The sequence below is a fragment of the Chenopodium quinoa genome, unplaced genomic scaffold, assembly GCF_001683475.1.
Source record: "Chenopodium quinoa cultivar QQ74 unplaced genomic scaffold, ASM168347v1, whole genome shotgun sequence".
Taxonomy (NCBI): domain Eukaryota; kingdom Viridiplantae; phylum Streptophyta; class Magnoliopsida; order Caryophyllales; family Amaranthaceae; genus Chenopodium; species Chenopodium quinoa.
In genome coordinates this window covers 929,160-999,511 of record NW_018745684.1, presented here as the reverse complement: position 1 = coordinate 999,511, position 70,352 = coordinate 929,160, and the positions used below count along the sequence as shown (strand labels likewise).

General features: G+C 36.4%; 8 protein-coding genes, 1 long non-coding RNA gene and 1 pseudogene across 11 annotated transcripts in view; 6 read left to right on the top strand and 4 right to left on the bottom strand.

The window, feature by feature from the left end:
* The window catches only part of LOC110717489, a 7,101-nt gene extending 5,318 nt beyond the window's left edge, over positions 1-1,783 (top strand). The window contains exons 3-6 of the mRNA XM_021896201.1: positions 1-118; positions 258-989; positions 1,099-1,428; positions 1,511-1,783. The exon at positions 1-118 is cut by the window's left edge and continues 89 nt beyond it. Of these exons, the coding sequence (XP_021751893.1) occupies positions 1-118; positions 258-989; positions 1,099-1,428; positions 1,511-1,783 (1,453 nt within the window). The remainder of the gene's footprint in view (positions 119-257; positions 990-1,098; positions 1,429-1,510) is intronic.
* A 12-nt stretch (positions 1,784-1,795) lies between these two features.
* On the top strand, positions 1,796-3,318 carry LOC110717488 (annotated as a pseudogene).
* Positions 3,319-18,965: 15,647 nt separating this feature from the next.
* On the bottom strand, positions 18,966-21,154 carry LOC110717743. The gene is made up of 3 exons (XR_002510784.1): positions 20,136-21,154; positions 19,509-20,047; positions 18,966-19,337 (listed from the first exon to the last, which is right to left on the bottom strand). It is a non-coding gene; the product is annotated as an uncharacterized LOC110717743 (long non-coding RNA).
* A 6,068-nt stretch (positions 21,155-27,222) lies between these two features.
* Positions 27,223-33,364, bottom strand: LOC110717433 (dipeptidyl aminopeptidase BI-like). Its single transcript, XM_021896130.1, has 11 exons — positions 32,777-33,364; positions 32,166-32,344; positions 31,858-32,080; positions 31,621-31,762; positions 31,326-31,526; positions 30,759-30,890; positions 30,280-30,408; positions 29,387-29,802; positions 29,080-29,296; positions 28,198-28,388; positions 27,223-27,929 (listed from the first exon to the last, which is right to left on the bottom strand). Exons 1-11 carry the CDS (start codon positions 33,166-33,168, stop codon positions 27,752-27,754), a joined length of 2,400 nt encoding a protein of 799 aa, XP_021751822.1. The 5' UTR covers positions 33,169-33,364; the 3' UTR covers positions 27,223-27,751.
* Positions 33,365-33,581: 217 nt separating this feature from the next.
* LOC110717434 (cell division cycle-associated protein 7-like) lies at positions 33,582-39,204 on the bottom strand. The gene is made up of 5 exons (XM_021896131.1): positions 38,566-39,204; positions 37,998-38,225; positions 36,180-36,263; positions 34,938-35,067; positions 33,582-34,848 (listed from the first exon to the last, which is right to left on the bottom strand). The coding sequence occupies exons 1-5, from the start codon at positions 38,949-38,951 to the stop codon at positions 34,378-34,380; spliced, it is 1,299 nt and encodes a 432-aa protein (XP_021751823.1). The 5' UTR covers positions 38,952-39,204; the 3' UTR covers positions 33,582-34,377.
* Positions 39,205-41,041: 1,837 nt separating this feature from the next.
* LOC110717860 (GDSL esterase/lipase At2g23540-like) lies at positions 41,042-43,154 on the top strand. The gene is made up of 5 exons (XM_021896643.1): positions 41,042-41,490; positions 41,614-41,744; positions 41,983-42,231; positions 42,327-42,582; positions 42,731-43,154. The coding sequence occupies exons 1-5, from the start codon at positions 41,196-41,198 to the stop codon at positions 42,952-42,954; spliced, it is 1,155 nt and encodes a 384-aa protein (XP_021752335.1). The 5' UTR covers positions 41,042-41,195; the 3' UTR covers positions 42,955-43,154.
* Positions 43,155-51,512: 8,358 nt separating this feature from the next.
* On the top strand, positions 51,513-52,829 carry LOC110717870 (dof zinc finger protein DOF3.4-like). Its single transcript, XM_021896653.1, has one exon. The coding sequence runs from the start codon at positions 51,775-51,777 to the stop codon at positions 52,477-52,479; it is 705 nt and encodes a 234-aa protein (XP_021752345.1). The 5' UTR covers positions 51,513-51,774; the 3' UTR covers positions 52,480-52,829.
* A 1,320-nt stretch (positions 52,830-54,149) lies between these two features.
* Positions 54,150-60,716, top strand: LOC110717505 (nuclear pore complex protein NUP58-like). Its single transcript, XM_021896220.1, has 6 exons — positions 54,150-54,727; positions 54,933-55,047; positions 56,741-57,214; positions 57,778-58,288; positions 59,318-59,358; positions 60,238-60,716. The coding sequence occupies exons 1-6, from the start codon at positions 54,444-54,446 to the stop codon at positions 60,271-60,273; spliced, it is 1,461 nt and encodes a 486-aa protein (XP_021751912.1). The 5' UTR covers positions 54,150-54,443; the 3' UTR covers positions 60,274-60,716.
* A 569-nt stretch (positions 60,717-61,285) lies between these two features.
* On the top strand, positions 61,286-67,606 carry LOC110717419. 3 transcript variants are annotated; one of them, XM_021896113.1, is made up of 13 exons: positions 61,286-61,523; positions 61,624-61,686; positions 61,759-61,884; positions 62,259-62,345; positions 62,436-62,993; positions 63,250-63,729; positions 64,131-64,192; positions 64,300-64,405; positions 64,576-64,655; positions 64,941-65,258; positions 65,604-65,971; positions 66,928-67,083; positions 67,194-67,606. In XM_021896113.1, exons 1-11 carry the CDS (start codon positions 61,413-61,415, stop codon positions 65,641-65,643), a joined length of 2,031 nt encoding a protein of 676 aa, XP_021751805.1. In that variant the 5' UTR covers positions 61,286-61,412; the 3' UTR covers positions 65,644-65,971; positions 66,928-67,083; positions 67,194-67,606. The 3 variants fall into 3 exon arrangements, with proteins under 3 accessions (XP_021751805.1, XP_021751804.1, XP_021751803.1); XM_021896112.1 differs by having other exon boundaries at positions 67,190-67,606; XM_021896111.1 differs by having other exon boundaries at positions 66,928-67,606.
* A 1,043-nt stretch (positions 67,607-68,649) lies between these two features.
* The window catches only part of LOC110717486 (salicylic acid-binding protein 2-like), a 1,962-nt gene continuing 259 nt past the window's right edge, over positions 68,650-70,352 (bottom strand). The window contains exons 2-3 of the mRNA XM_021896200.1: positions 68,874-69,011; positions 68,650-68,772 (exon numbers count right to left, since the gene is read on the bottom strand). Coding sequence (XP_021751892.1) covers positions 68,650-68,772; positions 68,874-69,011 — 261 coding nt within the window. The remainder of the gene's footprint in view (positions 68,773-68,873; positions 69,012-70,352) is intronic.

Genomic DNA, 70,352 nt, shown 5'->3' with positions numbered 1-70,352 from the left:
CTGGAATATAGACACAGGTGCCACAAATCATATGGTCTCTAATTTGGCTCTATTTGATTCCATTGAACCTTTTAGAACACATGTTAGAGTGTCTTTACTTGATGGAACAGTCAAGAGTGTTGGTTATAGTGGAACAATTAATCTTACACCACATATATATACCTGAATATAAACACAATTTGCTTTCTGTGGGTAAATTGTTGGATCATAATGAACTTGTTGCTGTTTTTTTTTAACAAGATTCATATTACTTTCAGGACTCTACAACTAAGAAAATGCAAGCTGAAGGCACAAGAGTCTCAGGTTTATACATATTTTCTTCAATTCCTTGTTCTGTCAATGGAAATTTTGCTTCTGCTATTGATGTTGCAAATAATTTTTCCTCTTCTATTCATAATACTATCACTAGTTCTTGTACACCTAGTCTTAATTTGATTCATGCTAGGTTAGGACATGCTTTAATTGGTAAACTGAGACATGTTTCAGGTCATGCTTTTGGAAATATTAATAAGAATGCTGATTTTAGTTGTGAAGCTTGTGTGCTTAGGAAACATCATAAATTTCCTTTTGAGCTTTCTGATTCACATGCCTTAGCATCATTTGATCTTATTCATATTGATCTTTGGGGTAAATATAAGAGACCCTCTTTGACTAGTGCTACATATTTCCTTACTATTCTAGATGACCATACTGGAGTAACTTGGACATACTTGATTCATGCAAAAACTCAAGTATTTTCAGTCATTTCTAGTTTCTTTGAATACGTGAACACTCAATTTGGTAAGAAAATCAAGATGATCAGAAGTGATAATGGCACAGAAATTATTCAGGAATCTTGTGCTTCATTATTTGCTAGTATAGGTGCTTTACATCATAAGAGTTTTCCTGGGGTTCCAGAACAAAATAGGAGAGTTGAGAGAAAGCATAGACACCTTCTTGAAATAGCAAGTACACTTAGGCTGTATGCTGGTTTGTCTTTCAAATTCTGGGTGATTGCTTACTTTCTGCTACTTATTTGATCAATATGCTTCCTATAGTTCTATGTTAAATTGGAAGAATCCCTATGAAATGTTGAATCCCTATGAAATGTTGATGAAGGTTGCTCCTACTTATGATCATTTGAGGGTTTTGGGATGTTTGGCTTATCCTAATAAGAAAACATTAGACAAATTTGCTCCAAGGTCTAGCAGGTGTATGTTCATTGGGTATCCTTTTGGGCAAAAAGGTTACAAATTCTATGATTTGGAGACACATAAGATCATTTTGAGCAGGGATGCTTATTTTGTTGAGAATTCTTTTCCTTTTAAGGATAAAACATCTATGCCTGTCATTCCAAATTCTGTATCCCCTCAACTTGTCAATCCTGCACTGGATTGTTCAAATCCTCTTATTGTTCCTTCATCTTCTTCTTCTGACAATTCCTTTTTTGTTTCTTCTTTTGACTCTCATCATATTCATGATAACAATTCTATTTCTTCTCCTTCTTTCTTCTTCTGATTCCTCTACTCAGAATTCTTCTTCCAACTTTATACCTATTCAACCCTCTATTCCTGTTAGAACTTCTTCAAGAACTTGTAAGAATCCTGATAAATTCAAGGGTTTCATTCTTGCTAATCCTTCTCACATATCTGTACAGGAGCTAGATATAGATCAGTCTGCTTCTTTTAATGTTCATACTGAACCTACATTGGCACATTTGAGTGTAGACAATGTGCATAGTTTGTCCATGGTTTTGACTGCATTTGAACCTTCATCTTATAATCAATCCAAAGAGCATCCTTAGTAGGTCGAAGTTATGGATAAAGAGTTAAAGGCTCTTGAGGAGAATAATACTTGGGAGTTAACTGACTTACATCATAACAAGAAACCTATAGGTTGTAAATGGGTTTATAAAACCAAATTTAAACTTAATGGTGATATATAGAAAGATGTAAAGGAAGGGTTGTTGCTAGAGGACATAAACAGGTGTTTGGGAAAGATTATAAACATACTTTTAGCCCAGTGACTAAACTAACTACTGTTAGAGTTGTTCTTGCTCTTGCTGCAATTAGGAATTAAGATATTCAACAGTTGGATATCAACAATGCCTTTTTTCATGGCTATCTTGATGAGGAAGTCTATATGGCCCCTCCTCCTGGGTATACAAAAGCCAAGCCTGGTCAGGTTTGTAAGCTCAAGAGATCAATATATGAGTTGAAGCAAGCTTCAAGGTGTTGGAACAAAGAACTGAGAAGATTTCTGGTTAACTTGGGTTTTAATCATTTACAGCAAGATTAGTCCTTATTCATAATGAAGAAACCTGATTCCTTCACTGATGTTGCATATGTTGATGACCTGCTCATTACTGGTAGTGATTCAAAGATCATTTCCTCTCTCAAAGAAGATATGCATTTTGCATTCACAATTAAAGACTTGGGTAGTCTGAAATACTTCCTTGGGATTGAGGTTTCTATATCTTCTTCTAGGATTCTTTTGAATCAGAGAAAGTACATTTTGGATCTACTTAGAGATCAGAAAATGGAAAATTGCAAGGTGGCTGCTTTTCCATTACCTAAAGGGCTGAAGCTAAGAGCTTATGATGGTGATTTGTTGCCAGATCCCGAGATTTACAGAAGGGTGGTTGGCAAGCTATTGTATTTGAATTTGTCAAGGCCTGATATTTCATTTGTTTTGCAACAATTAAGTCAGTTCTTGTTTTCTCCAAGAGATCCACATTTTTCGGCTGCTATCCATGTTCTAAAGTATCTTAAGGGTACTATCAACCTTGGTTTATTCTATCCTGCCAATTTAGATTTCTCCTTGGCTGCTTACAGTGATGCAGACTGGGGTATGTGTGCTGATACAGGAAGGTCATTGACAAGATATTGTGTTTTTCTTGGAAGATTAAGAAACAGAAGGTTGTTTCAAAGAGCTCTATCTGAGGCAGAGTATAGGAGTATGAGCCATACAACTGATGAGATTGTTTGGCTAGAGCACTTGTTGACTGAATTGAATGTGCCTATTCCTACTCCTATTACCTTGTTTTGTGACAATATTTTTGCTATGCATATAGCAGAAAATCATGTTTTTCATGAAAAAACAAAACACCTCAGAAATAAACATCAGAAGCTTGATGTTCACTATGTTAGGGAGAAAGTGCAATCTGGTCTTGTAGCATTGAAGTATGTCAGATCTGCATTACAACTTGCTGATATAATGACTAAGCCATTGGGGTCAGATCAGCATTGTTTTTTATCCACCAAGATTGGTTTGGCTCAGTATTCTTCTACTCAAGAATGGACTTCTTCACAGCAACATGGTTCAGACAGTCATTCTTGAGGGGGGGTGTTGAGGTCATGCCTTTGGCATGACTCGAGTTAGTTTTGCCACCTCAGTTGGTTTGTTAGAAGTTTGCCAGCTCATCTTATTATTCTTACATTATTTTTCTCCCTGTATTAATAGCTCATATTTGTAATTTTATATACAGATTTCATGATAATAAATTTTCTGATTCCATTTTCTCTCTCTTTCTCCCTGAATTCTCTTCTTCCTCAAGAATATTTTTCTTCTTATCAACAATAATAACGCATATAAAAAAATTCCAAAACCTATCTCTTTTTATCAAAAGTTTTTATTTAATTAATAATATTCCTTTGTGTAGTTATAGCAAACAAGGACATTTTAATAAAAGGAGAGAATATTTTATAGACAAAAAGTCGGAATTGCGACTCTATCTTTAATTATTGGAACTAAATAAATGTTTTTGAAAAAGTTTACGTCAATCGGGCATGAAGTCAATTAAGTTGCTTAAGTGTTATTACAATAACTACTAATGGTTGTAGTCCTTATAGATAACAACAGAAGGAAAAGACCAACACAAACTGTTTTAATAAAGTAAAGTCACAAGTTGATTGTTAAATTAGCAATGTCAATAAGAAAAGGATCCAAAAACACACACAAACCAAAGGTCAACTACAATCTGAGCATATTATAAATAATTAGAAGCAAATGTTAAATTAGACCATACTACTAAAAATCTTCCTTTCGATGATGCCATTTTACGTGTTTTGTCTATGAAAAAAGTAAGTTATCTTATATTATAATTAAGTCAAAAAACGACCATGTAAAGGAGTAATCAATATTAGCTGGTTTGTCCTGGTTAATTAATTAATTATTAGTTACTGAATTTGATAGGTTAATAACAATATTAATCACAATCTTAGTATCTCACCCTTAGCAAAATCGCCAACTAACTATTAATTCAATTTTCTTACATGCAGCATTTCAATGTCCAAATCACGTGCATCAGTGCATGTAAGGACTAAGGATGGTCCTAAATCCTAATTGATTAGGGGATTTTGCTCCCACCAATCGGAATGCGCCACGTGGACCAATCAGGTCCTGCCAAGTGTCCCCCAGTTGGAACAATCAGGGCTTCCCACGTGGCACGCGCTTATTCGTCCACCTTGGACCTGTTATGTCAAGACATGTGGCATACTCCATGCCTAATGGAGAAACCGGCCACCCAGGCCCAACTTCCGAGGGAAGCCCAATCGGCCCTAGGTTTACCTAAACCTAGGATGGGCACGTTTCCCAAGGTTATAAATACCTCCCTTAATCCTCATTAAGGGGAATGACAAAAAAAAGAGAACAGAAACATTACGGAAAAAACACATTAGTTACACACAGTAATAACCGGCTGATCTCGCTAACAAAGCAGATTACCTACATTAAACACTCTCACCTAGAGAGACCAAATCACTTTAATTTCCGCATTAATTACTCCTTAATCAGGTACTAACTTGACCGTTGGAGGCGGAGCTCACAGGAGTCTCCGTTATTTTGCAGGTACAGGCGTCCGGTTCCAGTCTCGGAATTGTAACTCTCCCGCAGGACATCAGAAAACCCCGAAACATTTGGCGCCGTCTGTGGGGAGAGTACTTCTGAGATGGCATCCAAGTCTGTACCGACTCCTGAAGAGAGGCGTCCCCTAGACGACCCTCAAGTTCAGTCGGACTATGATACCGAAAGTGAATTTGAAGTTGAAGCTCATACAGCTTCAGACGGGACCCTAAGGGCCCGACGTACCCGTCATACCGAAAGGAGGGAACGAGAGCATCTTCAAACAGGAAGCGAGCCAGCAGGCGCACCGCCTGTTCGGCAACAGCCGACTGATGGGTCTACTCCCATCACAAGGAACGAACTCATGACCTTCATGAGGGACTTCAAGGGAGAGATTCAAGAGTTGATCAACAAGAAGCCGCCAGCTCCAGTCAAGGAGCAGTCGGCCAAGAAACCCTCCACTTCACTGAAGAGGAAGCCAGTTCAAGGGCGAGAGGCGACTCCTCATCCTAAATCTAGGAAGTGGGAGCCACCTGCCCTTGATTTCACAAAATTTCGTTATCCTACAGGAAATAGGAAACCTGTTCGTCATATTCAGGCGGACGGGTCGAAGCAAACATTCACAGATGCTCGGCTACTGCTAGAGCAGAAGAAGAGTGACCGATTGTCAGAGTCGGCCTCTACTTCAAACTTTCAAGACAGTTTGCGAAATGCCTCGATGAGGCATACTCAGTCGTACCATGAGAGTCAGTCAGGCGGCACCTCCCGTCAGTCCGGCTTTCATAGTGACCAGGCGGTACCAAACTTACCATTTGTGCCGCAACAACAGTATTTTTTGCAGCCACCTCCGTTTGGTGGACCTGCAGCAAAAAACGTCCAACCTATGGACTGGCAGCTACGGTTGCTTAGACTTGGTGAACAGCCGTCGGCCTTCTCCAAGGAAATTACTGAAGCCGCTCAGCCGGCCAAAGTGAAAAATGTACTAGTAGGCGCCTATGACGGCACTACTAACCCAGAAGACCATCTGATGGCATTCACCAACCTGATGTACCTTCAAGGGTTGGATGATCCCACCTGGTGCAAGTGTTTCCCAGCGACTCTCAAAGGAATCGCACAGCAATGGTTCGGCAACCTGCCGACTGGTTGTGTAAATAGCTTCAGGACGCTTGCTTACTTATTTGCCTCCAACTTCGCCATGAACATCCCTGCGAAGAAAACGACCCTTGATTTGGGAACAATTCAGCAGGGTGAGAAGGAGGGGCTTCGTTCTTACATCAGGCGGTTTAACCTGATGAGAATACAGATTCAAGGGTTACCGGATGAGATAGCTTATACTGACTTTTTCAGAGGTCTCAAAGACGGGTCTACCTTCAAATTTGATTTGGTTCGAAAAAGGGTGGCGACTCTTCAAGAGGCCTTGATTGAAGAAGAAGCCTATATACAGGCGACTGATCTTTGTACGATAAAACAGTCGGACGGGAAAAGGTTCGACAAAAGAGAAGGACGACAGAAACAGTCGTCAAACAAAGATGAGAAATGAAAAGAGGTCTGGGCGGCTGATTCCTCTAAACAGCCGGCCCAGAAAAAGAAAAAAGAATTCAAACCATACTTCCCAAAGTATGCGTTTAACAAGGATAACCAGTTTATCCTAAAAGAAATCAAGGGACGGATCTCAATTGAGAAGCCGGTCCCCATGAAGGGTTCTGCAAACAACCGGAACCAAGATAAATTCTGTGCTTATCATGATGATGTTGGTCATCACACCAATGACTGCATCAGTCTCATGCGGTACCTAGACCGCCTGGCTGAGCAAGGTGATCTTGACACTTATGTCAAGAAATCTACGGGGAACACTTCCTCAAAAAAGCAGTCGGCCAAAAAGAATCAGCAGGCCGACAGCTCTGATACAGATGATGCAGTCGTCTACACCATTGCAGGCGGCTTTTCAGGAGGCGGCCCCACTATTAGGGGCAACAAAGACAATATCAGGCGGTTAGATGTAAATTCCGTTCACCAAGAACGACCGTCCAAATATTCATTTCCTGAGATTGTCATCACTGAAGAAGATCTAGGAGGGGTAAGGGGGCCGCATGACGACCCTCTCGTTATTAAATGTAAAGTGGCCAACCAGAGAGTTGGCCGAATCCTCATAGATACAGGAAGCTCCTCAGATCTCATCAGTAGTAAATGTCTGTCGAAACTAAAATATCAGACTGATTGCATACATCCGGCCTCCCACCCTTTAGTAGGGTTTGGAGGAGGAGTCGTCCACCCACTGGGACGAGTAGATTTACCCATCCGCCTGGGCGAAAAAGGAGAAGGACGACACATGGTAGTCCGGTTCCTGGTAGTAGAGGAACTCTCGGCCTACAACATGATTCTGGGTCGACCTACCCTGAATAATTCCAAGGCTGTTATAATCCCATCTCTTATGTTGCTCAAGTTTGAGAGGGATAATGGAACAGTCGGCTCCCTAAGGGGAGATCAGAGGATGGCCCGAGAGTGCTATCTCTCGGATGTCAAGCCCACTGTTATGGCTACTGGGTCAAGCGGTGAAAAAGCAGACCTTGACAAGGAGAGTGCGCCTGTTCAAGAAGCAGGCGGCAAAAAGAGAAAGGCATCCCAGACAGGGGTCGCAAGAAAAGAAAGAAAATAGCAATCATTGGCAGAGGAGCGGCCGGATGAGTTCCGCCCTCAGCCGGCTGGTGAGCATGCGGACTTGATCTTAGACGACTCACGTCCTGACCGAACAGTCAAAGTTGGGACGACTGCTCTGAGAAACCTTGGTGACAACTTTCACAAACTATTGAAAGAATACAAGGACATCTTTGCATTCGAAGTCCATGAAATGCCAGGCATTAGTCCTGATCTGGCGGTACATAAACTGGCCGTGGATCCGAAAAAGAAGCCGGTACGGCAAAAGAAGCGGAACCATGGCGAAGAAAGAAGTCAGGCGGCAGCCGCCGAAGTAAAAAAATTACTTGATGCAGGGTTCATTCGGCAATGTTACTTCCCAGACTGGGTTGCAAATGTGGTGCTTGTTAAAAAGCCGAATGGCACCTGGCGAATGTGTGTAGACTACACAGACTTAAACAAGGCGTGCCCCAAAGACAGTTACCCTCTGCCTAAAATTGATAACCTGGTCGACTCAACAGCCGGCCATGCCTTGATGAGTTTTATGGACGCCTATTCTGGTTTCCATCAAATTCCTTTATGGAAGAAAGATCAGGAGAAGACGGCCTTCGTCACTGATCAGGGGTTATACTGTTACACGGTCATGCCGTTTGGTCTTAAGAATGCCCCGGCTACCTTCCAACGAATGATAAACACTGTGTTCTTTGATCAGATTGGGAGAAACGTTGAGGCATACATTGATGATATGATTGTCAAGACTAAACTTCAGAAAGATCATTTGTTGGACCTCCGAGAAACTTTCGCCACACTCAGGCGGCACCATGTCATGCTCAATCCCAAGAAATGTGTATTTGGAGTTGAGTCTGGGAAATTTCTCGGATTCCTTATCAATCAGAGAGGAATAGAGGCGAACCCTGAGAAGGTGCAGGCGGTCATTGACATGCAGTCGCCTCGTACCATCCGAGAGGTTCAGAAGTTAACAGGTTGTCTGGCGGCCTTGGGAAGATTTCTAAGCCGATCAGGCGACAAATGCCTATACTTTTTCCAGGAAATTAAGAAAAAGGAAAGGTTTGAATGGGGGCCGGATGCTGAGGCCGCCTTCCAGAAATTAAAAGTTCACTTGCATTCCTTGCCGAGGCTGGTCAGCCCTTTGCCCAAAGAGGTTCTCTACATGTACCTGGTCGTCTCTGATCATGCGTTAAGCGCTGTTCTCCTTGCTGAAAGGGACGGCTGTCAGCTCCCGGTCTACTTTGTCAGTCACGTACTGAAAAATGCCGAGTTGAGGTATCCCCTAGTGGAGAAATTTGGTCTTGCACTCTTCATGGCTGTTAAAAAATTGAAGTCCTACTTTTTGGCACATGCAGTCGTCGTGTATACAGACCAACCTATCAAGCGGCCACTTACCATCATGGAGTCGTCAGGCCGAATGATCAAATGGGCCATAGAAATACAGAGCCTCGAAGTTACATTCGAGCCTAGAAAAGCAGTGAAGGGGCAAGCCTTTGCTGATTTTATTGTAGAGATGACTCGTCCTCCTGACTCTCAAGTTCCAGACCAAGTATGGAAGGTATATGTGGACGGAAGCTCTACTTCAAATGGTTGTGGAGCAGGCGTCATATGTCAGTCGCCAGAGGGCGACAGGTACGAGTATGCTCTACGCTTCAGTTTTCAGGCTTCAAACAATGAGGCAGAATATGAAGCTTTACTAGCCGGGATCCGCATGTGCAAGGCGGCAGGGGCAAGAAAAATAGACGCCTGTTCCGATTCACAATTGATAGTGAGTCAGTACAATGGCGAATACGAAGCAACCCATCCGGCCATGATCAAGTATTTACAGGCGGTCCGACAAGCAGTCGGCTCCCTTGAGGATTTCCATCTGATCCAAGTGCCGAGATCAGAAAACAACCAGGCGGATGCACTGTCAAAATTAGCATCATCCGCCTCCTCTGATACTCCTCGAACTGTTTTTTGGGAAGTAATGGAGAAGAGAAGCATCGAGGAAAACCCTATTGGAATCCTAGACAGAAGCTCAACCTGGATGGATTCAATCAGGGCATATCTGACAAACGATACACTGCCGGATGATACTCAACATGCGGCAGCACTGAAAAAACGAGCCACCTGTTTTGAAATGATAAAGGGAGAACTTCACAAAAAGGGGTACCTTCAACCCTTCTTAAAGTGTGTTACTCCAGAAAAGGGACGAGAGATACTAGACGATCTTCACTCTGGTTACTGTGCTTCTCATATAGGTGGTAGGATGCTTGCTTAAAGGGCAAGGTGGCAGGGCTACTTTTGGCCTACTTTGGAAGCAGATGCAATGGAGATGGTGAAAAAATGTGACAAGTGCCAAAGGTTTGGCAAACTAATTCACCGTCCGGCTACTGACCTCACTACCATTCACAGCCCACTACCGTTTGCTAAGTGGGGCATGGACATTATGGGTCCATATACGCCTGCTACAGGCGGAAGGAGGTACATACTTGTTGCCGTCGACTACTTCACTAAATGGGTAGAGGCGGAGGCTGTAAAGGGAATCAAGACGAAAGATGTAATTTCATTCATTTGGAAAAATGTCATCACTCGGTTCGGGGTTCCCATGTCTATGGTTTTTGATAATGGTCCCCAATTTGAGACGCCTGTTCTCAAAAGCTGGTTGGGTGACCAAGGAATTGCAAACTACTTTGCATCTGTCGGCCGTCCACAAGCAAACGGCAAGGTAGAAGCCTTTAATAAAATCATCTCAGACGGTCTCAAGAAAAAGATTGAACGAGCAGGCGGCCTATGGGCGGATGAACTACCACATGTTCTCTGGGCCATTAGGACAACTGAAAAAGGGGCGACTGGAGAAACTCCATTCCTCCTAACTTACGGTGCGGAAGCTGTTCTTCCAATAGAACACTACGAGCCGAATCTTCGAGTAATGCTATATGACGAAGAGGCAAACTGGGAAGCTATGCGCCTGGCATTAGACTCACTTCCTGAAAAGAGGGGCAATGCTGTCTTGCGCCATGAGATCTATCGCCTGAGAATGACTAGATCATACAACAAAAAAGTACACAGGCGTCCACTCAAAGTAGGGGACTTTGTACTTAGAAAAATGGAAGCAGTTGGTAGGGCTAATGAGTCTGGCAAACTAACTCCCAACTGGGAAGGACCCTACCGAATCTATGAGGAAGTCAGGGACGGTACCTACCGTCTGGAAACACCAGACGGACAACCGTTGCCTCGAACTTGGAATGTAGATAATCTTAAGAAATATTTCTTTTGAATGATGTAAAGTAAAGAGCTACTTAATAAAAGTTTGCACTTACTATTCAATTTTGTACTACGAGGGGCATGCCGTCTGTACCTTTAAAGTCGGCTACTCTCCATTGAGTATTTCACTCACAATAGGGGCATGTCGTCTGGGCATATAGTCGGCTACTCTCCATAAGAAGATGGCCGACTGGTTCCAAACACATAGCCACCCCCCTAATACTTAGCTAAAAAGATTAGGGCCTGGCCGACCCTGTGCCTAACAGGCGGCTACCCTCGTTTTACTTAGCACCTACGTTCACCAAGAACTTACCGAGGCCACAGGCCGAATGATCAGACCACGCGCCAAGCCAACTGATCAAAACTACAAAACTAATACGACCTGTCCCAACATCATAGCAGGCGTCCGACGGCATCCCTCCGGATGAAATTCGTCGCAGAGAGCAGCTCCCTTTTGGGTGGAACATTGTTCTATAAACTAATTACACGGCACCTATACGACTGTCCCCAAGGGCAACCATGTAGCCGTTTTTGAGACAAGGATAACTCTATCACTAACCAAACCAGTGGTAGTAGTTGACATCTGAGTCAGATGACCGCCTGTATTACTTGGGATAAATGCAGGGGGTACCTATTGAGTTAATAGCCAGCAAAAGTGACGGCGACTGAGTAACTCCAACGTTAACTCATAGTCACTCCCTCAAATTTGGTATGGAACCTAAAAGGTTTGAGTAGACCACCTGTTTTTTGGCTAACAGGGGCACTCAAACCCCTATTCCTACTAGGTAACCTATTGAGTTAATAGCCAACAAACTAGGGAAATCAAGGAGATCAGCCGGCCTCCGCCGCCTGGTACCTCTACTACTCAATCTAGATTGTGACGAAGACTAAGTAACTCCTATGTTAACTTAATAGTCACTCAAACTTAGTATGGAGCCTAAAAGGTATGAGTCGTCCGCCTGTTTTTAACAAACAGGGGCTCTCAACCACTACTCTTGCTAGGTTAACAAATTATGAGTTAAAAGCCAACAAACATTGGCAATAAAGGGAAACAACCGGTACCCGCCACTTGTAAAGGAATACTCATGTTTACTTGGTCAGACCACTTTCCTACTTGGTTAAATTTACAAATGACAGGACCGCCTGCCTAAAAAGGATCCAGACAAAATAGTTCGAATACTGATTGGATAAATGGCCGACTGATCGTCTATCCTGGAAACAGACAACCAGTCGTCCAGGGGCATAGGCGGCGTACTAACTATCCGTACCTGTCTGCAACGTTCGGCCATGTAAAACAGTCGGTCTAGTGAACAATTGGATATTAGATATGGAATACTTAGACAAATTTGAAGCAAAACAAAAATTCATTAAAAATAAGTCGGTCATTAAAGACCAGCAAAATATTCAAAGCCCCGGCCCCCTGGCCGGGTAAATACAAAGCAAACGGCACGCAGGCCGTGGAAAGAATACATAAAGCTTAAGAAGGGGGCAGTTCAGTATTAGCAGCTGCCGCCTGGTCAGCACTCTTCTTGCTGGACTCGGCTTCAGCTGCATCCTTTTTTGATGCCTTACCCCCAAGCGGCATGAGCGCCACTACCGGCTCCTCCTCCTCCAGCGCTTCCCCCAACGCCTCTTCTTCAGCAGCCGCCAGGATCTCTTGATTATATGTATCCGAACACTGGCGGTACGTTCTTTCCCAAGAGGCAAAGTCGGCACTGGGGAAGAGGCGGCCCTAGGTCATGCGCTGGATTTGAGCGGAGTCTTCCATCATCTCCCGGACCAGCTCTTTCTTCTCTTGCTCGGCCTTTTCCGAGAGCTCTTGGGTAAGACTCTTCTCCTGGGTCACCAGGCGTTCCTTTACGCTGGCCAAGGATTTCTCCATGGCTTCGTAAGAGTACATTTTCAGGCGAAGAGGTTTCAGCTCGGCCTTGAGATTTGTGATGGTCGCCTCCAGCTCGTCAGTCTTCTTCTGGGCCGCCTCTAACTGAGCCCGAACAGCGGCGGTAGCCTACTCCTGATAATAAAGAATATCAATGGTCAGAACTTCATTTTGGGCAATTTGAAACATTGCCTTATCACAGTCAGAGGCAGCCATAGCTTTTGCAGCCTTTACCTCTTTGTTCTTCCGATCAAGCGGCTTGCGAAGGCCGTTAACTCGGAGCAGGGCCTAAGTACAAAGAAACAGGCGTCAGTTTCCAAACAAAGAATAAAACAGGCGTCCAGAAATTCAAATACTCAAAAATATGCTAAGTATACCTCAGCAAGGACCCCGCAATCCCGTCAAGGTCAAGGGTGCCGACACCCCTGACCGCCTCCCTTTCAGCTGGAGGAACTGCCCTGATCATAGACTTGGCCATCTCTACCAAGTCAGGCTCCTGGGGGCCGGCTGCATCAAGCATAAACAAACGGATTAGACTTAGTAAAAAAAGGGAGCAAGTCTAAAATTTACAAGGACAACTTCATACCTCTAGGCGGCCCATTTGGAGTTTTAGAAGAAGTGGCCGGCTGTTTCTCAGCCGCCACCTGTTTCCTGGCAGAACTAGGAGAGCTCCCAACAGTCGTCTTCCGGGCCTTGGGGTCCGGCTGTTGGGAAGATGAAGCTCTTGGAGCACCCGTCTAAAACAGAAGAAAAAAGTCAGTATATGCATAAACACTCCAAAAAGAGGGTGAAAGGTTCGGAGCTCACCAAGGGTGCCCCCTTTTTGGGGGAGTCGGTTGAAGCTTGTTGCATAATAGAGGCCCGCAACATGGCCGCCGCAGTCTTGGAGGCGGTGATTTTGCTCATGGCGTCAGCTGCAAAAACAAACAGCAAAGTTAATAAAAGATAAACAACAAATGTATGGAACAACAGAGTATTCGACAGGCCGACTACCTTTTGAGCACCGACTGCTGAGGCCGCAGGCAGCCAAAAAGTACTCGTCATAGAGCCACTTGAAGCTCGGGACGCAGTGCAGGGGTACTTGCTCTCGTACCCCTGATGTAGAGTCGACCCTCGACTCTACTTTAAAGAGTCCTTTATCAAGGATCTCTTTCTTAGCCTTGGGGGGAACAGGCGGCATGCTACGGCCGCCTGCAAGAAGGTGCGGATTCCTGTTCCACCTATTGAAGCGCTTGTTCTGCTCAATGTCTGAACTCTCAATGATGAGGAAGGTGCTCCGCCAGTCCTTCCACTTGTTTGCTTTACCTCTTGTCATGAGGTAGCCCCTGTGGCTTGTCAATTGATACCAGCCGGTACCGCCTGTCTTAGGGGTCCGGCTGAGATAGTTCATATGGGCGAAAGCCTCGAAGCTCGGCTCCACCCCGTGCAGTTCGCACCCGGCCACATAGCCGAGTACGTTGACCCAGGAGTTTGGGGCTAACTGCCATAACCCAACTCATACCCATCCAAAATCCGCTGAACAGCCGGATGTAATGGGAAGCGAAGCCCTGCCTTGATGGCCGCCTCGTAGCAGCCAAAGCAGGCGCTTTCATAACTGGAACCAGCCGGCCAGACGACTGTGTCTTCTGGATCCGGCACAAACACTAGAAAGTCGGGGCCCATGGTGTGGTTTTCAATAAAGCTCTCCACTTTCTCTTGCATGGTTGTGATTCGGCCCCGAGGTACCGTGCAGTAGTAGGGGGTATTTAGCTCTCGGTAAGAGGCGGATGGTTCCGCCCAATTGTCCCCCTTCTCAACTGCGTGAGAAAGTCTCGCCTCTTGCAGGCGGCTGTTTTTCTCTTCTGTACCCAAAGAAGCATGGCCAGAAGAGCTTGACTCGGAATCGTCCTCCGACGAGTCCGAAGAGGACGACTCCTCCCCTCTCCCGGAGGGGCCCGCCTCCTCTCTTTGAAAAGGAGCAAATTTGTTAACTGTTAAATGGGAAGGGGTCACTATGACTCCCCCCACATAATTGCCGGCATCCAGGCCGCCTTGTTTCACTTCCACATCTGGCGCCTGGTCAGATGTTTCACTAAGCGGCACCCTGTGGGAGGAGCCGTCTGAATTTGAGATCCTAGCTGTCTTTTTCGTTCTGGCCATCCTGCTCTGCATAGACACAGATACAGTCGGACTTTGTATAAAGGGCAAAGATGGGTCCGGAAAAGGGCAGGCGGCACTCCTAGTCCTAGATTCAGCCGTCCCCGGTGACCGGCTGATCACTAACCTAGGTCGTGTCGTGTGCTTCCGTGGTGCCATTTCAGAAAATAAAAAGAAAATTAAGAGTAAGAGAACTGAGTTACCTGAACGAGTGACGGTTGATGAAGTTCTGGAAATCCTGTGCAGTCGGCTTGTCAGAACAGGCGGTAGGCAGAAAAGGTCCAAAATGTCAGAGCAAGTTCAGGGGTCTGAATGTTCTCAAAAAAGTTCTCAAAGTGTGAAAATGACTCAAGACAACTCTCCCTTATATAGGCGAAGTGAGAAGGCGAAGGGTCACTTTCAGAATTCAAAATTTGGGCGGGAAAATCTCTCGTCCTTTCGCCGACTGACACCTGTAGCAGGTCGTCGCCTGTTACAGTGCGACACCTGTCACAGGTAACACGTGACAAATCACGTGTCACCTGTGAGGGGCAAATGATTAGGGGATTTTGCTCCCACCAATCGGAATGCGCCACGTGGACCAATCAGGTCCTGCCAAGTGTCCCCCAGTTGGAACAATCAGGGCTTCCCACGTGGCACGCGCTTATTCGTCCACCTTGGACCTGTTATGTCAAGACATGTGGCATACTCCATGCCTAATGGAGAAACCGGCCACCCAGGCCCAACTTCCGAGGGAAGCCCAATCGGCCCTAGGTTTACCTAAACCTAGGATGGGAACGTTTCCCAAGGTTATAAATACCTCCCTTAATCCTCATTAAGGGGAATGACAAAAAAAAAGAGAACAGAAACATTACGGAAAAAACACATTAGTTACACACAGTAATAACCGGCTGATCTCGCTAACAAAGCAGATTACCTACATTAAACACTCTCACCTAGAGAGACCAAATCACTTTAATTTCCGCATTAATTACTCCTTAATCAGGTACTAACTTGACCGTTGGAGGCGGAGCTCACAGGAGTCTCCGTTATTTTGCAGGTACAGGCGTCCGGTTCCAGTCTCGGAATTGTAACTCTCCCGCAGGACATCAGAAAACCCCGAAACACTAATCATATTTTGTTTTATTAATTGATTCCTAACTACAAGAAAGTCTTCTAATTGCAAGATTTTGAATTCTTGGCCTAGTAGATAGTCAAGGTGTCTGAATACTCTTTTAGATCAATGTACGATCTTAATAATACTATATATAATCACTTTAATTTATTTTTAGAATGTATATACGTAGTATGTGACATACCTAATATGCTGGAGGGTCTTTTTTTTAGATTGTCATAAGGATGTTTGGAACCATGTCAAGTCTATCTTTGATTCACTTAGCTTATTCTTTCATCATGCTAATCAATAATGCTAACAACTTGTAAGTTTAGCAGTATAGAATACGGAGTACTATTGTTCACAGTGACTCGGTAGGTTGTCCTCTCGTGAGAAGGATCTCCTAATACAATTTATCCATAAAGCAATAACACAGTGCCAGCAGTGGAGTACATTTTAAACTTGTAGAGTGCAACAGCCAACATTTTATGGGGAACAAGGAAAATGTCGCCATTGTAGAGGCCAAAAAGGAAGCACATAAACATTTAAAAAAAAGTTTTACGTTACGAGTAACATTTTGCTCTTTCCAAATTGCTACTCCGTAGCAAAAATTTCTAAAATATCCATAGAATTTTTACCGTGTTTGTCTGCTATACTATATTCTAGCTAAAACTTCTGCAATTCCTCACTAAAAAATATGCAGACTAATATTGTATAAGTATTTTAATCAAAAAATTAGGGTGTCCAATTTCTGCATAAATTAATTTGCACGATATACATAATTAATTAATTATTAGTTATACATTGAGTGAACATTTATTTGATTTTTTATTATGAGATCCGCTAAATTGATCGTGGTTGACCAGAAATAGTGCTGACAGGTGAATTTGTCTCGACCTAAGTAATATACAAAGGCAATTAAGCTTGATTTTCTAGCATTACTAACTACTAAGCTAGTGCTAATATTTTAAAATAATATATTTATATTTTGTCAATCATATATAATTACCTATTAAGTACAGTAAGGTGTTACTCTTGCATGGAAATTGGAAATTTGGAATCATGCACAAATAATCGATATTCACAAAACAAAGCTAAGTGCCAAGTTTATGTCGTTGACATGTTTTTGTTTAAGAACTTGTGATTGGCTTCGTGACTTGAGCGATATCTTAGTTTCATTATTTGTTGTAATGCATAAATTGTAACTAAATGTTTATTTTAAAATAATATGTTCAATGAAATATATAAAAGTAATTGTTGATACTCGCAATTGTGTATTGACAGTACAGTTTATGTTAGTTGTTTGACCAAAGGTTTTTTTTTTTTTTTTTTTTTTTTTTTTTTTTTTTTGGGTGTGTGTGTGTTTTTTTTTATAAAGATGTTTAATAAAATAAGATTAGATGTTTGACAAAATATGGTAATGCATCACTTCTAGAAATAAGTTAGAAATTTGAGGATGCTCTGTTCATTTTATTTTCACTTATTTTAGGTATAATAAGTTCAAATAAGATATGTTCAGGAAAAATAAGTTATGATAAGGGTTAGCCAAGTACAAATTACAACTAAAACAAATTTTAATAAAATCTAATAAATTCATATAAGTTTTGTTAATTTCAGATAAATGAAAATCAAGCAAATATAAATAAAATGATACTCATGCAGTCATTTGTAATTTAAATAAAGAAAAGCTAAAAGCATACCAATAATAAAACAAATAAATCTATCTAATATCATATCATATCACTAATAAATAAAGCCGGTCTCGCAGCCAAGCCACGAGACATCGGCATTTGGCATTCCAATTTTTCGCCAAGTGTCGAGCCACTTAGGCGACAAATAGTGATTAGATTGGATAAATTTGTTTATGATAAAAAAAGTATACATAAAATAATTTATAATTCTTTTGAATTTTTTTTATCTTTTTATTGACAATAGAATTTTATTTATAGCAACACACCACATATTATAATTAATATGAATATCCAATTAACAATAGGATTTCACTCCTATACGAATAACAACGTAATTTTAATTATAAATATGGTCATGTATCATTGAATTTTTTTTAGTCTACTATTGATTTACCATCAAAGCTTTTTAATATGGTATTCTTCAAATTCAGTTGTAATATTTATGTATGTTTGTGATTTTGTTAATGAAATCAAAGAAGTCAAAAACTACTAAAATTAGGACACGACAAAAACTGTATAATACAAGAGAATCTTGAAGTGAATTCAAATCAATGTTAGCAAGATCTTAAAACTTTACGGGTTTTACAAAGCCTCCATAGCGCATTTTACCAGCCATATATTATTACAAATGGTCCAATTAGGCCAATAATAAAAATATATAATCTGTTGATTTTACGTGTTAAAAAAAATTACTTTTGACTTTTTATTTATTTTATTTTATTACCGATGCACTCTTCTTTTCACAAAACCATACCCCTTCTATTATTTTAGCGTCCCTTTGAAATTTAACACATATGTCGACATAAAACTTTGATAAACAATATATATATATATATATATATATATATATATATATATATATATATATATATATATATATATATATATATATATATATACGGGGAGGTTCCGCTGAAAACAGTGCTTATGGTGAAAACTAAAAACAAGCAATCTTAGCCATTGAATGTTCACTAGATAATCTGATGGTGTGAAACAACCCAAAGGTCACTATATACAAAAATAAGGTAATTATATCGAGTTATATTAAAAATTGATGACATTTACATCGAGGTCACTATATATAGAAATAAGGTAACTATATCAATTTTTAAAATATTTCCTTAGAGGTCACTGTATACAAAAATAGGATAATTATATCAATTTTGACCACATTTACATAAAGGTCACTATATACAAAAATAAGGTAACTATATCAATTTTGACCACATTTATACAAAGGCCACTATATATAAAAATAAAAATAATGAAGGTCACTATATATAAAAATAAGGTAACTATATCTATTTGACCACATTTATACAGAGGCCACTATATATAAAAATAACGAAGGTCACTATATATAGAAATAAGGTAACTATATCTATTTTGATAACACTTGCACATAGGTCAATATATATATATATATATATATATATATCAATTTTGATGACACTTCCACAGAGGTCATTATATATAAAAATAAGGTAACTATATGACATTTACAAAAAGGTCATTATATACGAAAATAAGGTAACTATATATAAACTTCAGGTAATTATAAAAGTCGTTATAAATAAAAATAAGCTAATTATATTCATTTTTACTACATTTTAAAAAGATCACTACATGTAAGCCTATGTAGGATTCGAACCCACATCATGTGCAATGCAAGTGCACAATGCTCGACCAATTAAGCTAATAGGCTTCCGGCACACAAAAACAATATACTCCATAGCTATTAACTCATTGTGATGTGAGGAGGGCAGTAGGGATACATCACTGTTTCAAAATTGGGCCTCCACCAGTTAGCAACACACTCACCAATCTGCAAAATCACATAATTTAGACCCAAATATTTTTAAGGTATACGAAGTATGTCTCTACAAGAAATTTGCTTCAAATCAACATTTCAGAATAACAGCAAAAAGAAAAAAGAAGAGTGTTCGAGACAAATAATCAGAAAGAATATCACACAAAGAACACAAAAGTATCACACCTGCCAATTATGTGGAATAAGCATGCAGTCCAAATGAACGCATTCCAAGTGTCCAAACAAATCATGTTGATTTCAGGCAGAAATTTGAGAATTTAGAAAAGCTTGCAGGAATGATAACATCATCAATTTTTAGCCGAAGGTGTTCTTGGGCTGTTATCCTCATGTTTTCAGCAGCCTTTTCATGAAAAAGATAGATTCTTCTGAAATTAATAAGGCTGTATCCCATGAAAGCTTATTAACTATCTAGCAAGAGAAAAATTCATATACAATAGATGCTTCAGGAATGTCAAAAGGGAAATAATAAGGTAAGCATGTATTGGAAAATGATGAAGGAATTTGAATAATAATAAGAAACCAAAAATAGACAATAGATGCGAAGAAAACCTAGCAACATAGAAAGCAGGATTCTCAAGCATAAACAATTTATTGCAGCAACAGATGGCCAGAGCTCCCCCAAAACCACCTTCACCGGTGACTATTGAGATGACAGGAACTCTCAGTCCAAACATAGACCTTATGTTTTGAGCTATAGCTTCACCCTGAGCTCAGAGAGACAAATCATTTCGTCCTCATTACCACAGGTTTAGTCAATATAAACTTAAAATAAACTAGTAGTTGTCTACTCACCTGACCAAGTTCCTCAGATTTGAGATCAGCATAAGCTCTTGGCGTGTCAATAAGTGTAATTACGAGAAAACCATGATGATCGCCATACTTCAATTTTCTGTCTCCTTCACATGTAGAAATCTGTTTAATATTTGCAATGGAAGCCTCTTTATAAAGCCTTAAAAGTACTAAACATAAAGAAAATATAATCCAAGAAATTATACAATTTCACCAAGTTCAGCTTGCTAGTTCCCAAAAATGTAACCCTATTTCTCATCTTTACTCTGCATCAAAATGCAAGGCAGTACAATCACAAGAAACAGATGCTAAACTACTCGAATTCCCCCATGAATCCTTGACAACAAACCGACCAAGCAAAAGGCACAATGAAGAGCTCAAGATTGCTCTAATCCCCCAATTTTACATAAATTCAAGGGTCACAAACTCACAATACATGACACATAAAATCTAAAAACAATTAAATGCTTGAATCGACAAAATTCGCATGCTATTCAACAAATTTCGAATCCAAACAACAATTTATATTTCATAACAAAAACATTCGAGCAATTAACTAGAAATAAACCCTAGATTGTGAAATTGATAGTCGATAATTTAAGAAATACTACCTGAGAAGCCGCTTCAATGGAGAAGAAAGCTCAAACTCGCTTCAATGGAGGATCGAGAAAGCTCAAAACTCGCTTCAATGGGATGAATATTCAGCGACGAAAATGATTAACTCACATAATTGATTGTTGAAACGCAAAACTCACTTTTCAGGTTTAATTTTGAAGCTAAAGACGAAATTGATGAAGATTGAAGCAAATTATTGATGAAGATTGAAGCAAATTCCTCTGAAATTTGATGATTTTTTGGGAGAAGGATAGAGAACCAGTGATATCGTGAGATTGAAGAAAGATAAAAATAGAGCAGAGAGAATGGACGGTCAAGATTACAAATAACGCGAATGTAATCTAATCCGTCAGATGAAAATTCAATGGTCTAGATCATCTGTTTTCAGTTTTCAGCTTTAGGTTTGTTTTCACATGATCCAATCTATATATATATATATATATATATATATATATATATATATATATATATATATATAGAGAGAGAGAGAGAGAGAGAGAGAGAGAGAGAGAGGGAGAGAGAATGGATCATGTAAAAACAAGTCTAAAGGTAAAAACTAAAAACAGATAATCTAGACCATTGAATTTTAATCGACGGATGAGATTATATCCGCGTGATATCTGATAATCCTTTCTCTCTATTATTTACTCTGTTTTTTCTCTCTCCTCCTTCTCACGTTCTCCATCTCACTCTTTCTCTCTCCTTCTCCCAAAAAAGTGAAACACTAAACACAGAAGAATTTGCTTCAATTTCATCAAAATCGCCATTAGAATTTGTTTCAATCTTCATCAATTTCGTCGTTAGCTTCAAAAAAGTGAGTTTTTTCGTTTATGATTTTGTTTAATTTGGTATATTCTATGGTTTTTTTTGGAAATCAAACTGATTTTTCGATTAGATTTTTTTGAGTTTTGATTTGAATCAATTTTGTGGTGTAGTTGTGAGCTTCATTTGTGTGATTTTGCTTGATTTTAGTAGATTAGGTTTTTTTGTGTAATTTTGGGTCGATTTTCTTTTGTCACGAATTCAATTGTGAGTTGTATGTAGCAGTAATTACGCTTTATTTGAGCTTTTTCATGCTTATTCGCGTGTCATAAGAGTGTAATTATGTCAAAATTTGACTTAATTTCTTTATATGGCATTCTTAGAATTTGTACGAATCTGATGATTTTGTTAAAGAACGCTGATACAAGCTTGTAAAATATGTTTTTTAGAGCATTTTTCTCTCTTGCTTTCGTAAACTGCAGTTAATTATTGTTACTTTGATTTTCGCTCACTTAGGGTTTTGATTTTTAGCTTGATTTTACATCTTTGATTTAAGAACTTGGATAATTGCTGGTTTTTAAAATTCTAATCGATTTAAGATAATATTTATCAGGTTTTAGTTGTTAACCGATTATGTTACTCGATTTTATTCTGATTCCAAATTCAAGTGCGAGTGTTAATCTAATTTTCTCTCTTATATGATTATGTTTCTAGCTTGTTTTGAATTGATATCATGTTTATAATTGGATTTATCTATTGTATCAAAGTGTTTGTGAACACTAGTATTTTGCATATGGTTTTGTGTTATGTTGAGTATAGGAGGAGGAGAGAGATTAGCAGGCCTAGGTTTGGGAAATTATGTTCAAATTCAACTTAATTTTTTTGTATGGTATTATTTGAGATTCATTTGTATTTTTTTTTTCTTAATTTGTGTAAATTGGGTTTTTATGTGTGATTTTAGCTTGATTTTTGTTTGATTTTAGCTTGATTTGAGTAAAATTGGATAGTATTATTAATTAGTGATATTAGAGCACCAAAAATTCCTCGAAATCTCTATATTGCATAGAGTATAGGAGGAGAGAGATTAACAGACCTAGGTTTGGTAGATTATGTACTGTTAAAACATAGCTATTATGATGTCCTGTTACTTTAGGCAGTAATGAATAGACAAACTGAGCCTATTATTATTTCTGTGTGGGTTGACTAATTTTACTGATGAGATTAGTTGCTAGTTATTGTATTACTGATTATATGAGGAAACTAAGAACAACTAATGTGTTGAAGTCCAATAATACTCTTTCAAAGTTTTATTCAATGATGCTTGGTATATAATTGATGCTCAAACTACAAAATTGATCAGATGGATCATTGCTGGACGACAAAATAAATTGGTATAGTTGTGTAAAATAGTTATTGTTTTACACAGGACATCAAAATAAGTTATTGAAAAATTACAGCTTTCCTTGCATTAAAATTTGTATATCATTGTTGGTATATGGGTTCAGTGCTAACACTTATTTGCATTAAAATTGTTATAATTTTGCTATTTATGCATCAGATTTGATTTCTTGGTTTTGCAATTAGAATTTTGATATTCTTTTGCTATTTATTGCTACGATTGATGGTGTTTGCTTAGGCGGCTGCTCGTGGTGTGGTTCGGGAGTTGCATCTGCTCGGATTGTGAGGGTCCGTTTACAGATGAAATATTTGGAGATGTATATGAGTTTAAACCTGTTGTTGCCTCTTCATGAAAATATTTGGAGACCTCAAAAACCAGTATTTTCAATGATTTTCTCACTTTTTATTCATCAACAATCATAGATGGTGATGTACATATGTAAGTGAATATTTGTTTCTTTTTTTTTTTGAAGTTTTGTTTAAAAAAAAGGTCACTATGCTATAAAAAGAGGCAACTGCTTTGGTTTCTTTTGTTTATCTTTTCGTATGTCTTGTTACAAGGTGCAACAAGGATTTTCATTCGATTTGGATTAGATTATATTCCTATGGTGAGAACTAGAGGTGGTGCGACTTTTAAAAAAAAGGAGGGACCTTTGCAATATTGTCTTCTATGTTTGATCTCCTGATTGATGTTCTTACTTTGTAAGCTGCTTGTTTGTGTAATTGCATTTTGTTGTATTAAAGTTGCTAATGGAGATGCATCTGAGAACAAGAAAAAGAAGCAGAAGAAGAAAAAGAAAGGAAAGACAGAGAAGGATGAAGAGGTTTCAAAAATAGAGCAAAATGCAAATGCAGAAGCTAAGATAAAGTAGTCAAGCAATCTAAGGAGAAGCCTGCCAGAGTTAAAACCTTTTTTAATACCCTTTATTTTTGTATACAGTGACCTCTGTGTAAATATGGTCAAAATTGAAATAGTGACCCTATTTTTGTATATAGTGACCTTTATGTAAATGTTGTCCAAAATTGATATAATTACCTTATTTTTATATATAGTTGGTTATAATTTTCCTTTATGTTTTAATTTTAGTGTTTTTCCTTTGGTTTTAATTTTTTACATTTTTAAAGCTTCAACTTGCAACATATCATGATTCTTATTTCAAATTCTTCGCCAAAATACCACTTATTACTTTTGTTGTCTTGTAATAGGTATGGCGATGATCATAAGCTTGCTGGATTTTCAGCAACATTGCAAGCTATAATTAATATAGTTATCTTATCTTTTTATATAGCGACCTTTATGTAAATGTGGTCAAAATTGATATAGTTATAGTTACCCTATTTTTGTATATAGTGACAAATGTTGTAAATATTGATATAGTTACCTTATTTTTGTATATAGTTACGTAATTTTTATATATAGTGACTCTACGTTATTTTTTTTTAAATCGTTAGATCTTGTTAGTAATAATGGATGGTTGAGATTTTCTGTTTTTAGTTTTCACCATAAGCCCTGTTTTTAGCGGAACCTCCCCGTATATATATATATATATATATATATATATATATATATATATATATATATATATATATATATATATATATATATATATATATATATTCACAACCATTAGTCGTAGTAGACCAAGTAAATATAGTGCAACTTACAAAAATAGAAAATGATAACAAACGTGAAAAAAGAATAATAGATAGTATTTCTTCTCTCTATTTATATCTAACATTTTTAAAAAAATATAAATACTACTAATAATAATTATTGTTATTATTATACTTATAATAATAATACAAAATATGCCCACAAATAAGTACACTCTTTAAAATGAGTATCCGGGCAAACACCCGAGGCACGTACTAGCATATATATAAAGTGGAGTTTTTTCCCGAATTTTTAGAGAGCCACATAGGATTTTAATTTTTTAAAAATTATTAGAGCGCCATGTAGGATTAGTATTTTTAGAGCATTACGTATAGGATTATGTAGAATTATTATTTTTAAGCGCCACGTAGGATTAAAATTAAAAGTTTAAATTATTATAAAAACTAAATATTATCTTTTTAAATTAGAATTTTTATCTAAGAGAAAAGAAACGATTTATTTTATTTCGTATATATATATATGAAAAAAATAATATTAAACTTAAATATTGAAATTTACGTTCAATTGATATTAAAAAATATTTGAATTAAATAAAAAAATAATGAAATATGAGAAGTGATTATAATAAAATATTTTATAAAAAAATTAATAAAAAAAAAAAATGAAATTACATTCAATTAAAAAAGAAATTATCAATTTTGGATTAGATACAAAAAAATTAAAAAAAATCATTGAAACTAAAAGTATATCAAAACATTCATCATTTATAATTTATTCGGCTAAAAGATTAAGTTCCACGTTAACAAAATTTATCATATCTAATAATAAACTTTATCATCACTTTAAATTCAATATTTTATCAATCCTATATAAATTCATCTAATGTCCCACACAAATAAACGTAAAACTTAAACACCATGAAATTCTTGAATACGATGAACGGTGATGATAATTAAGAAGTCAGTTATAAGTGTTAATTTTGCAAAGGGGTAGGTTTAATTATGCAACTTTTCAGCTGGCACAATCAACGATTGATTTACAAAGGATGATGGAAGCTTAGAAGATCAAATTTTCACCGTGTACACAATTTGAAAAAAAGTTGGTTAAACAAAAACATATAGCTTTACATATTTTATTTTCTTTCTGTTTTTCTTCAAGAGTTGGTTTGTATTGTTGTTTAAACAAAAAATTTACAAAATATACAATGTTTATATATGTGTGAATAGTAATATTATGTATTATGGAGTAATATTTTGTTATTACAATTGAATATTAAATGTTAAATTTAACTATTAATAAAGACGCGGGTATCGCACGGACTTAAATCTAGTAGGTATTATTTGTGACACATATGATGCTAAGTAAGCGAATTTTTGATAGATTTTTTAAGATAAAAATGTTGTATATAGTTTAATTATTGATATACTTCTAATATTTCATATATACAAAATTAATCATAACTTTTAATAAATATCCTATAACTCGGTTATATTTCCATCATTGAAAAAAATTATTTAAAATAAGATCTATTTATAATATATTTAATTTATTTAATAGAGAATCAGTAAAAATAAGTTTTAATTAGTAAAAATAATTTAAGTTCAGTAAAAATACAAATAATTTCAAGTTATTAATAACATAGATATCTATTGACAAACAAAACTACAAAAAGTAAATTGTTATTAATATAAGCGGTGTGATACCTATGTCTAAATATTCTGCATTATTAAAAGGGTTTATATGACTGTATTTAACATTCAAACTAAAAAGTTTATCCTAAAATTTTATCAACAATCCAAGCATTGCCTGGACACAAAACTAGTGTAGTTTAAAGTAGTCACACTTATAATTGTCCTATACTTGTATTAGCTAGCTGTGATAATTGATAAGCATAATCATTTCATTGAAATGTTAAAATATTTATTTTTAAAAATTTTGAAACACTAACATGCCTAGTTAAAGATAAAATTCTCTTTTTCTATTTGACAATTAAAGGGAAGCTGGAAACTTCTAACAAGTAATTAATCATTGTTTGCTTGTTACTTCAAGGATAGCAGATTGATGGATCTTTTTTTTTTTTTTTTTTTTGTAATGTTTTAACATATAATAAGCTTCATTGCCAAGAATTCTGTCAAAGAGTCTTGCACAAACAAAATACAAAATAATTTAAGTTTAGAAAAAATACATAGCAGTACTAGTATTGTCACTCATTGTAAAGAAAAAGTAATTTTTGATGTACTAGTATTGTCACTCACTCTTCAGATTATTAAAATCTTAAATTATCATCATGTAATAAGATGACATAAGAAAGTTTAACTTATAACTTGATCATGATTTGAAATATATTTTCAATTCCAACTTAAAATACTTGAAAATAGATACGAATATATAACACCGCAAATAAAAGGACAAAAAAATCCATGGTTTGGACTTTGAAGAGACTATTACATCATGAAAGTGAATTTATATTCGAGGGCCATACACCCACATATTAATGTTTGCCATGAAGATGTAATAAAAGTGTAGGGTATGATTATATTTATGGTACTTAACCCTTTTGCACAATGTGAACTCTTAAATAAGAGCTTTTAGAGGGCATCATTCTTCCTGAAATAGGCAAAATGATAAAAATCCCACTGCTATTAAGGACTTCAATTATGAAGAACAAGACCCACTTCTTTTAAAAAGTTGGAAAAAATGTTAAAAAAGTGAATCCACCAACAAGATCATCTTTTCATAAATTGAACATTATACATAATATAGGATTATTGTAATGATTAATGATATCTTTCCAAAAAGACTTCTTATGTTGCTACAAAACTTTGTTGGTCCAATCAATTACAAAACATGGAACTACAAAAGCTCTCTTATACGTCAATCACATAAGTGATCAATAATAATTATTGACCAAAGAATGGGACCACGAGTGCTTCCGGAGTAATTGTTCTGAAAATTTGCATACATGGCGGCAGTTTGAATTTTCCCACTCTTGCGATTTGGATTTTTTTTATCCAATCTTAGGGATCGACTGGGACTTATTATGTACAGAGATACAAGACATGAAACAACCAAGGGAGCTAAGTAGTGCAGGAAATCCTGTGACACTTCTCAGTAGATCAGGTTTCGACCAATCTTCGAGAAAACAGGACCAAGTTAAGGAAAACAGTCTTGTTTTCTTTGCCTGCCTATATAATATTATAATAATAATTTGCTGAACCATGATGAACAGCTATAACTCCATCATCTTCATAAGGAATGCAGTCTCCAAGGCCAACTCCTTACTTCTCATGTACCTGTTCTCTTCAACTATCTCAGTTGTTAAGTTAAGCAGAATAGGTCGAGCTGGATCATATACCGTACGTTCTCGGACACGTGCAGCCCATTTTGCAGCTTCCCATACTCCAAATCTGATTTTTGGGGCAGGAAGGAGGCATACAGATAAAGGGGTTAGTGTTTAATATGCATCTGATTGACTGACTCACAAACATTATACTACGGCGTAATGTAGATAAGTGGACAGCATAGTGATTTGAGCTCTAGGCGTATGGAACAAAACATCAGAACACTAAGCAATTACGCATTGTCCAAAAACTTGTGTAGTTGTGCTTGATGAACTGAATCAATATTTATACAGAGACAGAAAATGAACAAAAATAAAGACGGGAAAGAAGTTACCTTGTGCTGAAACATGAGGTAATCAAGACAGCTGGATAAACTGTGTCATTTCTAATATTATTGTAAGGAGAGTATTTCTGCATTACTTGAAAATCTTCAACATCAAATGGATACCCAAATTCCTCATAATCAACTGGAGTCAAGGGTAATATAGGATGCAGAAGGGTGGTTGTTGGATCCAAGAATGGAACCTGAAGAGAATTAGATATCAAACAGTAAGCAACATGGTGTTTGGCAAGGTAATCCCTTCCATACTGCAGTTTGCTCCACAAAGCATAAATTATTACAATAAATAAGAAATGAAACTAGTTCCTTGTAAACCACAAGTGGCATTTAAGTTGCTATAGCAAGGCATCAGAATTCAGCAATAGGCCCAGAGTCTCCCTTTTCTAATATCTGTCTCATTTTTATTCTTCTTTTTTTTCAGAGAGATATGTGCAATTCTCTCGTCAATATCTGGCTAATTTTATCCAGGCTAGTAAGATCCATCTTGAATCTAAGCTTTTAATGTAAATGAACTTGCATGAAATAATTGAAGTGTTATTTGTGATCAAGGTCCTAGCAGGCAAAAGTTGTTAATTTGTTATATACACCAGGTTGCGCGGTGTATCTTGCACCCGGGTGGTCATCAAATGAGCAAAAAATAACCCTGGGTGCATCTTGTACCCGGGTGGTGTATATAAAAATTTTCACCAAGCAGTAGGATAGTAAGATGCCAGCTTACGTTAATCTAGTCAGTAGTCACATTCAACTATTTGACCTTTTCAAGCACAAATGCTGGAATGCTTACATTCTTTAGTTTCCCACCCCCTAAATAGACCAGCTCAGCAGGATAAAAGAGACAAGAGGGGGAAGAATTCGAAATAAAAGAACAAAAATGACCTTCAGCACAGCAACACGGAATAACTCTGGACAAGCATTAATAGCTGAAGCAACTAATAGCCCTCCAGCACTATAACCCCAGGCAGCAAGCTTGTTTTCATCCACAATATTTTCCTCAACCAGGAATTTGCCACAACAAAGAAAGTCTTGGATGGAATTTAATTTCATAGTGCGTCTCCCATCATGGTGCCACTTCTTACCTCTGCCACCTCCACCTCTGAGAAGAGCAAAATTTACAATTACAGTAAGCAGTCAGTAAAATAAAAATTAAGGAAGAATTTAAGCTGTTTTACAAGTCTCAACATACCTGACATCTGCATATGCAATAAGCCAACCACGATCAAGAAGACTTTTTAGTTCACTGCGCCAGCGTTTGTCTAACAGTTCGCCATAAGCTCCATGCCCATGAAGTAATGCAGGGTTCTGATTTCCTTTTTTGTTTCTGGGTGAATAAACGACAGTCAATGGTATCATGACCCCATCATGTGAGCAGACGTTATGTTGTTCACAAGCATAAAACTCAGAAAGGTCATTCCAAAGATTTTCCTCATCCTTATGCTTATTTTCCTCAGGATCAAAAAGAAGAGAACTTGGTGATCTGTCATTTAGTGAAGTAGAGGATTTTCCATATAGAATTCTTGTCCTCTCATGAAGCAGATTTTGTTGCTGAATAATGTTCCATTTGTCACTCATAAGATCATAATCAACCACTGCATCAGGCATCTGTGTGATAGAAGAGGTTGCCAAAGGTTATTAGAAATAGCTAGCTTGCAAGTAAGTACTTCACACAGGTAAAGAAGTATTAAAAGATTTACAACAGAGCATAAGCAAATAGCAAGCACAAAGAGAAGAGAAAACACAAAATTGTAAGGCATTTGAAAAGATCCTAAGGTTCCAGAAAAAAATTGCTCTTGCCTATGCGATATCAACATGGGCAGTGATAATTTGAAAAATAAAAAAATAAATAATAACACTTCGTAATAAACAAAGGGGAAGTTCAGACTTATGATTCAGTTCACTATAATCCGAAAGTCAAAAATTGTTGTGTTAGACTGGAAATGGACACAAGTGCTATACTGGTATGCCTATCAGCCTATGCATGAAAACTAATTGCATGGCATGCAAGACAGGCAAGTCCCATAATTTAAGAAGAAAAAAAAAAGTCCCATTATACCATGCATGGATTAGACAATTACATACCAGTGGAGATGAAACTGTAAAGCGAACTGTGGATGAATTGAAATCATAATTTGGCCCGGGTAAAATTTCACAAATATGCTTCGGCAAAGGAAGGAAACGTGGACTATGCTCCACCAAACGAATTGCTGCCTAAAAGATAAAAGAGGAGCAACATTTAAAGAAATAAATAAATATCGAAAAAATAGCCAAAGATACCTGAGAAATTGCTAAAAAAAAGCAGCAATGAAAGGTCAATATGAATTGTGAGTCACCATAAGCATACACTAAAATTACCTCAAGTGAAGATAGAAAAAAGCTATAGTTTGTTATAGAAAAAATACAAGAGGTGGAGAAATTGAAGCTCCACTTCCCTTTATTTAAGTACTGGACAAGGTTGTTATATGCCTTCTATCATGGCACAGGTAACAGTTTACCCCTTTAAAAAAATAATTCATCAACAAAAAGACACTAGATGAATAAATTGCTGAACTCAGGGTTACCTTATGAGTGGGCAAAGGTAGAGGAACCGTACATAGCCTTAAAGTCTGACCTTCCCTCAAAATAAGTACCAAGTGTGTGTCATTGAAATCAACATCCACGATGACCATATTAGGGTCATCAACAAATACACTCTGCATTGAATGGTCAATAACAAGGCTGTTAATTCATAAGTTTTGACTTTTGAGTTCAGAATATCAACATTATTCTTAGACATATATCATTATTAGTAACAGTATGTAAAACATGATATCCATTAAGACCAAACGCCGCATTATCTTCCAGCCAATGCAAGAGACTTCTATTTGATTGAATTTAGAATTAGAAGCTTAGACTAAGTACCTAAAAAGAGGCATATGTAGCTGAATGATTAAAGTCCAACCACACAAAAGAAGCCACATTTTTTAGAGAATTCAATGTTATCGAATTAAACTGGAGAACATTTTTTTTTTTTTTTTTTTTTTTTGGTTTAAAAGCTGGAGAACATGGAGGTGGAATTAACAAAGAGAGACATGATGCCTGTGGAGGCAGAAAACATAAAGTTAGCATCAACCAGAAACCTCAAATACCTCCCACACTCTATTACCAGGAGCAATATCAACAGGTGAGCGGAGAAGATAATGATTATCAACTGGCTGTCCTTCCTTTGCGGCATCTGTGAACAAATAAAGGTATCCTCGATGATGCTCAACAACACAATGGACAAATGGGTCACCTTCCCAAACTAATGTCATCCCTGACAAAGGGTTGGCAGAATCTATCAAAAACACCTGGAGGTCAATGGGTAATATTGCTTCAGACAAAATCCATATTAAATATAATCCTGGAAGATGGCTACAAGAACTGAAAATATGAAAGTGTTACCTTTGAAACTGTAGTTGAGAATATATATACAGTCACAAACTGAAAATCTTTAGTGTGCCGAATACTAACATAGACATTCTCCTTTGGCTCTTCAAGAAGCAAGACATCATCATCATTTGATCCAAGGATGCTACAATACAGCCTAACAGCAAAGAAACAAAAAAAATAATCAACTATGTTAAGCCATACAAGTACAGCAGCACAAATACACTTCAGATGTAAGCAAGAAGTACAAACTTGCAAGGCCGTTTATAGTGATCAGTGACAACGTAAAACAGTGACTGCCCATCCTTGGTCCATGCCACATTCGAAACCCAGTCAGCCTGTGGCTTATCACACAAAGCACCAGTAATCAAGTCCCTCACAGATAACTTGAAAAAATCGTTGTCTTTGTCATACATAGTATAGGCAATATGGCGGTGATCAGGTGACACCTCACACAGTTCCTCAAAAGCATAACCTACAATGAGAAAGCTAAATGTCAAAAACAAAATGACAACCAATTAGATCAAGTATAAAACATATTATAAGCAAAATATAGAAACCTCCAAATCTCTCAGCTTCCTGATTGTAATCAATCAACTTCTGTTCAATCCTTTTACCAGACGTGAAATCAAACCCGGAAAACGGAGACATATTAGATATAAACTCTTCATTTAAACTTGCCAATCGACGACATAACACTGGAAATTGCTTTCCTTCTTCAACCCTTCTATAATACAACCTGTATATGCCCTTAATTAAGTTGAAACAAACAATTAGTCAGGTTCAGATTCCTGCAACATATTACTCCCCCCAATTGCCAATGTACAATGCCAATCAACAGAACTCAGTGACTTCTTTTCGACGAAATTAATTACTGACAAAAATGTAAATCAATGGTAAGATGGATTTAAGTATTTAAGTTCTTCCATAAATTACCGTTACCCTCACAATGGCCAAGAATAGTGTTTCTCTAACACAATTATATTCCTACAATCTTATACTCCCAATTAAATCAAATAATAAGATTAACTGAATCCAAAAATACAACAAATATAACAACAGAAACATAAATTCCATCAAAACCCATTATAATTTCATAACCCACCATTTAACATTCATTAACAATACCCAAAAAAATTTTAAAAAAATAAGGAAGGAGAGAGAAAGAGACCAGGGACCCCAACGAAAGGGGGAAGAGGAGAGATCGTAAGGCAAGCGAGAAGCAATCTCAGACTGAAGTTTGTTCTGAAGGTGTTGGGTTTCAGATAAGACAGCTTCAGTGTACTTCTCTTCTTGTTCCATGTAAACATCCATGTGTCGCATAGCCACCTTGTCGTTAAGCTTGGACATCCAACTGTAGTCATCCTCCCATGTTTCGCCGTGTGGCGCCGTCATCTTCTCCGCCTTTTTCGGCGGTTTTGGTGGTGTTGGTGGAGGCGATGGTTTTGGGGGCTGTTTTTTCTGGGTTTTCCGGTGAGCATGTCGGAGAAATGAGTACAGAGAGGTTTGTTTTGAAGGTTTGAGATGATGGGTGAGAAGGGATGTTTGAAGGAATTGTTTCATTGAGAGTGAAAAATGCTGAAATTAGGAGTTTGATTTTGTTTAGAGGTTTATGGTGAAATTAAGGGTTTTGGAAGGGTTTGTGCAAAAATGGGTTTTTTTGAGGTAAAAGTGGATTAGAGTAAAAATCATCTAATTGCGTAAATATTCCGTACTCCGACAAAGGTTATGGAGTAGACATGAATTCAATAAGAGTTTACTTGATATTGCGGCGCGTAAATTTTCTGACCTTTAAATTACAGTAATATAGTTCAAGTTTTTAAAATTTGGCCATAAATTGGCTTATGAAGATAATAAATAAATATAGGATGGAGGAAGTATTTTGATACTCTTAAATAACAGAGAGCGTAATTATTACAAGTACTCTCTTATAAAAATAAAAAAAATTACAAGTACTCTGTGTATAAATAGGGGAATAAACAAAGGTTCATAATTTCATACATTACGAAATATATAGTTATGGATTATGTTTTTCAAAATACAGAGTAATTTGCTTGCAAGAACATAGTAGTGAAAACTATGGGGAATTCAACCAAGTCGAAGTAGTTGTCTTCAAACAAGGTCTGAATGTCTAATGTCAAAAAAAAATCTTTACATAACATAAAACAGGAACTTGACTCGCATTGACAAGGCACCCTTGTAGCTTGTAGGAGATAGTTGCATAACATAGTAGGCATGCACCATCTGCAGAAATGATGGGCTCTAAGATACTCATAAGTCATAACCAGTTCTCAATATGACAATAGAGGCATATGCGAAATACTTTTCCAAGAACAATAACAAATAGTTACCCTTCTATTAGATCTACAACCTGCATATTTTAGTACAATTACAAGGATGAATCATGATTGATCCTTCCTAAAAGAGCAAAACCATTCTGTTTAATAAGTTTGATGTGTTCCCAAAAGATAGATTATACCCTACAATTAGGTACCTAAACCAATGAACTTTCTATCCCAAAAGATACACCATACTACCCACAAAATGGTACCTAAACCAATGAGCTTGCTATCCCAATACAGTAGATATGTTTCATGATTCCCAAAAAGGCAGAACAGTAACCATCCTCTTAAGAAGAGAGGTTAAGCAAACTGCAGTACTGCAGTAATTCAAGTTTTGTTCCTCGACCTTAGCCTTCGAGCAATGCTATCAACCTTGATTTCTGAATTGTTTGGATCCTTCATAGCAGAAACAGGTTCTTCTCTTGGAATTTCATTTGCTTTCCACAGACATCTCACCAACAACGTCAACATTTTCTTGAACGGACCTCCTCCCTGATCGCCTGACAAAGAGTTTTGGATTCAACTCATCAACAGAGGGAGTTGAAGATTTTGGACCGTTCATGTTAGGAACAGGCGCATTTACTGAATCTTCACTTACTGTCACTAATTCCTCGCCAGCATCAGTATTTTCTTTCTTAGATCTTTTCCTTGGTCTCCCAACACCCTTTGACTTTGGATCTGATTCACCAAGAGTCGCCTTATTTTCAGATTGTGGGTTGAGTTCAGTATTCTCAACAACTGCTTTGTCATCAGAAACAGTATCATTGGGTAGCTCCATACCCTCAAAAGGAAGAGACCTTTTCACAGGTTGTGAAGCATCAGAACTATTCTCTGCATCTGGAGGAGCACGTTTTGTTGTAATAAGATAATGTGCCACTGATTTGTATCCCAAGTTGCTGATCTGGAGCAGGAAAGGAAAATAAACTAATACAATATACAAGATACAAAACTCTGCAGAAACTACTAAGTTACATGACCAAGAAAGTCTACCCTTTTGTACAGAGCCCCAGTTGGACACCATCCTCTAGCTTGGCGACACAAACTGCAGTTACAAATCCCACGACAAGGAGGGCAAATCCAATCTGGGTTTTGATTGGCTTCTACAACATGCTCCCCATATCTGTCATTGACAACCATTACAGAAACTATAGTCTCAGAATTGATGGTGAAGAATAAAGATTGTTACACAAATAATTAGATCTGCAATGGTCATAGTCGCACAAACCCCATCTCAGTTCAATTAGCAAATAGATTTATACAAAGTATAACATACAAGTACATTGCTGGTGCAAGATGCAGCAGGTTTCGCTTTTTTTTCTCACCTGGTTTCAAGTGATATGGAGAAGACATACAATTACAGCAATTGAGGGGACAAGTGTGAACCTTATGTGCCCAAAGACTCATTCATTTAAAAGCAAGTTGAAAGTATGAAGAAGGTGTTGACCAAAAGTACAGAGAATAAGGAGTACGGGATTGAAATAAAAAAAAATATATATAAAGATATGTTGAAATTTACTCCATGACTCCAAAGGATCAGACCAGTGTTACCAAACCCCCTTGCAAACTGCAATGAGTGCAATCCAAAAATAGGCAAATTAATATCTGTAAGTTGTACATATTTGGCCTTATTTAACAATTTAGGTACGGAATTATATTCCCATACCAAATTAGACAGCGAATATGGTAGCACTGATCAAAAAAAGATTACCACCAGAAGCAGAAAACCCTGAGTAATTACTCAAAAAGAGATTTAGCTTGGATGCTTTGTGCACTTCAACAAATTTGTTGATTCAGCTGGAGTCTTCTGCTTTCTTTGATTTCCAAAATAAGAGGGTGTGGTAAGATGTAGAATTTAGTCTATGTACTATAACTTTGCTTGATCACATATCATATATTTCCACACGTATCAGCTTTTCCTATGGCCGCAAATTTGGAAATCTTGGTTCTAACAACAGAGTTAAAGCCTTTTCATAGTAGCTTGTTTAGAAGTTTTTCAGCCACTTGAGTGCATTATCCTTGATGTATGAGTCTAGCGCCTTCAGAATTTTCTAACTTGAGAGGAGACTAAGGTTTTTTTTTTTTTTTTTTTGGGGGGGGGAGGGGGGGAGCCATGCTTTGTAATGATGTGAGCATGACTCATAACACACTTTTTTCTTTTCTTATCTCTAGTTTTAAACAGTACTCCAGTTTATCTGAATAATACATATGGAGGAGAATAAAGAATATGCATACCTCATCATAAGACAATCCCCACAAAACTGTCCTTGGACAAGATTGCATTTGCTGCAGCGAGTGCGCTGTCCAAGAGTCTTCTGCCTGTGAAACAGATGCATTTTGGTAAATATCTAAGAGTCGAAACTCAAAAGGCACAACAAGGTCCATGAAAACGTACAAGCAGTTGCATCAGATATAATATGCGAGACACTGTGAATCCTAACATACTCAGAACTTGGAAAAAGTATAGCATTTGCTCCACCACAAAAAATTTAAATGATTCTGGCAGTATCTTGGTCTACAATCCACCATACTTGGTGAAGTAAAGAGACACCCTAAGGGGCTGGAATGGGTGTAATGGGAGGGGGGAAAATACATGAGTAATAATTCTGAATTTTTTTAAGTTTGGATCTAGGGTAATTAATCAATGGGGTAATCAATTCCCCTAAAAAGGGGGTTAATAATTACCCACCTCCCCCCTAGCATAACAATTTCCCCCGTAAAAAAAGCACTCTCCTCTGCTATACTGCATCTTCCTTCTCCCCTGCTATGTACTATCTCCTTCACCTTCATATCCATCCGCCCAATTGAAGTTGTTGCCGCCATTACAGCCGCTTAATGGAAGCTGCTAGCCGCCACCACAGCTCATCAATTCCGGCGAATTACGAACAAGTATCTTGAATCGGACCCATTAGTTGAAAAGATAGTTGAACAAAAGGTTAGGGCTTTTGATCCTTCAAGTGAGGTGATGCTCGTGGTGGTCTCAAATTTATCAACGACATGGTGGTTGCCGCCGATTGCCATGAATTGGTGGTCTTTACCCCAGGATTGTTGCCAAACCTTAGAAAATGAATTATTACTCTCTAAATCAATGCTCAAGTAGAATCTACCCCATTAGATATTACCCCCATCATAATTTCTGGAATTCCAGGCATGCCCTAAGTATCACTATTTCTCAATACCTGTTGACTAGTCAAATATTCAGCAGAAATTGAACTTTTTAATAGGTAATTTAGGCCATTCTTAGAAATGTAGGTCCAAAAATCAGAACAAGGCAGAAACCATAAAGAGGTAAACATACAAAATGTCACTTCGGATCCAAACATACAAGGAAAGGATTTCTCACTGCAATGACAAAATCATCTCGTAAATCCTTAGTATAAAGACTTGTACTCTAGTGTCACCACCAAATTCTGACAAAAGGCTTGACCGCTTGCTAGTTCGCACATAGAAGAAGAGATTTCCCAATGCATTGGCTACAGTGAAATACCAATACAAATGCCTAAGACTTTGATCTCTCCTAACGTCCTAAATTCTGATTTTAACAAAGAAAACAAAAAATCCCACTTTCAAGACAAAGAATCTTGGTAGCTCAAAATTAGAAGTTGATCCCATTAGGCAAGCAAATGACTGGCTAAAACGTAGTATAATATCATGGAATAACATGGAACAGGAATTACCAAATCAGATAGACACTACAAAATCCATAGTTTAGCACTTTAGCTTTAACAATATAAAAGAGTTAATTAAATTCCTTCACATCACAGGATAATTTAAAATTTCCCAAGGAATTCGTGCAACCGGTTTTTCCGGCTCAAAGGACCTTTTAGATTCTATAATAATTATAAACAGCAATGCTTAACCAAAAGGTTAAAGTTAAACATTAAGGCACTTCCGTTTGTCGGATGTAAAATAAACTTCCACCCATATCTATCAACAAGTTCTCGATACACACACCTCCAAACACATAAACATACATAAACACATACACGCACACGAAACAGTAAGCAATAATGAAATGCTTAATGAGATAGCAAATGACAATGAAACCCTCACCGGCACTGATGGCAAGTCTTCCCACTGACCGGATCATAAATCCGAGTTCCATCCGCTCTATACCCATCGACGAAAAATGTCCAGGGCATCTCCGTATTCCCCAACAGTTTCTCATGCTCTTCAGTATAAATCTCGGGCTTTGCCCCCTCTTCCAACACAATGTCCCTACCTCTTTTTGGTTTCTCCTCCTTTGGCTCAGTGTAGGTTACTGGTGGCGCATTTTGCAGCCTAAACCCCATCAAAGCGACATCAGATTCATAATCCCACTAAACTAATAATATTAAAACATAAATTGCTAGCATAATCGATTAAATAATTCATGCAACACATTTGAACATCACAATTCACAATTTTAGTAGCAAACCCTGAACAATTTCTTAAAAATTGTCACAACCCACAACAAATTATCAAAAATATAATGTCTACCAAAAATCCTACTTTAAATCTTCAACAACATCTGATCAAATCTCTAAAACCCAGTAAAAAAAAAAAATACCAATATAAGAAATCCCAGAAAATTAATTGTGTAATCAAAGCAAAATCAAATAGAATGAAGAAGGTAAGAGACCTGGAAGAACGGCGGCGTTCAGTGGGGCCCGAAGGCGGAGACTTGAGAGGGGTATTTCGGTCAAACTGAGTTCTTCTTGGTGTTCGTTTAGTAGCAACAATGGACTTAAGTTGAAGAGAGAGATCGACAATGCCAAGTTTCTGTAAACGTTCACGGTTTTCTTTGATCCGGTGCTCTCTCGTTTGCTCATAATTCGAAACTGTTTCAGCAACAACAGCAGGTTGCTGTTCTTTCTGGGGTTGTTCCTGTTGCTGGGGTCGTTCGCTGTTGTTGTTTGATTTGGGAGTGATTTCAGCAACAGGGGGAGGCGGAGGAACTGGCGGAAGAGGTGGAGGAGTTGCCTGAAGTTGGTGTTTGGCAACGGCGGACCTCCGTGTAATCGCCATTGTTGGTGACAGGAGAAAAACCCCAACGGTCGAAGGGGGGAAAGAGAGGGGTTTATAGAACTCAAGACTGAGGTTGAATTTTTTTGAACAGTGATTATTTTATGTACTCGTATTTCATTTTCAGTTATTATAGTAATAAGAGAAGGTAATTTTGTATAATATAATGTGGGCTTAAATGGATAACTGTTTGTTACAAATAGAATGGATATATACTCATATACTGGCCCATGGGAGCTCATTGTGATGGACACGTGATTGTAAACAATATGTATTCTAACATAGACAATGATGTACTCTCTCTATCCCTGTTTTTTTTGTCTCATTTGATTATGCGCGGTCTTCAAAATGCGTTTTAAAATGTCTATATCTTTATTTTCATATATGTAAAAATTATAAAGACATGATATTAATAAAATATACAATGAGACGAATCTAACAAGACCACTCATGACTATATTATCTTTTATAGATTAACGGTAAATTATGGTCAAAATTTTCAAAGTTTGACCCAAAAAATGGCAATGGGGCAAAATTAAAGGGACGGAGGGAGTAACAGGTAAGAGAATGGTTTATGATTATGATTGTGACTGAATTATTGTTGATCGGGATATTTGATATTCGTAACATATTTGGAAGGTTATTGTGATAAAAATTAGGAATCTGATTTTGTAATAAGGTAAGATAGTGATTAAGTGTATTCTATGCATAAAAAAAGATTATATAGAGGAAAATTCACACAATGGAAGCGGAATTATTAGATAATGATGTATGCATAAGGTTAATTGGTGATTGGGTCCAATCCAGTCATTCTGATTGGGCCAGTCCAAATAATTCAATTAAAAGCTCAAAGCAAGGTTCAACCTTCCAAAGCATGCTAAAGTCAACAGAATCCCAGTCAACGTGGCAAGCCCACTTGACTTCAAGGGCTCAAGCCTCCTCATTCAAGCAAAGGTATAAAAGCCATCAATTGTCTCATTTATGGGGATCATGCAACAAAAGCCTCAAGCCCAAAATCTCTTGCATAGCTTTCTCTCTCAACTGAACTGACTTTAGCATTGGAGAGGCCTTCCTCGGCAATCACCCCCGAGGCTAGTTTACGTGTTATTTGCTATGCAGGAAACCCTCGCCTCCGATGTTCTTTAGACCGAGATCGATCTTCTCCCTCAAAAGGAATCTGCCGAAAATCCCATTGTATCCATCCGGAACAATTGGCATTGATAAAAATCTTAAATTGGCAATGATTTAGAGATGCATGATGCAATCACACAATCATTGATATTATCAATGATGGGTTTTAGTAAGATCTAGTTTGTATCCGTACTATGTATGGTCACAACCAGTCAACCGTCATGCAAGTTAACTGAATCATAATAAATTTGTTTTAGAGATTTTGTTTCCATTTCTCTTTGATGTTAAAGATATAAGAATGCTTATTGTAGACATCTTTCCCGCATGGATCGATAATGTAATAATAAAACTAATGTGTGGCCCGGACGATGTCTCGGGTTGTTACTTTGTACTCCGTATTTGTTTAGTGTCTTCTTCATACCTTCACTTATATACACATGCATCAAACTTATTATAACATACATCAATTATATTAATTTAAGAGCACAAAATAAAATTACTGGACAATTTGTGTTATCAACATTCAATTGGAATTACGAAAACCACAAATTATATTAATTGATCCCCGGTGAACAAGAACTCTTCCATCTCCTAAAACATATACAATTGTAGCTCCACATCTTGGGTACCTTCTAAAATTTCATTTCCCATCTCAACTAAAAGTATTGTAATTAATTAACTTAAATCACTATCTATACCAACAACAAAGTCCTCCATGCGTAAGACCAAATTAGAACAAGCAATTATAAACCGTCAACCTAACAACACCTAAGCTTCACCAATAAACCCATCTCTCTACTTACATGCAACGCTATCACTTTTACCAAGAGTAACACTTATATTTAGATTGGTTACTATTATACGCATGTCCATTAATACACCAATTGTTGCTAAACTACCTCCTTGAATTTATTCATATATATGAATATCATAATACACCATTCCATATTCTTCTCAAACCATCCATTTACTATTATAAGCTTGAGTCAAACCAAATTTATCAATTTGCTCGACGTTACAAGTTTTCTTCATACCTTCACATAAATACACATACATCAAACTTATTATCATTTCTCTCTCAGCCGAGAGCTTTTCTTAAGTTTAAGCAAGCTCAAAATGGCATTTTCGTATTCTCATTTTGATGTTAATCGTCGAAGAATTAATTTTATGACGACTTTGATGATGGTATCAAGTTTGTTATGTTTAATTCCAATTGGTAACGCGGATGATAATGATAAAGCGCTAGGAGCTTCCTTTATATTTGGAGACTCTTTGGTGGATGCAGGGAATAATAACTACTTGAGCACATTGTCTAAAGCTGATACAACTCCAAATGGTATTGATTTTAAGGCTTCTGGTGGTACTCCAACCGGCCGTTTTACTAACGGTAGAACCATTGGAGATATTGTAGGTAAATTTTCTTCATATTTTTTAGATCAACATTTTCAGGCCCAGCCTGTTTTTATTGGGCTTGGTCTGAGTTTCAGGCCCACTACAGTTTGTGATCTTTGATGGGTTTTTTTGGGCCTTACAGGAGAAATGATGGGCATCCCAACTTATGCTACTCCCTTTTTGGCCCCAAATGCTACCGGAAAAGCCATACTATCTGGAGTTAACTATGCCTCAGGAGGTGGTGGAATTTTGAATGCTACTGGAAGAATTTTTGTAAGCTCACCAATCCTTTTTATTTAATCTAAAATCTGAGTTTTTTTCTTTCATCTAATACGGAATACAAATAACGTATGGACGATTCTATAGTGGTTGCCATTTAACGCTTGCCAATATAGTGCTTCAATCCAATCTAACATCCGAGTTATCAATTATTTTATGTTTTTAACACGATATGTGCTACTTTTTACGTAAATAGAATTAAAGGAAACATTTGGTTATCTTGCAATTGTAGGTAAATAGGCTTGGAATGGATGTTCAAGTTGATTACTTCAACATCACAAGAAAACAAATTGACCAATTGTTAGGAGCTTCCAGTGCAAGAGATTACATACAGAAAAAATCAATATTCTCAGTTACAGTTGGATCAAATGATTTCCTCAATAATTACTTACTTCCGGTTATTTCTATTGGAGCCAGAATTTCTCAAACTGCAGACTCATTTACTGATGACATGATTAATCATCTAAGAGACCAACTTACAGTGAGTTTTACTTCAATATATATAGTTAATCTCTTGTAATTATCGCGGTATCTTAATTTAATAAGCTGATGTTGCATTTCATTACTATATGGCAGAGGTTATATCGGTTGGATGCTAGGAAGTTTGTGGTGGCGAATGTTGGACCGATTGGGTGCATTCCTTATCAGAAGACAATTAATCAGTTGAACGAAAATGAATGTGTGGATTTGGCTGATAAGCTAGCACGCCAATACAATGCCAAATTAAAGGATCTTCTTGTTCAGTTGGGAGAAACTCTTCCTGAATCCACCTTTGTTTACGCGAATGTCTATGATCTTGTCTTGGAACTTATCACTAATTACAGGAAATATGGTACGTGTCACACTAATGAGTAGTCCGTTATAACAAACTTGGTCTAATTAAAATTTTATAAACAGAACAAGGTCTTAGTATTTTTTGTAACAAGTCTCATCAATACGGAGTAACTACATACTCTTTAATTTTCTTGATTATTGTGTAGGGTTTAGCACAGCAAGCAGAGCATGTTGTGGAAATGGAGGGCAATTCGCGGGGATTATTCCATGTGGACCGAGCTCAAGTTTGTGTACTGACCGCGATAAACATGTGTTTTGGGATCCTTACCACCCAAGCGAGGCGGCTAATGTATTGTTAGCCAAACAACTACTTGATGGAGACACCAAGTACATCTCTCCCATGAACCTTCGGCAACTAAGGAACCATTGATTGTGGATACTCCTATGTTTTATACATGTACTTTTGTGTATGCATGTATTGCCTCGTGTACTTTTCCCTTATGTCATATAACAAATGTTTTTGTAACTTAACCTTTAGTATACCTCAAATGTAATGTAATTTTTTTATATTTTTTTTTATATTATTACTATTATTTCCATATATATAAGAAATTATTCAGACATTCAAAACATAGTGCTGAAAATAAGTCATCCATATTCAAGTAATACAAGTAAACCATCCAACTGAAAGTCAAATTTAATTACCAAATCGTTGCCTACCAAACAATTACTGTTTTTTTATCAAATTATCATTACGTTGTACCAACACTACCAACTAGGCAACAATATCAAATGTCACTATTAATCATTTCCAAAACTAATTTATGTGTACTAATTTGTATACTTGTTTAACAATTTGCTTAATATTGAAATGGGCCTGGTTGGTTTGGATCGGTGAAATTCAGACTGGACATGAGATCGGAATCATGTACTGCCCGACTCAATTAGGGGTTTACGTTTTGTTTATGTTTCTTACTCCGTACTAATTTTGGTCTTTCATGACAAAGTTATATCATATACTTTGTATACGTATTACATATTTCCTCTAACTCTTTGTTATTGGCATCAATCTAACTCTTATATATTCTTGTTAGTATAGTGTTGGTTATATACAATGTTATGTTAATTTTGTGATTATTAGACTTGTGAGAATATGCAAGAGCAAGGATTGATGTTAATTAGGTTATGTTGTGTATTTTTCTTCATTCAATTCCATGATTACTAATCAAACATGTGAGTGAATAAATTTACAATTACAATTACTATTTTTAATAAGAATATGTTTGATCAGTTTTTAGGTCCAATTCGCACCTTGTTTTAATAAATATTGTACGTTTGTACCTAAACAACCTAATTAGGATTCTGTGAGGTCATTATCATCCCCTAAAACATTAATTGGCAGTACTATTGTTATTCACCTTAAATCTAATCTGATTAAGACGTAATGAACCAAATTAGTACAAATTAAGTAGGTACATAACATGGATGCATTTTCAAGGCAGCTTCAATTCAAGACAAAAATCAACCCCACACCATTCAAAGCCATCAATATCATATCATAGGTGACTGTAGTCACTGTACTATATAGACGCATGTATATTATATAGTGCTCGGAATTTGCTTAAGCTGTAATAGTGCAATTGACAAGTAGTATGTACAAGCTATGTGATAAATTGATTTGACAGCAATTAAGTTGGTAACAAGAGTAACGGTTGAAATAAACACGAAACTATAAATGAGAGAAAATAATACAACCATTATTATTTACCATTATCTTCCCTACAGAAATGGTGCAGAAAGATGTTGTCCAATCAATAATATAATATCAAAACAAACACCAGGAATGACACGTGTCGCTTCCTGGTGCTGTATTTTCCCTCCAAAACTCCTCTCCCTTTTTAGGATTTTTTTTTTATTTTCGGAATATTTGTATAATATAACTATAATAATATTAATCTAAATCTTATATATTATCTTCACATAAAATGTATTTCTTTTTATTTCGTATTCTTATTTCTTCCATACACATTTACCTAAAATATTATTCCAACTCTTTCTTAATTATAGAAAAAGTGAGCCACTGGTTTAGGTACAATCTACTATTATTACCGCCTAGATATGTTTTAGTTGAAGTAGTAAATTAGTACCCGTGCGATGCACGGATTTAACCAAAAAATATTTCGTAAAGTTGTATATTATTAAAATTAAATTAGTTTTTAAATATATAAGCAACTTACTACAGTAATAATATTTTATACTCTTTAATTCAGTGATAGTTAATTTACCTAAGAAAAGGAAGCGTAGCGCTTAAATAAAAATGAAAACAAAAAATGGTGTAACACTTTATAAAAGTGGAGTGAGTGATAACAATTATACTTTGTATGTGTAATGTTATTTTGTAAGATTAAGTTAAGATATTTCTAATTTGAAGTATAACTTGAATTGAAAAAAATTTGTAAGATTAAGTTAAGATATTTCTAATATGAAGTATAAATTAAATTTTGTAAGATTAAGTTAATAATTATACTTTGTATGTGATATATTATATGTAATTTATATATTTACATATATATTGTGCTAATAGTGTTATTGTAGATTTTATTTTGTTGTTTGAATAATATTTTCAAGTTTATTAAAAAGCATTTATTAATAAGTCTTTAGTCATATAATCACTAGATTGTATAGTTTTATTGGGAAATAATATGCACCATTAATGTAATATATTGTATACAACTTTTTAATATTTTCAACACAACTAATCAACAATATTTATTTTTTCTCAATCGTAGTTTTAATAATTGTTGTCTTATTATTTTATTTTTCAATATACGTTGCATTTGTTTATTCCACACGAGTTGCCTCGTTTTTGTATTATATCGCAATTAATTATGGAAAAAAGATTATTACAATGATGCACGGGCACTAATCTAATACAAATACAAACTAATAACCATGATCTGAGCTGTGACAGGTGGAGGAGAGAAAACATATTTTATATATATATATATATATATATATATATATATATATATATATAAGAGAATCAAGAAAAGGCCAAAGAAGAAAAGGATGAGGAGAGGTGAAGGACAATTATCTGGAAGATGTATGTACTTTACGTAAAATAAAAACTATAGGATAGTGAATATTTGAAGAGTGTCGGTTTTGAACATGCTCTATCCGTGTAGGTAGGGTTGTAGGGGTGTAAAAACCTACTTGACCGATCGGATTCGAGCAACCCGAAAAAATTAAATTCAAATATCGACTTTTTTTAATATAATAATTTAGCATGATCGACTCAAATTTATAAATAAACTCGACTTGAATTCACTGAACCCGACCTAAACGCCCGAATTGACTGAGAGCACTGACCGTAGGTGAAAATATCAACATACGGAGTATGCATAGTATATTATGTGTATGTTATGTCACGTACAATAATGTGGTTGATTACATGGGATGGGATGGGATGGGCTGTATGTTGAATAGTTGATTGGGATTAGGCTTGTTATGTTGAAAGTGACGTGTGAGCATCCTCTGTGGTGCAGAGAGACATACTGCATTTTGTATCCCTCGCGTGGGATTGTTATTCGCTCCTATCTCCTCCAACAATGCATGCATTATGCATTATGCATTATGCTTTGTGTTGTATCTTTGTTGTTGATATTCTTTTATTTGTCTTTTTTTCTTCTGTGTGATACTCTGATCTATCTGAAACATACATGGAGTATGCATAATTTCATTGATGTACTACTATGCCACTGGGATGAGGCCTGCTTGTCGTTTAGACAAGCTAAGAACGTGATGAAACCAAATTGAGGGTTATACAAGGTCATACCACGACTACAATGCATTTCTAATAATTAATTATGCGAATACAATAAGTGCAAGCTAAGGAAAATACGAAGTATAAGTGAAAAGAGCACAAATTAAATAGGTGCAGTTTAAAAAATTAATGAATGAAGGGTTGAAGGGGGATTCATTCTTAACAAATAATTGTCCTACTTTACCCAAAATTATGATACCTCATACTTTCTTATTGTCTTTAATAATAATTTCTAATCGTAATAATCTTTTCAGCCCATCAACTTACAATAGTCTTCGATCACTTTGAATTGATGTTATTCCTTTTTATCAAAATTACATAACAACAAAAATTAAGGACAAAGACGGTATTAACTTTAAGATCATATGAAACTCAATGTCCATTCACCACAAACGATAAACAACAATCAACTTGGTTTTATGTTAAATATTTTATTTTAATAAATAAGTAGTATATAGATAACATGCACCCCTGAATAACTAATCCTAGCATATACAGGTACTCCGTATATGTATATGGGACTGTAAACCATTAGAACAAGGTGGTCTTCCTAGAAAGAAAATCAAATCAACCTGGATTAGTCCTAACAAAACCTGAAACTTGGTATACTCTTACAATTAGGATAGATTAGTCTTAGGAAAACTTGAATTATGTGAGAGTAATAGTAGGCCATAGTAGTGCAAGGGAGTAGAGGAAAAGGACAAGGGGGGAAGAGAATAGGTGTAGGTGTGTTAAGGGAACAGTGAGGCGAGAAATCAGGGGCAGAGAGAGTACGGAAGAGAGAGAGAGAAGAAGAAGAAGAAGAAGACTGAGATGAGATGCCGAAATCAGAGGAGCAAAACCAATAATTGTATACCACGCTTCTCCGACACTATCATAATACCTACCAAATGTGAATGTCTTTTCACTGTTCCTTGCTTATTGGTTATTTGCTTCTCTTCTTCTATTTTACCGCTCATCTCGTTCAAACTTGGCCCCCCCTTTCCTTCACCCTTCCACTTAAGCCGCCTTACTATGTTGCTTGATTTTACACACTATTTCATTATTCACTCTTATTTTTTTTAAGAGTTTAGAAGGTAATTAATGAGATTATATAGATATGCATTCCAAATATATTTTCCCAAGCAAAAGGTTAAAAAACTACGGCACACTTCGTATATGGTATTCCCTAACGTCTACTATACTTTGGACACATAATATACTGCATTTACAATACTCCATTTAGCTATTTACAAAACCTAAATTCTTTCTGCCAAAAAAAAAGAAACCTAAATTATTTTGAGAATTACACAACATTCAGAATGAGTAAAGGTTGGGAGGTATTATCTATTAACTCAAACTTTTTTGTTTTAAAAGAAAAATACCTATAGATTCCAAAAAAAAAAAAACCACAAAGATTAGGGCAGTTTTCTCTCATGACTAAACCCTACCTTATTAAGAGAAATACACAAAAAAAGATTTACTATTCCATGTCTATGAATGGATTTATATCTTAATGAGTGTGACGAAAATAACCTAAAGTTGAGATAAAATCAATCTTTAATATGTGTAGCTCAATATTCCCTATCAAAGTGGTAGGTAAGGCATTCAAATAAAAATAACTTCACTTGGAAGCTAGGTTGAGAACTTTTTATTGTGATAAATGTCAACGCATATATTAGAAATGTATAAATGTCAATGCATATATTAGTAGTAGCGTTCTTGATGAAATGTATAAATTTTCCACACGATGACTTATTATTTATTATTTGGTAGTTTGTATTAGAAATGATGTGGAGATTTTTCAACATTATAATGATATTTTATTGAATTAAAAGAAGGGGGGGGGGGGGGAAGTATTATGAGGATCCGACTAGAGGAAGGCATGGACAGGGCCAACACAAGCTGAGGGTTGACCAAACACGGTACCAAAATGGCCCAACCCTATATATGAGGTTGTTGTTAGCCTAACATCACATGGTATGAGAAGCATATGTTAATAAGCCATGGGTTATGTATGAATTTTAAATTAAAATAAAGTTGACATAAGTCTGGCACAAGCATACACGATAGGCCAATCTGCTTATCGACCAAGTTTTTAAAACCAATTTATCAAATACTTGTACACCGTGTATATATATTATTAAGAATGCAAAACGATCCGTAAATAGACTCGTTCAAATTTTGAATCATTAGCTAAATTCAGTGCAACATGATTTTTTTCTTGGCTCGTTGAGGATGAAGCACACAAAACAAATGGGCCTACAAAACCCGACCCGTGCCCATCTTTAGATTCAACACTCTAATTTATGGGCTAATCGATGAATAGAATTATTATCATTATTATTATTATTATTTTTATTTCATACAGCAATGCAGCATAATATGAAGTATAACTGCTGACTTAATTTTTACATGGAGCTATGTATGTAATTCAATTATTTTTTTCTTTCGGTGATTTATAATTCGAATATACGATTACTTAATAGTTATGTGAGTGGCTTGCAGATCAAAATTCATGAATATGTTAAAGTTAAACAGAGGGTCAAAATGTCAAATAAATATTCTGAAGAGTCATAGTTTAGGTGTTCTACAGTTGTTCTAGACTTCTCATGATGCATGAACTTGGTCTTAATTCTTAAATCTTTAAAATGTATAACAGACTAACAATGAACAAATTAACTTGCAGAAATCTTTGAAATTCATTCAATGAACCGGCACTCTATTTGAATAACTTTATGTTCGACTTTTACTCGATTTTTATTTATTTATTTATTTGTATATTTTGATACAATTATGTGTATTTGCATACTGATTCTTGTTTGCATGGTTAGTTTGTCCTCAATCATTTTTGTGAGATTTTTATTTTGTATATAATAATTTTATACTTTTGATTTGTCATATGCTAAGGAGAATTTTGCATGACAAACTAATTAGCCAGGCCAACTGGTCGATGTTGTATTTAATGCTGCAAGAGTGCAAAATATTAAAGAAAAATCCAGGCCATCATCATCATGGGTCACTAATTATTATCCTAACTTTAAATGATTGCATATAATCTTCACATTCTTAGGTTTGAAAAGTGAGCGAGAGAGATGAGCCACTATGACCCGTGCATATTTTTTAGCAGGCATGATAGTATAGTACTATTACAATTTGAGAACTTTCACGAATTAAATCTTTGAAAGTTTTCTCCTATGCCCCAGCATTATCATTCCTTCTTTCAATTGCATCGTTAATGCTTTGACTCGTGTGTCACGTATTATAGTCCGCAAAATTCATGTTGCTATTATTACTATACCTCTATTTGAAGGACTAAAGTAGCATTCACACACGTATGTTATTCACAAATCACAACCAAAAAGAGAAAATGAGATCAAGGGAATTCATATAATCATATAAGACAACAGACTTTTAATTGGCTTTATAAATTATATTACTAGTATTCTAGTAACCCTCTAACAATTGAGATTTGAAAGTGTTCGGTTGAGACTTTAGAGAGAAGTTTATATACGTTAATTGACAGAGGATTAGAATATAAGAATATATAATACCAATTATCAAAAGCAATTGAAACCCGTGTTTTATCACAATTCTAGTCTAGTGGTACTTCGTATAACATTTAGAAATAATGCTAACTTACAAAAAAATAAAAGGAAAAACTGCCGGAAATAATCTCACCTTTGGGACGTCCACAAAAAAAAAATCCCACCTTTATACCCAATCTGCTCCTAATGGTCCCAACCAGTCAACTAACTTATAATAACAAGTTGCCTTACACGTGTCAGCCTGTGATTGGTCAAAAAAAAAAAAAAAAAAGTTTTAACTTTTTTAAGGAAAAAAAAACATAAATTAATTGATTAATTAGAAAAACCACCCACAAGCCCTAACAACCCTCTCCACCGCCTGTTCCGGCCATCCTTGCTGCCGAACTCCCCTGCCCCACAGCGCCGACTGCCCAAACCGCCACCCCCAGCGCCGACGCCCCCCTCCCCCTCCCCCGAACCACCAACCTCTCTTCCACCGCCACAAAAACCCCCGAAAACCAACCATCCCGCAACCCTTGAAAACCCTCTCCGCCCCAATCCTGGCTCCCCTCCCCTTCCCTCGTTTTGATTCCGGCAGCTCTCCCCTTCCCCCGTCCCGATTCCGCCTCCCTCCCCTTTCACGATCTGATGGTTGCTCCGATCTGTGTTGCGGCCTCCCTACCCTTTCCCTGATCTGATGGTTGCAGCCCCAGTCAGCCACGGTTAATCGCCGAATTGCAGCAACCACATCGAAGCTCGCGTCGTCGTCGTCGTCTGGACTGGGTAGGAGGAGTACCGACGAATGGCTGGTGGTCTGGGCTCGGCGACGTGTCTCGACTGATGGTCTAGGCTTGGCGACGTGTCTGGTCTGGGCTGATGGTGGCGGTGGGGAGGTGGGTGGGGATGGTGGTGGTTGTTTAAACATAATTAATTAAATAAATAATAATTAATTGATATTAAAATTAAAATTTATTTTTTGACCAATCACGTGGTGACACGTGTAAACTAAACTTAATTAAAAAAAAATTACCTACTCAACCGGCTCCAGGTCACTTGGGACCATTAGGAACAGATTGAGTATAAAGGTGAGATTATTTAAAAATAACCCAAAGGTGGGATTATCCCCGACAATTTTTCCAAAATAAAAATAATGCTAACTTTAACTAACTTTACTCAACAATACTTTTATTGGTCATCTAGACAATAACTTAGATAATTTGTAAATTTGATAGTTATTTAATTTATCATACACTTTACACTAACCATAAGAACTAGCTAAATCAACTAATAACATCAAATTAACCAACTACAACTGAGTATGCACTAACAATTAAAAAATATCAAACACAAATCAAAATAAAGATCAAAAGAGAATCACCAACATTAGCCTTCTTGAGCCCTTGACAACAAAAAGCCCCTAGTCCCCCACACAAATCCAGTTCGATACTAATATCTGACCAAAAGATTTTTTACCTCATTTGCCTAAACCTTACAATACAAACAAACTTTCTACCCTCTATCAAATTTTGGTCAAAGACAATATAAAAAAACAGCACTACAAATTGACAGATACCCAAAACCATGAATATCACATAAATCACTCTCCTAATAAAAAAACAGTAATATTGGCAAGTCCTTATCCATTAACTTATTATGTCTCACTCAAAAGAAAACAAAAAAAAGAATTATCTCCCCAAACACCCGACTCATTAACTGAATAAAGCTGTTCTCATTTCTCCTCACTGTTTGCCTTCTTCTGCATGCTCTGCCTCTTCTCACTACTACTACTTCCCATATTAATACCCTTCTTCCTCCCTTTTTTATTCTCAACCAAATTAAACAAACACACCCTTAAAAAACTAAAAACTCCTCTCTTAATTATTCTCCTTCTGTTCCTTTGAATTATTAACCCAGGCCACGTATGCCGACTGAGGCGGGCGAGAGGGCGGTAAGGGCGCAACAGATGGGAGCGCCGTTACCGCCCGTGGAACAACAAGACCCACTCCCTTGTCCACGTTGCACCTCAACCAACACAAAATTCTGTTACTACAACAACTACAACTTCTCTCAGCCACGTCACTTTTGTAAGTCTTGCCGCCGTTACTGGACCCACGGTGGCACCCTCCGTGACATACCTGTTGGCGGTGGGTCCCGGAAGACGGCTAAGCGGTCACGTACTTCTTCATCATTGGTTACTTCCACGACTTCTACTTCTTCGGGTGTTTCTATTGGGCCGGGTCTCGAGCCCATACCCGTTTCTCAGCAGGCTACTCCTGTTTATGTTTCACTTCCGTCGACTACGGCTGGTGGCGGTGTTGGTGGTGGGTTTACGTCATTGCTGAGTAGTGGTGGGCCTGGAGGAATACTCGCGTTAGGTGGGTTTGGGCTTGGGCTCGATGATGTTGGGTTTGGGCTTGGACGTGGGGTTTGGGCTTTTCCTCATCATGAAGTTGGGTCGTATGTAAATGGTAGCAACGGCGGTGGTTGTGGAGGAGGAGAAGGGGGTGTGAGTAGAAGTGACACGTGGCACATGGAGAGTGGTGAAGTGGTTGGGTTTGTTGGTGGTGAATGTTATAATTCCTTACCAGAACTTGCTATTTCTACAACAGGCAATGGTCTCAAGTGAGATTAATTTCTCCCCCAATTCCCTTTTTTTTTCTTGGAAAATTAAAAAACATAATCAAAGAAAAAAAAATACCATTAAATTATTGTAGTTTTTCTTTTATACTCCGTACTAATGTTATGTTATGGTGTAATTGGGAGGGTATGGCTGTAATTTTGATGGGGGGTTAAATTAGGTAGGTTAATGTGGAAATTGAGTGTATTTTCAGTAGTGTAATTGAACCTGCTATGAACAGCTTGAGATCATATTATCATATGTAGTGATTAGTGAGTTTTGGTTGGTTGTAATGGCTTTGTTTTCTATGAATAGAAGATAGCCTGGGTTAATGAATATTAAATCCAATTGTTTCTCGATTTTCGCGTCCTTTATTTTACTTGCCTCATTTAAGTTAGTAATCTATTAATTACATAGATGGTGAGCTAAAATGTTTCTTAGATTCCCCCTAATCCCCTTCATTATTATAGCTACTGTAGTAGTAACATTATTGTACTCTTGATTGTTGATACTCTGCATATAATTGAAGGATTTGCGTTTTCCAGAATAATGGGATCGCAGAGTACGTAATCACAAAAACATTATTATTCTAAAACTTAACTGGATAAAGATCAAGTTCTTATCTACAAAGTGATGTTTATAAAACTGGGAATCCCTATGAAACTACTCACGGAGTATTAAATTTGTATTGTTGTTTACTTCCTCTTTTTGGACATAAATGTCAAACTATTTGGATATTTGATTGAAAACTGTTGGTGCAGTTGAAATAAAATCAATATTCTATACATCATTGGATTTAGCCTATGAGAATGTACGAGAAAAACATGTCACTACTCCTTGATAAAAAAAGGAAGAGGGGCGGTGTGGGGGGGACAAATGAGATGTATAGACTAGTTGAGCTCTACTTCGTATTTGTCTATGATGAAACAATAACATACATATACTTTGTACATCGTATATATTGTCGCTTTTCCTGAAACAATGAGAAAAATACACTATTAAGTAGAAGAATATCTAACTAAGATAGGAAGCTAAAACAGTTGGCTAGTTCTCTGACTTTCAATTGTAAACTAAGGGGTTGAATCTCACCTAATTCATTTTAGGAGGGATTTCCCTAAAATTTCCTAAAAAAAATCAAGGAATATCCAACTAGCTGCCCCAACTCAATAGCATCACACAAATTTGTGTTGGAAATAGGTATTTTTATTCGATCGAGTTAACATGTATTTTTAATAAACAAGTGAACATCCTACAATTTGGCAAATTCTGTATAATATGCATCTTAATTTGAGTTTCATGGATAAATGTTGATAGGTAGTGGGCGAATATGGATATGAAATTTTTATGTATTAGGCCGCTATGGCCTATGGGTAGTAGGAAATTGATGAGTTTTTATATCATATGAGTCTCTTTAATTTTGCCCCGCATCTGCCCTTTAAATGACCCCACCTTATACCCACCAGGCCACCACTACTCAATACTTTACAATCCTTTTAAAAGATGTAATAAACTCCTAAATAGGTCTCTATATGTAATATTGTAATACGAAGGTACACATAATGGATGTCTATTTAAGTGATGGAAGTAGTCATGGAACAGATATACGCTTACGTTTTTACATACTTGGACAAATATGAATGTTGGATGTCTACTTATAATAGACTCTAACATATGAATACAAAGTGGCAAAAAACGGCCCAAATCGTAATTTGGGGCCCCGAGTTTAAATTCCAAGTCCCAAAAAATAAGAAGGTTTCTTCAACATTATTGCTTCATTCATCAGCTTCCCTCCTCGACTAGGGTTTTTTAAAACCCAGAAAAACAGTCGAAAGGGGGTTTTGTTTTTCAATTTCCCCTAAAATTTCTTCCAATTTTTACAATCGCGCCAATTTAGCAACCAAATTTCATTCTTCAAACCTTTTCAATTTACAAATGCTACATTTTCTCTCTCCTCCACTAACCAAGATTTAACAATGTCGTCTTTCTCTCTCTTCTCAACTCCCCAACAACAGCAACAACAACAATCTCCCTTTCAATTGCAAACACAACCCCAACAACAATCGAATCCTTTCTTGCAACAACAACAACAGCAGCAGCAGCAACAACAGTTTCAATTTCAACAACAGCAGCAACAACAGCAACAGCAACAACAACAACAGCAATTGTTTTTGTTTACAAATGAGAAAACCCCAGCAAGTTACAGTACTAAATGGGCAGATCTTCATCCTGACTCCCAGAAAGTTCTCTTGCAAATTGAGTAAAGTTTCTTTCTTGGCTTCTTTTTTTTTTTTTTTTTTTTTTTTTTTTAATTTTTTATTTTCCCTTTTGTTTTTAAATTTTCTGCTTTAATTGAAAAGGGTTTTCTTATTTTAATTTTATGATTTTGATTTCCCTTTTGTTTTCAATTTCTGTTTTAATCGATGGTTGTGTTCTTGTTTATTATTATGATTTTGGGTTAACAGAGATAGAATACTGGAGTACAGAGGTGAGAGTCAGAGTTTAGATCAATGTAACCGCCTCTTCGATTCATCGGTCTCCAATAATACTTTCGAGCTCGATGCTAGCCGCATTCTTCAGGTTACTTCTTTTTTCATTATTTATATTAATCTTGTTATTGTTATTTTTTCGAGCTTTAAGTCAAATATAGGTTGTTGCCGGAGTTGCATACTTGCATCTTCAATTTATTGCTTGAACATGTTTGCTTTGTATCGTGAAACTCGAACTATATGATGTCACTAGTCACACTGTTAATTTTAGCCTTCATGATTGATATTCCCAAAAAGACTACTTTTGAAATTTGTGTAGTCTCTCCATTATTGAAATTAAACTACTAATGGAATTTGTGTAGTCTCTCCATTATCGAAATTAAATTTAGGCTCCAAGTTCGTGTAGTTGATTATTTTTCTAGATGGAGGTTTCATTATTCTTCCTACTTTGCTAATCATGGAGTTGAGCATTGAGTTAAAAAAATGTTGTCACTTGAATCATACCTATGTCTTTACTATATTTTAAGGGGTTTACCTCTTATAGATACTTGCCACATGGTGTTGTTCACTTAGCAATGCCTTGGAAAAATTTTAGGACTTAGACCTTGATGACATGGCTATTTTTCCTGTAAAATTTTAAATCTTTTACTAATATCTTCTGCTTGCAACAACCATCAAGAGTTCAAGGCAAAGAACTTGATGACTTAATTAATTGTCCTTAATCTTAAAAGTCCATCCTTGTCCCTGGCAACCATCACTAGGTTGACATCCAATGTTTGGGATGACAACTTCTATTCTATATAAACATGCTGAAATCTAGAAGTTTTGATCTGTCTTTGTGTAGATTGTGATTCTGTTTTGGGTCATATACTTCTTTAATGCACGTTAACCAGATTGTATGTAGTATTAGAATTTGATTGCCAATTCTTTCAGGAGTTTACAACCTACAAATCTTTTACGATGTCTTACTGTGTTAGAGCATTTTGGTGCTGCACCTTTCTCTAAAATATAACTACTATGTCTCTATATACTTTCCCTATTTTCTTTATTGGGATGTCTCAAATTAGTTACCTCATTCTTTTGTGGTAATTTTTCCTATATACTCTTTCTATAAATTTGGGCCCTACACTCTTGTTATAACGCATGCCAACTTGCCACAGGGGAAGTAATTTAAGACTGGGGGAGTATAGTTGTTCTTTAATAATTAGACATTAAACTTAAAGGTAAGGATAGAAAAACACGAATAGTTTAAGTATACTAATTGCTATAACACTACAAACTGATTATGATTATCTATAATAATATTGACTTACTAAATCATTTTTGTTTTTAAAAAACATGCATTGCATTAGCCAAATTCTTTATTTATTTATTTTTTTTAATTTTTTATTTTCCTTCTTTTTGAAATCTGTTTCTTTTGTTCCCTCAAATATGAGAACACAAGATTTTAAGGGGAAGTAGGAAATATGAAACTTTAGTGCGTGTATAATCTTTTGTTTCCCTCAAATACAAGAACACAATAATTATCGGGAATTAGGATTATAAATCTTTAGTGTGTATTTTTTAATTTATTTATTATTTTTGCCTTTTTATTTGTTTTAATGATTTGTGAACTGCATGAATATCTTTGTCGTATATACCTTTAGTCAAATTTTAAAGCTGTCCTAGTTAGTAGCTAACTGATGTGTTTGTCCTGTATGACATTTAGTTGCATTTCCTGGCAATAGATTTTTCCCTTTTTAATGTAAGAGAACATTGAGAGCAATATTTTGATGTTCTCACAGGAACTTGGCGGAATTAGTACATCCATGGAAAGACAGAAAGTGACATTGCACGAGTTGATGGGTGGTGTAAAGGAAATGCTAAGAAACGCCGAGATTGCCATTCGTTCTTTTATGATTCTTCAGCCAAGGTTTCTTCATCAAAAAGGTGGGACTGCTTCAAATACTACTGCATCAGCTCAAACCCCTGGTGCATCAACAACACCTGGCGGATCAAGTCAAGCAGCTGCCAGCTCTATGGTGCCAGTAAATGATTTTTACTGTGGGCTTCCAACGAAACCGTCTCCATTTATGCAGCAAACAGTTGCTAGATTTGAGAAGTACATAGGAGAATGCCGGCAATGGATCGAGGAGTTAGAGCAGCTTCTACTCTCAGATTCTGATCGAAATTCCTTAACTTTTAACTCATCGGTTTTGCAGTCTTTTCCTAAAGTTCTGACCAATGTACATGAATTTTTTGTGCACGTGGCTGCTAAGGTAATCAGACATGTAATTAAATGCTAATTTTATCTGTATTTAGTTATTCCTGGCTTTGTATTACAGTCTCCTGAAATTTTTTGCATATGCATATAATGCTGGTTGTTGTTTAATTAGCAAGTGGTGTAGATGTTGTTTAACTGTTGGTTAAGGTTATAGCCTCTTTCGTGTAGGCAATACATCTGGACAGAACATTTAATCAGAGTATTATAATTGTTTAGTCTTTGTAACCAATTGATCTTGTAAGGGGGGACAAGCAAGCACTTGTGAGGGTCTTTGTTCATGTGAAGTGCCTCTGTAGTGCAATGATATGTCAACTGCTTTAGTATGTTGGTTAATTGTCCATCCTTATCCATAGTGATTGTGTAATTTTTTTCTGATGACTGTATTATCATTATAATTTCTATTGCTTCTGCTTTGCATTGGCTTTTGCAGTTTTGTATGCCTCTCAAAATGTTTTGCCTCTTAGTGTAAAGTTAATCATCAGTATTCCTTTTGGTTATTTCCTGCTCTTCTTCGATTCCCTTGTGAAAATCGATGAATTCTGTGTTACATTGTTTTAGGTTGAAAGTATTCATCAGTACATTGAATCCATGAGAACAGCATATCTTGCTGACCAGAGACGCCGTGGGGATGTTGGTGATCCATTTTTGGAGGCTAACAGGCGTGAAGTGGCCAGACAAGAAGCAGCTGCTAAAAGAGTGCACCCAACATTGCATCTGCCAGCAGCACCACAGCCAACAACTCAGGTTGCCGGATTGTTTGCTAGCTCAGGGGCTCCTGGAGTATCTACTGCACCACAGACTTCTGGAGCACCAGTGTCATCTTCAGCTGGAACTGGGTTTTCTCTCTTTGGAGCTACTCCTGCTAGCACGTCCTCATCTTCTCTGTTTTCAACCCCTGCAACGGCTTCAGGGGGCCTTTTTTCTACATCTATGGCCTCTCCTCAAACCTCACTCTTCCCTTCCTCATCGCCGGCATTTCCATCAGCCTCAACAGCCTCCTTGTTTGGTGGCAGTGCTCCTGCTTCTGCACCAGCTGGAAACTCCCTATTCTCAACTCCTTTTGGTTCAGGTACATAACACTTCAAGCTTACTTTCTGTGTAATAGTAGTGAATTAAGGACCTGGTAAATTCTTATTAATATATTAGTTATCTATGTGTTTCTCTCGAGTGGGGATGGATGGTTATATACACACTTGTTTTTAAGTGAATATGTAAGTACATACAGTTAAGAGACCTAAGGCCCAGTCCCTATAGTTAGGCTACCTTAAAGAAAATGCTGCTTTAAAATCTCACTAATTTCATTGCAGCCTGAATTTGGTGTGTATCATATGATTTTTTATTTTTTTTTTCTTTCTCCGGCGGGAGCTCAATGGATTGACTATTGAGAAGTTGTTGCCTTGTCGGCCTGTATCATTTTTTATAGCATTTTTTATGGGTTCAGAAATTGAAGTAACTGATTGGGTGATTAGGATCCTTGTTGGCTGACTGATTCCCCAATATAGTATCACAGTAGCTGAAGCTTTACTTCAATATTCTGGTATATATCTGTGAGCATATGGCTTATTTGTGTCTACATCCCGCCAGGATACCGGGAAAACAAAAATCTTGGTTGAAACATTCTATGCTGTTTTGGACATCCTTTTCTGTCTGGATGAATGTTGATTGCACATGCTCTACCAATCTAACACAGAATGTCTTTTTTAAAGAGATTTGGACCTGTGGAGGCAGTTGTTTTTAAGTTTGCTATTTATGCTGTTTGTTTTTAAACGGTTTGTATTCATATAGTTTCTTTGGATTTAATTTAGAGGTTTCATAAAATATCCGGCTCTTTTTACTTTTCGCGTCTTGGGCCATAATGTAATTTCACCTTCAATGTGGTTTGTGCAGTTAAATTTTATATCAATCTTGTTTTATCTCATCCAGTTTGCAATATTGCTATTCTTCGTATGCTTTGATCAGTCTATAAAAGCATACCACGTAATCACGTATATAGTATCTAATGTATTCTTATCTGATCAATGCATAAAGGATCACTTACTTTGGGCAAATTTGGTGGATTTTGTCATTCTTTTGATTCCTGATTTCCCTTGATTAACAGGTTCTGCATTAGGATCAGGGTCAAGCTTTGGAGCTACAAATGTAAGTCAATGTCTCATTCATTTATGGTTGCTAACATTAATCCTTCTATACTACTCTCTGCAGTCTGCCTCATATATTTTCCTGTATTTTATTTTGGTATGTTCCAAATTAGGAAAATTTGTGTAAAAGGACCTTTTAAGTGAAAAAAGACCTTTTAAGTTGTATTATGTTGTGAGGGGGTACTAGGGTGGTTTTTCGGGTGGTCAACAGCGGAGCTCCGACATTGACTCTTGACTCTCACGTGGGGGTCACGTGACTTCTAAAAAAAAGCCCACACGTTTTTTCCCCCCCCAAATTTCCCTCCTTTTCGAACTACCCCTTTCATACTTTCTAAAAAAAACGTGTGGCCGTTTTTTTTAAAAGTCACGTGACTCCCACGTGAGAGTCAACGCCGGAGCTCCCCTCGTTGACCACCCGGAAAACTCAACCTAGTACCCCCTTACAACATAATACAATTTAAAAGGTCCCTTTTCACAAATTTTCACTTAAAAGGTCCTTTTAAACAAAATCGACCCCTTAAAAGGTCCTTTTACACAAATTTTCCTCCAAATTACCACTTTATTACAGTATGTTATCTTTTTTGGTAAAGTCCTCCCTCCCCATGTGACGTGTATACCACAATTCTGCTTGCCATTTTTTTTTCCCATGCGATCATATCAACCTTAGTTTCCCATATTCTTGTTCATGAAATTATGTTTTGTAATTTACAACTTGCTTGGACAATTTTGTGAAAACATTTCTTGCTATATAAGCATATGTTCAGGAAGAACCTGTTGACCTTCAGATATCTTAAGCTGTCGTATATTGTTAAAACAGAGGTCAATATTTTACTGGTGTGATAATTCCTGTTACTCATCCCATTTCTTTTTGAATTGGCAGAGAGCTAAGCCAAGGTCTCGAACCTCTCGGAGGTAACATGAGCAGCTAGTCAAGAAATTTTGAGATTATACTCGAGGTTTTTGAATGTCCGTGTAGCCGGGTATTCTAAACTGCCTTTGAAGCCATCAGTTTACAAATGTCCGTGAAGCCTGATATTCTGAAATGGCTTTGAAGCCTGATGTTTTCTAATGAGTGCTGACACCAGTCTTTGTGCATCTTCTAGCGGATTTGCTTCTACATAATTGTTGCTGTAAATGGAGTCAACAAGTAGAAAATTGTAGAATAAGCCTTTAGGTGTTAGATTCTTATAGTAGATTGCGGATTCTTTCCACCCTGAGAGAGAGAGAGAGAGAGAGAGAGTAGAAAAAGTGTTGTACTGATAGATGGTCGAAGAAAGCTGATGATTTTAATTGAGAAGACATTGTCAAAATGATTTTAATGAAGACATTATCTTGTTTTTTATTGATATTCATTTAACATTTGCCCTGTAACTGATTTCTTATAGGTTTTTGAAAAGCTTTGTGAAGTGTTTGATTTCTGATTGTTCATTGCTGAAAGTTTGGGAGACCTGGTTGCTAAATGCTCAATCTTGACTTAACGATAATGTGCTTTAATCAAAAGTCTAGAATAAAAAAAACGACCTTCTGAGTCTTGGACATAAAAGTAGCCACTTAAAAGAATGGTATCCAATTGTACACTGAATTCGTTGGTGACGCAAGGACCGTTCTTATGAGTAAAAAGCAACAGACGAAATCTACTAAACTTACCCCAAGTTGTTCACAAGTAATCCAACTCTATTAAAGGCATATGGACAGTTCCATGAAAACATCACAAACATCTATGTAGTACTCTCTAATTGGAGCATTTGACATTTATCGGGAAATAAATTAAATAATAGACTTAATTGCTAATGATAGTCATTTGGTTATTGAATATAATTGTTTATCTTTATGACTCATGCTTTCTTCTAATACATTAATTTAAGAATTCTCCTCTTCATGACGATAGTTCTAATGTATATATACTTAATATAAATTATTTGTAACCTTTATTACTAACAAAAAATACGGTACTCGTATACCGTATATTTTGGTTATTTAGCTGAGTAAGCGCGCGCAGTTGTGGTGCTTGACCGAAGTTTGTGCCTCGAGACCGTTAGAACTTGTAATCCATTAATGGCGACTGAAATAGTCGTCGGAAAAATGTCAGATGGTGGCGAAGGCGGCGATTCCTTTTTTTCGAGCCTTTTCTCTCTCATCAACAACATCCTTCCTCGTCCTTTCACCGTATGAATTTCGATTTCTAGGGTTTCCTCTTATTTCATCTCCTTCATAATCCCATCACCAAGCTTTAATCTTTCTACTAATTCATTGATTAATTTTTCAGGAATTGGAGCTGATTTCATTTACAATGGAAAAAGAGAAGGAGCTTCTCAATTCTCTCTCTCAGGTGAGGTCTTCAACATAATTCTCGCATCATTTTCAATATTTTCTTTGATTAATTTATAACCCTAATTTTCAGATTTTTAACCTAATTCGGCGCTGGACTGATGAACAACAACAAGACACTAGCAGAAGTAGTGACAGTCAGAGCTCCGATTCGTGTTGTGGGGATGACGAAATTCTAACTAAGATAGTTGCAAATTTGGTATTGATTTTCCCCTAATTATTTTGAGTTTATGTCATTTTTACACACTTTATTGATTTATTATTAAGTAATAGTAGGAGTAAGTGAGTAACAACATTAACCACATATTTGTATCATTGCACACGGTACATTTTAGTGTTGATCATGGTGGATTATCCATGATATATCCTCATTTGAGATGGATGAGGAACAAAGGGTGGGTGGGACAACTATTAAAATCCTTCGATTGGTTGGGATAATGTGACAACAATTTCTGAATGGAGTTTGTTTTATTATCCAACAAGGAATGTGCTTTTGAGTTTAGAATTGTTCTAGCTTGTGGTCTCATTTGAAGATTTGACTTAACAATGTATATTTATTAATTTATTTGACAGGTTTCATTACTAAATGCCAGGAGTCAATATGTTCGTCATATGGTGGGAAACATATTTCTGGTCTTCTCAGAGTTTCTTCTTCCCTATGTATGGTTCCATTAATGCATTTTTTGTCCAACGTATCAGTAATCTTTGATTATTCTGAAAAATTATTGGTTGGTAGTCATTATGTGACAGGGAAACAGCTGGGACAGGTTTATTCGCCTGCTATGTGTTTGCTTTGAGCTTGCAATGAGTAATATCGTACAACATTGGCCACAATCCTTGACGACTGATGCTGACAACTCTAAGTCTGTTGTATCAAACATGAAATCTGTTTTGAATAATTCAACTTGGAATGGTGTAGCTGAAATTTTACGAATTTTAAGGGGGGTTGTAAAACATTTGAAGGGTACAGATGATGATGAACTCATGAAATTATTCTCGAATTCTTTGAGTAATTGTCTGACGAATGTTCCTTGGGATTTACTAAATGTAATTCACCACGACAGCACCCACAGCAAAACCAAAGTTGGAGGTTCTTATGGAGAGGCAGCAGAAAAAATTCTCTTTTTGGGAAATTTCGTTCAGCTGCTCTGCTCCGTAGTTGATCTTATAGGGTCTACTGATGGAGCCGATTCTCATTATAAATCCGCTATTCTATATGAGATCAATGATCTTGTTCCTAGACTGCTAATGTGGTGTCATGTTGAAGAATGGAGTCATATCTTTCCATATTTCCGGCACAAAATTTTGGTATGGATTTGTTTTATCTTTTTTCTTGTAAATGCTAAGCCTTTGTTGGTTAATGTTCCTTATTAGTTTCCCATTGAGAATCACAATAAGATGCTTAATGTTTTTTGATAAGTGACTTATTTTCAAGGAAACAAGAAAAGAGAATATTACAAAATTTCAAGGGCCTTTGTATATTGTGCTTGGTCCTTAACATGATTAAAGATTTTTCGCATTCTAGCTTTATCACTATACATAAGTTATTTCTTGTACTGAACAGATGTTGATGGTAAAACTCAGCTTTAACATGCAACTAGGTTGTTCGATTCTCATTCTGTGGTTGCAACTCCTTCATGAACACTATCAGGATTTACTTTCAAGTCCCATCTCTCAGTTTGCATGTGGTCAGAGTGATACTTTGGAAGGCTCTCCTTTTTTGTTGTCTCTTGGTGACCAGGAAGTATGTCATCTGTCTTCGTACCATCTACAAAGGAGAGCTATTTTTCTTTTCCTAAGATGTTCTTTGAGCTTGATTAGCCTCACAAAAACCGATGACTTCCAATGTACTTGTGCAAGGCCAAGCTCATTTACTGTATTTGATATGAACACAGTCAAAGAATGCTTTGCCAAAAAGAAGGAGCTACTTCAGTTCTATGAGTGGCTTCAAGTTCATTTTCCTTCTATCGTGACCGAAAATGAGATAAAATTGGATAAGTGCATCAAATTCGCTTCATCCTTCATCAAATTTTACATGCAAGAGGTTTGTTCTTCTTTTAAGGTGTCTTCTCAAGTCAAATTAAGTGCTTATGGAGTCTTGACTCATGGTTGGTTTTACGTGTTTAGTATAACTACTATCTTTTCATCTGCGATGTATTTTTTCTGGCTTTCTTTGTAGCATTTCCTAAATAATAGTTTGTGTCAAAGTCCATCACTCCATCTGCTATCATACAAGGAATTTTGGAGCCTTTGTATGTGAGTAATAGAGATTCTTATTCACACCAACTTGATAGAGTTAGCAATGTGTCGTCAAGAATACACGTTACACTTGCTTGTTCTTTTATGCCCCCATTGCCCCAATTTCTTTGCCTTAGAGCCTAGGGAAGAGGGTTTCTAATGCTGTAATCTTATGCCAGTTATAATTTGTTCTCTCGTGTACCATAGGATGATATGTTATTTGAAGTACTCTTGCAGATGTTTACTATACCTTCATGGGCTGAGAGACTGTAAGTTTAATTACATTTCAGTTTATCACTATGTTGGTTCTAGTTAGCAAGCCGATTTTTACAATGTTTTCAGAACTAGTTGTATAAGCCTTCTTGATTTGTATCAGGTTTTCCAATGAGGGGAGGGCTTGTCATGTCACTGAGGAGGACATTCTTTTTCACGTCTCAAACCTTTTTAATCCTTTGCTTCTGTTTCATGTATTCCTTGCAGAAGTGAGTATATACTAAACAAATCGTGAAATATCAGTAGAACATTTTGCTCATTATGTCATGTATTGTTCAGATATGGGTTTTTTTTATCTTGATAGAAAGTTTTGTTAATTTTTCTTGCAGCATTAATGTCAAGAGTTATGAACATAAGATTTTTTTTTTGTTAATTGCAGCTGCAATATGATCATCAACTGCTTCTTGATTATCTTATTTCGAAAGATATGGGTGGAAAATGTGCTGAATATCTTTTAAGGCAAGTGTTCTGCTAGCTGATGTCTTTTCTACTCTTGAGTACCACCTACTTATCATGACTATATTTATTTGTGATTCGAGATTGAGTATGTTCAAGTTGTAGCCTGATTTCATGTTTCATTGGTTGCTATTTGTTAATGTATGTATATGGATGTAAGCTTGGAGATATATCTGAGTGACAAGTAGGAATTCACCAGGCGCATGCTTGAGTAAAAACTGATATTAGTTTGAGTAAAAACTGATATTAGTTGATATCTTACTTTTTGAATTGAGTATTTTATTTCAGGTGCTTGCGTATTGTATGTGATTCGTGGGAATTGTTTTTGAAGTATTCAGTTAGAGAAGGTCTTGTATACCAAAGTATTTGTCGAAGGGGCTGCAAGAAACGAAGGGCATCTCCTGATGACTCTTCTGTTGGGCAGATAGATACTCCATTGGAAAGTGGGCTTGCCTTTGAGCTAAACCAGTTAGAGTGCAATCTGGGGAGGATTGAAAGCCTACAATTTGAGGATGCTAAAGGATGCTTGCTTTCTCTTAAAAGCGCCCTGAGAAAGCTTCATAGGAGGAAGTTGTTTCCATATAATCCAGAAGTTCTAATGAGACGGTATGTTTGCTTAGTGCTGGCACAATTCCACTATACTCTTGCTGGAGCTCTAAAATTGCTCCTCTTTGTCCCCTTTTTAATATGATGTAAAAGGGAGGCTTTACAGTTTAGTTTAGTTCACTAAAACATTTATGATAAAGAATAATCAATTTGTAACTCTAAAGGTCCTAAAGGGGGAAACTTGCTGGTCTTTCAAAGAAAATGCTATATCTTGAGTTCCCTTGGGTTTTGCAAACTGGAAATGTGACTATCATGAAAATTTCTGTGCCACATAACCTCTGGCCAGATCTTGTTAAATTCAGGTTAACTAGTTTAGTAGATAAAGTAACATTTATTAACTTGCAGGCTAACTAGGTTCGAGGAGCTCTGTGATCGACTTGTTTAGACTTTACGACTATTAAGGCTGAGTGGATGAAAGGCATCTTGTTTGTTTGATGTGCAACCCCTTTCTTCATTTGTAAATGGTCAAGCTGCATGCAGAATTTGATGTTCTTGGAAGGGTGGATAAGTTTATATTTGAGGAATAGGCTGTCATGCCTTCTCTTTCGTAGCGCTTACTGTTTGGCTCAAGATTGCTATCCGTTGTAACGCATGCATGAAAGGTGATGGCACAAAAGTATATTCATGCTTAAGCAATTAGACCTTTCAAGCTTCGGAAGGTGGGAGGACTGTATTCAAATTTCAACTTCTCGGAGCGTGCTGTGGCAATAATGGTATGCTAGTTTCTGTGAGTGGAATAGATGCATTATATAGATATTTTTCTTTTAGCATCCTGTCAAAGTCATATTTATTGACATTGTTTATTACAGTTGGCACCATGCTGATTGTGACAAAGGTAGGGTCTCTCGAAACTTAAGTCATTTACTCTCTATTTCCATCATGTTTTGGGATGGGAGGAGAAACTTTTGCTGCAAGCATGTCCTCATATAAATGTTGATCAATAGTATTGACATTTTAAAATGTGTATTTTATAGGACTTATCACCTTGCAACTGTAGAAAATTCTTGATGTTATACTGTAGATTCAACTAGATGGTGACTTATGTATGCTTATCATGTTTATAATTTATTGATGTTGGCATTATATTGACAATCAACCCTTATGAAGTGATGTAATGTCTTCATCTAGAATAATTTGCAATATTTCTTAACCCGTATTAACCCGTTGTTAATAAATAGTGCTAGTCGAGTTGTATGTTAACATCTATTTACAAGAGGTGGACAACTGTTTCAAATCCAGAATCAAGTCATTTGTTTAAGTTCAAATTATTCCGGTTTGGAAAGTGGGGTTCCGGCAGGGTCTTTGATTTTGGAATGAACATGCAAAAGAGTGCATGTTAGCTATTCTCAGGAGTCTGTTGTGGTAAATTCCACAGATGTTAAATTTAGTAACTTAGTGCTGTTCTTAGTTTTCATGTAGCCAGAATTTCTGCATTACTGAAGTATTTAGAGTTCCTATGAAGAAGTAAGATATGATTTGTTAAGTAGTCCTTTAAGTTGAATGGTATTTCGTTGTAACTTTTTAAAATATTTGTCATATTCCAATTCTTAAAAAAAATCTAATGCGGTGTTATGCTGTAGAATTAGGATCAAGTTTGTTACCGTTCTCATCAAATTCATCATGGTATTACCTTATACAGGGTTCTAATTTGCAATTGGTTTTGATGTAGGATTTGGTGCTGATGGAATCAGGAAATGAAGGGTGTGCATAAATTGAACCCCAACCTGCACTGATGCCAAGGACTCATCTGGGGAGTTGTATGTCGGTATGTCTAGAATTGTGTGTCAAACCAGAATTCTTTAGGATCCGACTCAGCAATATTGAAGTATGTAAGCAAGAACCAAGAAATCCTTAGTTCTATCATATTTCTTGTATTTTAATTATTATTTCTGTATCCACTAAGATGCACTATTTTAAATCCTTCTCCTAAGGCAGCAAGTAAAACTCCAACTGAATACTTTTGCGGGGCTTTTGCCATGGCAACGGTAGCACCGCAGCATCCATTCCTCCTTTGCTGTGCCTAACCAGAACCACCTTCTTACCATTGGGCAACCATGCCACGGATACCAAAGGCTTATTAATCAAGTTATTATACTCTTGATATCGTGAAGGTGTGAGCCTCTTTCATTTGCGTCATGCTGCCGCCAGAGACTGTGTGGCCCATTTTAGGTGCTGTTACCCAATTTTCTGCTTTGTTTAGCATGGCTTTGAGCTTGTATTAGCACCATAACCCATGCCTTGAACTAGAATAAATTGTCTTCCCTGTTTTATGGCCTCCATTTTTCTTCTGAAGGTGCAATACTTTTGCAGCCATGAATTAGAACACTTTTGAATCTAGTTATGTTCGATGCCATTTGTCTTGAACTTTATCACCGTTAGTTAAAAAAAAAAAAAAAAAAGGAATAAAATATCAGCATTCTTCAATTTTCGACGTGTTTATGATTTTCTAATGTTTTATATGTCAGTACTTGAAATTACATAGCTATATTCTGCTCTTTTAGTGGCCAGTGGTGGCTGTTTAAAGGCCACATGAAAAGCCTCTACTCCTTTATGCTAGCTAGCTATTGCAGCCATGGACTCTGCACAGATCCTATGGGCCCTCTTGAGAAAAATCACAAAAAAATGGTACTTCAAATGTCTGTAGCATAATAGTTGCATCTTAATTGCTGGTAGGAAACTTGCACTTGCCTGTAATTCTGTGAACATGGCGTGGCAGACTTGCAGGTCATTTTTTGTCTCAAGGTTTCAGGGTCTTCATTTAGATATATGCTGATATGTATTTTCTGTAATGTTGTAATTAGTCATGATGTTCATAGTTAGGTTTTGTTTGGTTGTAAATTTTTTTTTGTTTTTTTGGGTGGTGGTCTTAGATCAGTTGCTCAGGGTTTTGTATAGATCTGTGAGATTATGTCTTGCTCCCACGAGGCCACGAACGTCGATAAAAAGGTTTCTTCGGCTGGAGAGTGGTTTGTGTTTTTGTAGCAGACTGGAAAAGCATGTTAATTGACTTAATAGAAACTACGGAGTAGTATTGAGAAATGCGTCATTATAGAAAGTAGTTTCTACAAATGAAGTACTCCCTAAGTAATACTGGACAACTTTATAGTAATCTGAGACGTAGATAGTTTTTTTTTTTTTTTTTTTTTTTTTTGAAAAAAATACTCGTAGTATTTCATCTTATTGGATGATTTTTGAAGAAATTATATTGTATTGTGGCATAGATGATGTGGAGGGAGAGGGAAGGTATAATTTTATACCATGAGTAATGATGGTCTTATAAGCACTAGTCGCACTACTTTCTACGGTACCTAGGTTGTTTTATTTGTCTTTTTTTGGAAAATTTTGTTTTCATTACCGACTTGTCAATTTATTATTGTAATGTAAAATGGCATTATATTACATAAGCAATCCTTACTGATCCATACCTTTCTTTTGAAAGCTTCGCCTCGGGCTTCCATGCATCATGAAGGAACAATGACGATGGCCTTTTCAACAACAAAGTAAGCTCGTAGTCCTTATAATAGTCCACCAGATCAAATCAAGTGCATTAGTAATGCCGCTACATACAAAATTTTAGGAAAAAAGGTCACAATTTAGGTTTTGAGTTAGGATTACCTCAAGGGAGGGCAAGTGAGAGAGCTTTGCGATGAATTGTGGACCAAATAACATTGTCGTGAGGATCTCCTTTGGATCACCAGTGTTCTTGAATTCCGTGTCCAACCAAAAATTTTCATCAGGAAAATGTGCAACAAACTTCACAATACCATAATAAAACATAAGTTAGTTCTCCATTAGTCAAATTGTAACTACGAGTAGCTATTATAGTCACAATCAAAGTAAAATTTGTTTTGATAACCTTTTTGCAATAAGGCAATACGAGTAATCTGAAACTATTTTGTCACTTATATAGTCCCACAAAAAAAAAAAAAAAAAAAAAAAAAAAAAAAAAAAAAAAATTGATATTATGAAGGCCACTACAAACTATACATGCTAGTGTTAACGATATATTTTTTATAATTGTCTATCCATGTTCTTCTATATATGTTCATGTGTCTTTAATAGAGAATGTAAAAATATGTAATTTTACAGTTTAGGTATATGGTGAATTTTTTTAGAAACATTTTGTAATAACAATAAATTCTATGCCAAATTGCCAATACAATATGAGTCTCTCTTCAAAAGTTCAAATGCTTCTTTTAGTTTTTATTATTATTGTGGTAAAAGTAAAGTGTAATGGTGTATTGTTTGCTAAAAAAAACGTTAGAACCTCATTCCTAAGGGCCCTATCATGAGCTTTTAGAGTTCGTTTTATCAATTTCAATTCGGTTAGCTCAAAAGAAGCAAATGAGCAAGAAATCTAAAAGCCTCCAACTAATTAAAACCTTCCAGTTTTTATTTGGTTCCTTTCCTGCAATAGGGAAATTACTAAGTACATGCTTTTGGTTATTCTCTGAGATAAAAAGATTATTATTAGCAATTGTGTACGTTTTTCTTTTAAAAAAAAAAAACAGAGAATTGAACAAACTCACATGATAATTGAGGGAATTCTCTCGAATGTTTATGATTGGACTTGTCAAAAGGACAAATTATTTTTAACTATGGACCAAAAACTTATCATCAATACCTGTATTTTCATTAAATCCAAACCAAGGCAATAAAAAACTTAACTACTCCAATTCAAAAGTAGTTGTGACCATAATACTTTCTTTGTTTTTATTGTTAATTTTTTTTTTCCATCATCAGATATAATATCTATATTTTATTTTAGGTGTCTCAAAATATCATGTTTATTTTTAATTTTAGTAATTTTGTTTTACATTATTTCATCATAGTGTACCTTTTTCTCATATAAAATCCCTAACATTTCCCTAGATCATCATCTTATTATTTACTTTTTCATTTTACCCATATATATTTTCATCATCTTATTATTTACCTTTTTCTTTTATTTATTTATTTATTATTATTTTTTTTGAAGCTTACTTTTTCTTTTATTTTGACCTTTATACAAGTTTTTCTATATTTATTTATTTATTTTTAACCTTTTTCATATAAAAAACATATACTTCGTAATTTTTAAGAATATTACACACC

Bases quoted from the DNA above. Each gene is read 5' to 3' on its own strand.
- LOC110717433 (XM_021896130.1), bottom strand. From the start codon at position 33,168: ATGAAACAATTCCTTCAAACATCCCTTCTCACCCATCATCTCAAACCT. The intron at 31,527-31,620 runs GTAACACTTTCA...ATTGACCTCCAG, and splicing joins TCTCAACTACAGTTTCAAAG to GTGTTTTTGATAGATTCTGC. The intron at 28,389-29,079 runs GTCATTTTTGTT...AATTCTCTTCAG, and splicing joins TCCGTGTTGCTGTGCTGAAG to GTTCCATTCTTGGATCCAAC.
- LOC110717434 (XM_021896131.1), bottom strand. From the start codon at position 38,951: ATGGCGATTACACGGAGGTCCGCCGTTGCCAAACACCAACTTCAGGCA. The intron at 38,226-38,565 runs GTCTCTTACCTT...GATGGGGTTTAG, and splicing joins GAACGCCGCCGTTCTTCCAG to GCTGCAAAATGCGCCACCAG. The intron at 35,068-36,179 runs GTATGCATATTC...TGTCAATGACAG, and splicing joins GGGGATTGTCTTATGATGAG to ATATGGGGAGCATGTTGTAG.
- LOC110717860 (XM_021896643.1), top strand. From the start codon at position 41,196: ATGGCATTTTCGTATTCTCATTTTGATGTTAATCGTCGAAGAATTAAT. The intron at 41,491-41,613 runs GTAAATTTTCTT...TGGGCCTTACAG, and splicing joins AACCATTGGAGATATTGTAG to GAGAAATGATGGGCATCCCA. The intron at 42,583-42,730 runs GTACGTGTCACA...ATTATTGTGTAG, and splicing joins CACTAATTACAGGAAATATG to GGTTTAGCACAGCAAGCAGA.
- LOC110717870 (XM_021896653.1), top strand. From the start codon at position 51,775: ATGCCGACTGAGGCGGGCGAGAGGGCGGTAAGGGCGCAACAGATGGGA.
- LOC110717505 (XM_021896220.1), top strand. From the start codon at position 54,444: ATGTCGTCTTTCTCTCTCTTCTCAACTCCCCAACAACAGCAACAACAA. The intron at 54,728-54,932 runs GTAAAGTTTCTT...TTGGGTTAACAG, and splicing joins AAAGTTCTCTTGCAAATTGA to AGATAGAATACTGGAGTACA. The intron at 59,359-60,237 runs GTAAGTCAATGT...TTGAATTGGCAG, and splicing joins CAAGCTTTGGAGCTACAAAT to AGAGCTAAGCCAAGGTCTCG.
- LOC110717419 (XM_021896113.1), top strand. From the start codon at position 61,413: ATGGCGACTGAAATAGTCGTCGGAAAAATGTCAGATGGTGGCGAAGGC. The intron at 62,346-62,435 runs GTATGGTTCCAT...ATTATGTGACAG, and splicing joins CAGAGTTTCTTCTTCCCTAT to GGAAACAGCTGGGACAGGTT. The intron at 64,193-64,299 runs GTAAGTTTAATT...GATTTGTATCAG, and splicing joins CCTTCATGGGCTGAGAGACT to GTTTTCCAATGAGGGGAGGG.